A 72,089-nucleotide genomic window follows, 5' to 3' on the forward strand; every position below is an offset into this window, starting at 1 on the left:
AAGATGTGTGCTAGTTTTATATCAACATATATTATTATAATTAAAATTCAAAATTTATTGATTGACACTAAATTAATTAGTTGGTTAATTAATTTAAATATTGAAATTGTTTACATATACATATCTATATATATATATATATATATATATATATATATCTATATATATATATATATTAATGTAATTAATAAATAAACAAATTGCTATTAGTGGTGATATTGATAAAGTTTTGGTGCTTTATTTTAGGCAATTGATAAGGTGATGAACAGGTCGGGTACGAGATAACGTAACCAAAATTCTATTACCCGTACTCGAAATTGAGCATTTATGTTCTCCGCACTCAAGCCTGACCTGTATTTTGTTACCCGTTAAATAGGTAACCGAAATACCATATATATTAGAAGGTAATCACTTCAGCATGTTATACGTTAACAATTCTTGAAAAAAGAAAATTATGTTCATTTTTGGCATCAGTGAAGTATCCAGATGCATATGCTTCGAACTTGTCAAAATGTGTTAACGCTACGTCATGTCACATTACAGGATTGAAGACCCATGATTGTCATATTATCTTACAACAGTTACTGCCGATCTCAATCCGTGGGTTGTTAGATAATAATGTTCATGAAGCGATACATGAAATAAGTAATTTTTTCAGACAGTTAAGTTCGAGAACATTGAGAAGAATGGACTTGGATCTTCTTGAAAATCAAATTGCATTTACATTATGCAAGTTGGAGAGAATTTTTCCTCAGTTTTTTGATATCATGATGCATCTACCAGTGCATCTTGTTAGAGAAACAATTTTGGGAGGACCCGTACAATACCGATGGATGTATCCCATTGAGAGGTTAGTAGATAACTACATGTAGGGTGCATAATAATATATTTTTCTTAAATTTTATGTGTGTAACATTTGTTGTTGTTGTAGGTACTTGTATCGATTGAAACAATATGTTACTAACAAGGCACATCCAGAAGGGTCAATGGCAGATGGCTATATTGCTGAAGAATGTATGACGTTTTGCTCAATGTATACGAAGGATATTGAAACACAATTCAACAAAGCAGAACGTAACTACGAAAAGAGCAAAGATTTAGCACAACACAACTTGCTTGTTTTCTCCGAGAACGTTCGTTTCCTAGGAAAAGGAGTATATGCGTCTATTGAGAAAATTGCATCGAAGCAGGTGCACACTTATATTTTGAAGAATTGCGATGAAGTGTTGGAATTTATAAGGTATTAAATCATATATATTCAATATCATTAAGTATTAGATTAAATTAAAAATACTATAAGTTTTACGAAATGCATTCATATAGTGAGCATAAGGAGGAACTGACAAAAAATGGATGTACAAACGTGGAAAGGGCACATGATGAATCTTTTACGAAATGGTTTGAACATCGGGTAAGTTTTATAAATTTTCATTTTTAAGTGTGATCATGCTTATTTTTAAAAACTCGAATTGTAAAGGTTAGGCAACAACTTATTTAACAGTATTCTTTTATAAGACATTGAAAATTTTAAGCGTGATCATGTTTATGTCTAGAAGCTCGATTTTCAATTGCAATATTGAGGCAGAAGCTTCATTTAGAAAAAGCGTGATCACACTAATATAACACTATTCTTTTATAAGATGTAGAAAATTTAAAGCGTGATCACGTTGTTTCATCAGTAGTAATTTTTTTTTGTTGAAATTCATCATTAGTAATTTTTTTTTTCAACTATTGAGATAAGTAAATTTTTAGTGTGATCATTCTATCTTCTTCAAATTCGAGTTCTATTTTAGAGTGATCATGTTAACTTTCTTTTTCAACCTTTATTTCGATTTCTTATCTAATCTAATTCTCTATTAGATCGCATCGGCCTCGACTGAAGAAAGTCATCGATTTCATGAGAATCTCATGTACTTATCATATGGCCCTGATGAAAGAGTAACTCACTATGATGGATGTATAGTGAATGGATTGCGATTTCATACAAAACGTCATGATTTGAACAAGCGAACCCAAAATTATGGTGTGGTTGTGAAAGTTGGTGACGACGATTCTGGATTACAAGAATACTATGGTGTGCTGGTAGATATAGTTCAAGTGGACTATTTGGGGAATCATTCTGTGACATTATTTTACTGTGATTGGTTTGAAGGTAAAGCAGTACAGAAGGACAAATATAATTACACAAGTGTGAACATGTCAAAGCCATGGAAGACTAATGAACCATATGTGTTGGCAACTCAGGCAGAACAGGTGTATTATGTTAATGACATCAAATTGGGAAATGATTGGAAAGTCGTTATCCCAGCACAAGCTCGAAGTTTATGGAATGTGGTTGAGAATAAGGATAATGAATGTATCACGTCTAATGAGTCTTATCAGCAGAATGAATCACAGTCTACAGTTGACTTAATTCAGCATCATGATGATTCCATCCAATGGTGTAGAAATGAAATCCCAGTATCAACCATCGCCACATCTACAGTTACACCAAGAAAAGAGCACACTGAAGAAGATGAACCACATCTAGAAGAAGAAGAGACTGATGATGATGATGACGACGATGATGATGATGGTGATGAAGATGATGCTAGCAACATTCAAGAAGATAATGTACATGAAAGTGAAGATGATTTTGATACTGATTAATTTTAAAATTTTAATTTATATTTTTTTTACTTGGACTGATTTCGGTGACTTTACATGACTTATGAAACTATATGTAAGCATCAACCTTTCGCATTATTATAAGTATTTTATTTTTAAGAATCATTGCAATTCGGAGCCTAAGACTTCAATACCAGAAACATTTTCGTTAGACTAATGAGTATTAAATTATAAAATTAATATATTTAACATGAATATTGTTAGAAATTAAACTCGTTTCAACGAATGACATTATTTTAAATATTTTATTTCTCTATTATTTTATACGCTAACACTTACTTATTAAAAAAAGGGGGACATGAACTATATACATCTTCATATTGAAAAATTTAGACATATAGTGACACGTATATATTAATGACAATAAAATTTGTCACTGTTATCTATTATTTGTGACGAAAAATATTATTATAATATAGAGATGTTTGGAGTGACAAAAAAAATTGTCACAAACATATTGTGACGATAAACTTTGACAACCAAAAAAATGTGTCACTAATATATAATTTTTGTGTCGGGCGAAAATATTGTCACTATATATATATATGTTTAGTGACAACACCATAATCGTCACTGATATATAGTCACGGTAAACATTGACAATAATATATTTTATCACTACTTTATTTTATTGTGACGCGGCAAATAATCGTCACTATACATATATGGTTGTAGTGACAAAAATAATATCGTCACTGACTTTTAGTGACAAAAAATATTGACAACAACAGAACTTGTCACTAATATAGTTTTTTGTGACAAAAAAAAAAGGTCTCACAACATATATGTTTGTAGTGACAAACGGCACGATCGTCACTGACGTATAGTGACGATAAATACTGACAAAAATAAATTGTGTCACTATTATTCATTTTTGTGACAACAACATGTATTGTCGCTACATATATATTTATAGTGATAAAATTATGGTCGTCACTGACATATAGTGACAATAACTACTGACTACAATAAAATTTGTCACTGTTACACATATTTGTGACGACAAAAATTGGTGTCACAATACATACGTTTGTAGTGACAAAATTTTTGTCGTCACTCAGAATGTCGTCACAAGAACCTGTTTTTCTTGTAGTGTGAGTTGAAGAAACTAACAACTCAAACTCACCTACATATTTCTAGCTTCAGAATTTGATAGCTCCATGTCAAAATTTTACATAAGAGAAAAATAGAAATACACAAATCTACAAAATCATTAAAAATGCATTAAAATCTACAAATTTACAGAAGCGAAAAATTAAGAAAAAAAAACACATCTTCACTAATTCTCCAGCTGCTTCTTCACGCTCATGTCGATCAATTTCGAACCTAAATTCCCATACCTAATCGTGAATCCCGCCAGCAGCGACTTGTCAATCTTCATCTTTATCTTCACATTATTCGCCCCCATTAGTTTCTGCACACACTTCTCGATCTCCGCCAGATGTTGGGTCTCCAGCTGCACCACCGACGTCACAGTCGCCACCTCTGTCATCGACAACTTGTTGACGATCAAATCGAACTCTGCCACAATCTCTTGATCAGATTGATACGCTTCATGTTCAGTAGGATGTTCAAGAAATTCAGCACGTGCGGCTACAGATTCAGCGATTTGCAGATCTTGTTGACGATCTTCCGCTTATCCTCGATGCCGACGGTAGGGTTGGTGATGTAGCTCATGATCGCCTTCTCGGACAAGAACTTGTCCACGAGCCTCTCCACGTTCGTCGTGGTCTCGACGAGGCTACCGTTGGCGAGCGTATTGGCATAGTTCACTGACTCGGTGTTCGCCATCTTGGCGCTGCACGCACCGCCGCATCCCCGCGGCAGAGGTACAGTTTGATGGTCAATTTGGTGAGCTTGAAGAGAGAGAGAGAGAGGAACAATAAGAAGATAATATTAGGGGCAAATTTATATCTTTGCACAAAAAATAGTTAACCTTTTAGTTTTTCATGTGAGTGAATAATTTTTATTTTTACTATGATAAAGTGGTCAATTTCATATATTTATTCTTAAATATGAGTCAACTTTAATATAATATTTAAAATATATTTAAACATTAACCTATTAATCTACTAAGTTGGCAAGTTGGCCCAATAGTAGCATGCTTAATGTTAAGAAGTTGTGTAATTAACCTATTAAAATTAAAATTTTATAGGGATTTTGACAAATAAAATTACAAATTATTTCGAAATTGCAATTTCAATGTGACTTTTGAAGTGTGGTGAATTAAATCACATTTTCAATATTTGCAATTCTGTCTCATCTTTTTTTTTTTCGATCCCCAGAGTGTTGAATTTGGAGCTTACATGAACTACTAAAGACGATGTCATTTTTGTGAGACCTAAACGTCATTTCGTACAATTTCAATTAAAATTTTCATAAAGAGAATGTATCTTGTATTTTGCAACCTAATATCAAACTAGCACACGCCCACTCGTGCGATGCACGATCAATATCGAAACTGAATGATATTTTAAATAAATAAATATGCATATTAAATATATATAATTTAAATATAAATATAAATCTAAATAAAAAATTTAAATTATCCACGATATAATTTCAATAAAAAACACGAATTTGAAAATATATAAATTTCCAATTTCGTATATTTTCAATTACCAGTTAATTGATTTTTATTGATAATTAAAAGAAATTATAAAAGAAAAAGGAGAGATAAAAGATGAGAGAGAAACAAAATAATTTTGTAACTTTAATTGATAATAACTTATTCGTTTTAAATTTATTTTTTATAATTTTTATATCAAACTAAAGATCTTTTCGTTATCTTTAATTTAACATCCATGTTGAATATCTTTTTATTAATCAAAGTTGACGAGTTTTATAAAAGAATCAAAATAAAAAAAGAAATATGAGGAGAGAGAAATTTTGGTGGGAAAAAATAGTCGTTCTACTGCTCTTTTATATAATATATAGATATAGATATTCAATAATTTTATTGCAAACAATGTCGTAACATAAATATTATGTGGCAAACTAATCCACGTAAACTCAACAATTTGGCAACCTAAAAAAAATTGAGCAAACCAAATTGTATTGAAAAATATGGTGATTTAATTCACCAAACTTCAAAACTAATGTTAAAATTACAATTTCAATAATTCATGATTTTATTTGACAAAAGCCTTATTTCATACTAATTTCTTGCCAATGTTTTGGGCGATCCACAAAGGATATGACAAGAGCTGGAGTAGAAACAAATTATTTAAGGCATATTGGATGCATCGATGCTGGTGCAAGAATATAGGATTTGAGCAGCAGAAACATTTGGCAATAGGAATACACTATATTTTCAGATACCCATCAGAATTGTCTATGAGCTCTATCCATAAGAATCATAACCTATCTCACACAGCCTCATCAAAATTTTGTAGTCCTATAAAATATACAAAATTGTAGAGAGACTGACAAAACACTTCCTGTAGTAGCAGAGGACAGGGGAAAAGATTCAAAATGCAAAATATAACTACCAAATCTAAAAACAATTCCCATCTTTCTCTCTACCTTTTCCTAAGTCGGAAAACATCTACAAAATATACAGTTCTCTACACCAGCCAGCTTCTTACATCTGCAAAAGAGAATAATTTCATTAATATTTGCCGTCTATATTGCAAGTGTAGATTGATGAATATATATGGCAAAGTATTGGGAAATTGTTGCTCAAAGATGTCTTTACCTTCAGAATCTGGGCTAGACTTTCCCTCCTTTTCAAGAAAGAAAAAGAATATACTAAAAATATTGTTTCGTTAGTCCATAAGTTACAACTTGCTTCATAATGCACTTCATTAACCTCTATTTCTGTGACTAGGCAGCGAAGAACTTGGCTTTAGTTCTGAACCTTGATTTAATCTCACTGGATTCCTCAAGAGCTGCTGTGACACCCGGTCAGCTAAAACTAGATGTGAATCATATAACTGTTCTTTTTTACCATGCACAGCAGGGCGTTCAACCTTGTTTCCACGGATATCATTATCCCGTGAAACGGATTCCAAGGACAAATGAGCTTGAATGAGTCCTCGAAATATATCAGGCTTATGCTCCTGAGACCCATTTCCATGTGCAGGGAAGGCATTTTGGGGCATAGCTACCATACCACTGCCTTCATGCAAATTCTTCAAATTGTATTGAGGAAGAGTACTGAGGTTGCCACCACCTGGAGGAGTTGAGGCACCAGATGCAGCCCGAGGGCTTGATATTGGAGATGGCGATAATCTTCCATTTATGTGCTGTGGAGATCGCGAACTAGAACGAGCAGTTGCAACTGGAGGTACAGCACAAGTGTTGTTTCTAGCCATATAGGCATCACTGATAAACAATAAGAATATCAGCTAGAGAATAGTCAGGCGAAACTGGAGGCAACATCTGACCATAGCAAAATATATATGTATTTATGGTGTCGAGCAATGAGCTTTATGCAAGACCTCATGCTAATGAAAATCTCTTGCCGCAAAGATACATATAGCAAGACACAACAATCATGTTATACTAATCCTACTGAATAGATGTTTAGCACGATATGACAGCTAGTTTATGACATGCTCATATAGGATTATATGGAGTACTGACTACCACCACTTCAATTTTCAATTCTGCTCTACTAAAAAAAGACTCAAGAAGGGTAAAATAGCAAAATACATAAATCATGTTTTGACTGAACACCAGAATTTCAGCAACTAATCTAGACTCATAACAATGCTACAGCACATTCACCTCAATTATGCATACCATACTAAAAATTTCAGTTGACATCATTAAGATGACATGTACTTGTGTGTGTGTGTGTGTGTGTGTGTGTGAGAGAGAGAGAGAGAGAGAGAGAGAGAGAGAGGAGATACCTAAATCCAGGAACAGTTTTTGGGGTTTTAGAATGATTGACGGTTCCTGATGAGTCCAAACAAGGAGGTGTTCTGGAATGTCCAAAACCCTGATGGAATCCAGCAAGTTAATTAAAAGGTAATCACCCTCGTTCTTGGCAATATGTAAATGTACTAACAATTTTTTGGTATGTCATCTTAATAGAAATAATCTCCAGATACTAAGTAAGGAATAAGATGCATTTAAAACCATATAATGATAGAAATCTATGCTAAAAGTAATGATATTTGACTGGTGACAGTTCATCCTGCCATTTTAAGACTTTTTTCAACTAAAACATTAAGAAGGCTCATAGTGTTGAATATGAAACTAGATTTTCCATTGGAACAGTCCAATTAAGCAGCTAACTTCACCTACATACTAATAATCAGAATTTCCTGAAGAAATAATAGATTATGGTGCAAGTTGGAAAGAGATAAATAAGACTGGAGGAGTTGGAAAAGCAAGTATACCAGTGCTCTGACTGCATGTGTGAGGACAGGTATTGATTCCTTAGGATCAGCAATCAGAACAGGTCTCTCCAGAGAAACAGAATTTTTTACAAAAGGATGATCCAGGAGTTGAGCCGCTGTAGGTCGATGAGATGGATTACGCTGCAAACACTGCCTCACAAAACTCCTCCCCTCTTCTGAGAGATGATTGGGAATTTCTGGAAGTTCCTTGCTATTTCCAATCTTAAACATAGCAGCAACCTTCAGGAAGCATACCAAAGAAATCACTATCATTATTCATAAAAGCAGATTATTGTACATGTAACTCAATATTGTAAGGACATCAACTTACCCCTTCGTATTGACTCCAAGGTGGTTTTGTCGTAGCCATCTCCAGGACAGTGCATCCAAGGCTCCATATATCCACCGCAAGGTTACAACCACTCGTATTCTTTATGACCTGTATATTAACACAATACTATAATTGGCTGAGATGGATCTACAACTAAAACTAGTGAATCATCTTTACAAACCTCAGGTGCCATCCAGTATGGGCTTCCTTTAAACGACAAAGGACAGGACTGCCCAGTTATCTGCAAATTACAGAAATTTGATTTAGATTTAGACTAACTAACCGAGATAAACAACCTTTTCTTTATTTATCGAATATTGCATAATTATTATTACTGCTCTAACTTTACTATAGGCCAGTGGTCAATACTAAACAATCAACAATGAGATAGTAACTTTTATCTTTTGTTTGGAAGCAAAGACAATAGGGAAATCTATAAAAGAATCATCCAGGAAGCCAAATTAATAACAAATATAAAATCAATTATAGAACCAGTCACTTAAGTTATGTCCCAAATGGAAACCGTTACGAAGTTAAGAGGAAGTGTTTACATGTTTCGCCATCCCGAAATCTGCCAATTTTACCCGCCCATTAGGGTCAACAAGAATATTTGCTCCTTTTATGTCCCTGACCAAATAACAATACGCCCAATCAATATACACAATCCCCAACTTGCACAATTTAAGTGTCGAACAAGAAACAATGGTAAAATATTAATTTCAAACAATATAAGTATGAACCTACCTGTGAATTGTGTTTTTGCCATGCAAATAAGCCAACCCAGATAATATCTGTTGGGTATAACTTCTGATTGCTGCTTCACCCAACTGCCCATACTCTTGGAGAATTTTGTAAATAGAACCACCGGACACAAACTCAAGGTATATATAGAGTTTGTCGTCTACCTGAAGACAGAAATGATATCAAATGGAAGTTAACCTGGACATCATTGCCCAGAACTAGAAACATCCTTCATTTAATTATATGATAAAACAAGGAAATAATGCATGACAAATGGTAGAAAAGCAACATGAGACTCATTGTTAGCTAAGTTTAAACAAATGCTTGCTATTATCATCCAATAAAGCATGAAACATTAATCCAAGACAATATGATATTTTCAACTTTTCCTAGATATTTCAACTACAACATATTAACTGCAAATGAGACAAAAATACAATGGACTCTTCTCCACTTCAGAGCATTTTTAATTCAAACGGTTTCTATAACCAGGCCAATCTTCTATAATTCTGGTGAGGAAATAAAAATACAAATAGCATCAAGATAAACAAGACTTACTGTCTCAGATCCATAATATTGCACAATGTTTGGATGATGGAGGCGACTTAAGAGTGCAATTTCCTGCAAGAATTACCCATTTATGGAACAGAGAGTTAGCGAACTTGAAATCAGACAATATGTATCATAAATCTGAATCATGCTGTTTCAAGTAGATGTCCTTTTTATTTCTCTCTAAATAAAAGCTCCAAAAATTTCCTCATTGCTTTTAATAGTAAGAAGAGTCCAAAAACCTCACCTGACCAAGTTGCTGAGCAGATTCCCTTGACTTAGCATCATCAGAGAATAATGTAACCTCCTTCATTGCACACATCTCACCACTTTCACTGCAGCCCAAGAAACAAGAAAAGTCAACTTCTCAAAGTGGTAACGGTTGAAGAAAGCAATTAAGTAAATTGTTGAAGCACTTTCACCAGTCTTGCATAAGCATAAAGTGTTGGCAAAGCCATTAGATGTTTACAAAGTACATAATGAAGATCTTAGAGGCGGTTTAGAATTAAATTAAAATTACCAAAAGCATGGAAGGATAGATGCCCTAATTGGACAGTAATGAAATATAATGATTTAAGATTAGCAACCTATTAAAGCCCAGATAAACATGTCCAAATGTTCCTCTGCCAAGTAGGCGTCCTTTCTTCCAGCGTGAACCTGGGCTTGGAGGATTATCTGTCCTACCAGGACTGCGTGTAATCCTGGGAGAAGTTCCTGCTGAATATGATGGAGTGAATGAGGAAGCATTAGAACTTGTTATTGGAGGAAGAGGCAGCCGATGGCTCTGTTGCCTTCCATCTTCAAGCCATGCTGTAGGCGACTCAGCTGACGGCCCCCCAGCACAAGGATGCAGAGGCGTCACTGTACCACTGTGTATTCTTGAGCTGGGACCAGGGCTCGTCATTCTTGGGCTAGGTAATGGTGAACATTCAGGACTGCACCTGCTGTTCGGCCAAAAGAGCTGGCATGTTCCATCTCCTGCGAAAGAGTTGTGCCCTGAATTGTGGACAGAACTCGGACTCGAGCCGTGTCCAGATCCTAGAATAGGTAAATCTGCATATGGTTTTCCTAGCCAGAAACCACCATTCATGATAGGCTCATGACAAAATCCCCTCATTGGACTTCTAGAAGGACTCGACATTGAGCTGTTAGGAACGCTTAGATGAGGAACTTTTATACGAGCAACTTTAGCATCTACAGGCCTCTGATTAGGTGATTCAGGGCTAGTTCGACAATGCAACAAAATATCAGCTGCCGGTGACATCTCTTTTGAACTCTTTTTCTTGGCAAAGGGAAACTGATCCCTTTGCTTCAATCTATTTGAGCAATAACATAGTTCAGTCAGAAGGAAGATACAGAATAGATGTTCATATTAGAGAAGCAGTTTGGCAAATAAATAATGTCGCGTGAAACAAACTCACCCAGAAGGACTAGCTGCATCAGATTTAATTCCATTCTCATAATCAGAAGCTTGAGGGCTTAGGAGACGTGAGTCAGATGGATCATCAGTATCACTGGAACTATCACTAGAACTAGAAGCAGTTGCCAGGTCCCTTTCACCAACTTCAGCACGTTTCCCAATTTTTCCATGCCCAGGTTTTGGAAGGGGATGGAAGACCGCGGTTTTGGAACCTCTATCAACTGATGGTCCTTTTGATGCTCTGTCCCCAGAATCAGCATGGTAACTATTAGTAAAATGGCTACCTGGAAGGGGAAGTGGTTGGGCCTGGGGCCTCTCACCAAAACTCTGACAACGTGATACTTGTTTGGATGGTGATGGGGACAGTGAATCTGCCCTAGATATCTTCTGTGAGGTAGTATCACTACGATGTCTACGAGGAGCTCCAGGTCTAATGCATTTCCTGTGCCATGAACCAATGAAACTTTCTACATTTGATTTCTTCTTCACATCTTTGGAAGATTTTGGCCACCATGAAGGCATATTTAATATACAACAGCAGCTTTCAATCCTCCAGAAACAGTATAAAAATAGATAATATTCAGACTGAACTGTCAGTTGCGATCCTTGGATTGAATAAACTTGGTGCAGAAAAGGCTGCTTTATATATCAAATAGATATGCAATGCATAGTTGGTAAGTACTGCTACAGACCTGCAGGCAGAAACTGAAATTAGTGATAAGTTCCCACTAAGGAAAAAAAAAACGTGAGCATGTGAGTTCAAAGGAATTGTCTCACAGATGAGTGAAATGAATGGCCAAAGCGTTCAAGATTTTGATAAATTTGGGATGACCCTTTGGTCTTCGGTAATACAAAAAAGCATTAAAATTGACAACCAGTCTATGAACATGTATGCAACAGCAAAGTGAATCATCACACCAGCAATTTTACATATCAATTGTTGATGACACAGAAATAACATTTACATAAATTGATCCTATGTATATTACATGTCAATCATTTCGTAAAAAGAAATGTTCGAATCTGGTCATACAAGTTTTCTAATTAAAGGACTTCTAAATTTTTCATTAGACCGAATCCATACTGAGCCATTAGATAATAAACCATAATAAGCGGATTATTTAATAAAACCACCAGCTTCATACACATCAACTTACTTCAAATAGAAAAGCAAGCAATCCTTTCACATGATATGCTTATTAGATTTTTGGATAATTGAAGTGCACGTGTCTGATTTGATTTAGAAAACATTTACTATCTTCCACCTAAACATCTACAACAAAACATATGTATATATAATCATAAGTAGGGATTGTTTGCATTTAATGAAGTACTAGAAGAAATTAATTAATCAAGACAAAAAAGTAAGAAAATCATCCTCATTTCCACCATGAGGATGAAATATATAGGCTACTTTAACAAGAATCCCATAGATTTTCAGGATTATATATTATCATAACATTTTGGTGGTCTGGAACCGAAGCATTTCTTCTTACCGGAGTAACGGAACAAAGTATACTGATTCATAGGTTCACAAAATCTGGAATCCGGTTTTTAGATCTTAACGTCACCAATTTCCAATTAATGCGACTTGCTTCAGCCGGTGCATATTTTTAAGTATTTAGAGTATATGGTATATTAAGCACGAATGTTCAATCATTTCAAATTAACAAAAGGTATTACATTTTTGGAAAAATTTAAACACATCGGCATCTAATGTTCGAAACACATTAGAGGATATATGAAATTACAGATCCATGATTCATGTCTTAGTGTATTGGAAAGACATAGAAACACATAAATCAATTAGCGTTCTCCACCAAGACAGACAAATAAACTTGATCCATGAAAAAACCTCACCATTATAAAATTTCAGATAAAAACTCCATCAAGGATATATGGGTGGGCATGGATCAAGGAGTGATTGCTAAAACAACAATATCAAAACAGTTTCAAGAACTTTCATTAACTTGTAAAATATTAAAGCATAAAAAAATTCAAAACCAACACTAGAATTTGACAAGTTCTTTAAACCCACACGAAGGTGTGATTGCAAAATCAGATAAATAATAAATGAAAACGAAGCCATTTAAGCTAAACAAAGTAATTGCCTCTTACAGAGACCCTCCCCCCCAACCCCACCAAAGAAAAAAGCAAATAATTTTCCAAATAATTGATGCTAAAAGTCGGCTCACCGGCTCACTATTTGGAAACATTATGCAACTCGTAGACCCTTCATTTCATTGAATTGAAGCTATAATGAAATCAGAACCAGCGTTAGCCAACCCTCTTACAGAATTAATCTATGCATACACATCGATCAAAAAAAAAAAAATCACCTGAAAACGGACTGTGAACTCAAAGACAAAGCGCCGAAACGTCTCAAAATTTTGCAATACAAAAATGCAAAGCGAGCAACACTAGAAACGCGAACCCTAACACAAAATCACTGTTTGTTATACTGCAGGTGAAGAAATGGGATTGGTAGGAGCTAATGAATTTATAAGAGTAAAAATGGGGTAATACGCGGTGAATCGCAGTATGGATACACATAATCTGAGAAGAATTACGAGAATGCAAACCCTAATTGATTGCAACTGTACTCACCGGAGGGAGGGGCAGCACGAACCGGACCGAATATTTTATCCGTGCTCACATAATCAGCATCACTTTTAGAGTTGCAGAGAGAGACAAAGAGAGAGATATTTTTTAGAGAGAGAAAGAGTGTACGGTCTTTATTAATATATAGGTATGTGTATGCCGTAATGCATGCCCCCTTTTCTAGAGAGAGACAACTACTGTTGACACCCTTTTGACATTACATGACCCGTAAATATGGTGTCATATAAGTAGTTAAAAAGAAATTACTTTAAACAGGGAAAATGATAGTCAATAATTAAAAAAATACATAAAATCTATTGACATTTAAGTTGGTGTATAAGTTTATCCTTACTAAAAATATAATGATTAAAAATTAAAAGCTTTAATATCATCTTACCCACATAGCTAGTGGGCCACAAGTCCAATAAATCAATTTGATTTGCTCATATGTTGATTTGTTTGAACAAATTTTTTGTCATTATTTAAGGTGTAGTTTTATTATTTTGGTTCTGAGTTTGATGATAAAGTCTCATTTCTGATACCGTAGAATTTGCTTTGATTTCTATTTATAAGTTGTATTGATCTGCTTCATTTTTTTTCCTTTTATTACTTCAACGTTGAATAGAATGTTTATTGACATAAAAATGTAGAAAAGATAAGTTCAATCATTACCTCTCACAGGGACAATTATTAGCTAATATGCAAGCTAAGGTTGAAAAAGCATTCATTTTTTCTTTGAGTACTGCTAAACACACATAATATGTGCGTACATAATGCCCTTGAAAATTTATTACCTAATTTGAATTATGATTATTACTAGATCACCCTTTATTTATATGGGAAAATTTCTAAAGATTTTTTTTCCTTTTTTCACTACAACAATTTTCGGAAACAAAATATTGATGTCCACTAATCAAGATCCTATCTACTTAAATATGACCACTTTATTTTAGAAATTATATGAAACGATTTTATTATTTTTTTTTATTTAAAATACAAATTTCAGTCTTCACAATCTTATGTATTGATATATTTTTTTTGAAGAATGAAATTCATGGATAAGGTAATACTATATTTTTTTTTAAATATCCTTTATAAAATGTCACAATATTCCTCTAATATTTAATTGTACAATGTACTACTAATATAGGAGTAATACTTTTTGTTTTGTTTTACCTTTTTTCTTTTTCATTTGTATTTTGTTTTCTCTTTTCAATATGTTTACTTTTTTATTTTCACAATTATAGTAATTCATTTCTATTTTTTTTTTTTGAGTTCATTAAATTTATACTCCCTCCGTCCATAAAAAATTTCATATCTTTTCTTTTTGGGTTTCTACCTATTTTTGGACTATACCCCACCACTTATAATTACTCTTACTTTCACAACTCTCAATATTAATTATAACACATTTTTCTCACTCTCAATACATCTAACAATCTTTTTTTTAAAATGCGTATCACTCCCTCCTAGGAAGTTTTTTCGTGGATGGGGGGAGTAATATAATTTTATTGAATAATTGATTGATGTACATGATATTATTACCATAATCATAGTCAATTTTTTTTATTTACTTTGAGTTTACTAATTTATTATAATATAATGTCCTATAATACATTTTAATTGAGTTATAGATCGATGTGCTCAACCTATGACATTATTCTCACATTTATAGTCATACATTTATGTTTTAAAAGTTTTATTTCAATTTCACTAATTTGTTATGATTTATTCATTAATCTATACTTTTATGAAATAATCAAAGAATGTACATAACATATGATATTATTCTAAGCATTTTAGTTATTCTTTTTTATTTTTTATTTTTTATTTCAAGATCACTAATTTATTGTAATATAATGTCCTATAGCATAATTTTATTTAGTAATTAATAGATGTGTTAGTGTATGACATTATTTTTGCTACTATAGTAATTTATTTCTATATTTTTACTTATTTCGAGTTCACTAATTTATTATGATATATTGTCCTATAGTATATTTTTATTAGTTATCGATCGATGTGCTCAACATATGACATTATTCTCATAATTATAGTCACTCATTTACACTTTTTTTAATTTTACAATTGTTATGATTTTTTTATTAACTTGTACTTTTATGAAATAATCAAATAATGTAACTAATATATTATATTATTCTAATCATTTTAGATATTCCTTCATATTTTCTATTTTTTGTTTCAACGTTACATTAACGTGTCAATAATCTCAACTTTAAAACAATATTTTAAAAAACTAAAAGAAACACAAAAAAATATTTAACATATAGAAATTTTAAATTGTCATAACTTGCTCAATTTAAATTGATTTATACCTTTCATGTATAAATGAAGATACTCCCTCTATCCACCATTTATTGACTCATTTCATAGTGACACTAGTTTTAAGAAATGGGTGAGTTATTGTGAGTGGAATGAGGGTCACACTTTATTGTTAGTGAAAAAATTATTAAAAATGAAATGGGTCAAGAATTGGTGGATGGACCAAAATGACAAAATGGGTCAAGAATTGGTGGACGGATGGAATACATAATTATATATTGAATGTTTTATCTCGACACCAGTTTTTTAACTGGTGTCTGTTAGCACACTTTTTAAATTACTATAAATTATGTATTAATAATAATCTCATCTAATTTATTATAACATAATCATATCACTATAATTTATTATAATATTTAAAAAATATTGCGTATTATAATTTGTCATTCAATATAAACTACAATCATTGGTTGATAAATCACTATTGCTACAATAATCTCATTTCACTAGGTTTTCTTTATAATAATAATAATAATAAGTTAATTTGATGGGATATTTACTTAATCATCATCATCATCATCATTATTATTATTATTATTATTATTATTATTATTATTATTATTATTATTATTATTATTATTATTATTATTATTATTATTATTATTCCTTCAATTTTCTATTACTTATTATCATTCAAAAAGATAAAATTAAATTAACCATCCAATTATTTGGCATCCACCTAATCGGTGTTCGTCACGAGTACAATTTGACTAACAGTCATGTATCTGTATGTAGTGCAAAAGAAAGGTAGATGATTTGCTAAATATAATCGAGCGTCACAAATCACAATAATGATTTTATGAGTGGAATTGGTTTGCTTAATTGAAGGAAACAATATTTTATTATTGTGCAAAGATTATATGCAATTCATTCCTTAATTATTGTTGGGGGTGATTACGTAAATTGTAAATTCAACTAAAATAGAATTAATTCTATAATTCATAAAAATATATAAAATGACGTAAATATCCAATTATGTGCGCACATATTATGTGCGTTTATCATTTCCCTTTTTTCCTCTAAATAAAAAATCATGTATCTAGATGAGGGTAAATTCTATGCCGCACAGAGGTGCCCGACACCCTCATAGCTGATGATCGACACGTGTCCTTGTTCTATTATTTATTATTATTATTATTATTATTATTATTATTATTATTTTGCAGAGTTGAGTTAACGCTGTTAACTCCTCCCGTTAAGCCATCATTACATTCTTGGGGATTGGTGTATTGCGGCATCAGAATTCGGCAATTTTACGTGATCGAATGTTCGGCAACACATACAAATGTACATTTTGGGCGCCATTTTAGAAATCAGATTTCATATTTGTGTATTTTTCGTCGATCCCTCTTTCATCTCGCATCTCTCTCACCATGCGACCGAAAATCCTCTGCCGCCCCACTCCACCGCTCCCACCGCTCTCCTTCACCACCGGTCCACCACCATCGCCTAGTGTCTATTCTTATCTCCAGGGCCGGCCCTTTGATATGGCCAATGGGGCAATGGCCTAGGGCCCCCAAATTTAGGGGCCCCAAAAAATATAAAGCCCATTAGTATTAGTAGCCCAATTATTAAAAAAAAAAAAATTTATCTACAACCTAACCTATTTCTAATCAGCAAAACAGCAGCAACGTCTCTTTCTCTATTTTTTTTCTTTTCCTTGCTGAATAGCTCTAAAGTCTAACGTCTCTCTTCTCTCCCAATTCTCCAATCGCGCTGCCCTGCTGCTCATTCCTAATTTCCTATTTTCTGTGCTAATTCTCCAGTGCCCATCCATCTCTCTCTCATTCTATTTTTAATTTCAATTTGCTCAATTTGCTTGCCGCTGCTCTGCTCGCTGCGCTGCGCTGCGCCGCTGCTCAGCCGTTGCTCCGGCGGTCGGGCCTCGGCTGCCTCTGCGGCTCTGCCTGGGCTGAAATCAAAGGCCAAAGGGTATTCTTCTCTGCTCAGCTGCTCAGCCTTTGCAGCTTTGCTTCATTTTCGAAAAAGGAAGGTATTTTTTTTATTATTTACAAGAATTCAGAGGAGGCATTTTATTAGTTTGTAAGGTTATAAAATGTTGCCTAGAAAATATTCCTCAGGAAGTCAAAAAAGAAATAAAAGAAAAAGAATTGATGAGGTGATTAAAATTCAAAGAGGAGCTCTTGATAAATTTCTTATATCTAGTTCTAGTTCTTCGGTGAAAGAAGTAGAAGTGATTGAGAATGAAAAAATTGATGCTTTGAATGAAGTTGAAGTAGTTAATGATATTGAGAATGAAGAAATTGATTTAGATGAGGATGAGGATGATGCATTGAACATGAGGTATTAGAAAAGCTTGATCTTGAAGAAATTATTGATGATTTTGGGTCTCAAAATGCTAGAAGATCCAAGTTATTTTTATAATTATTTTATCATTGTTTTCTAGTTTATTGCACTTTATGGTCAATATTACAAGTTTACAGCTATCTCAAATTTGCTACTCCAACTTCTCCAAGCTTCTTCTTTTAGGGGCCCCTTTTTTCCTTTTCGCCTAGGGCCCCCGAAATGTCAGGGCCGGCCCTGCTTATCTCTTTATTATTAATTTTATATTTGCTCTTTCTCTTTCTCTCACTTAATTTCTCGTCTCTCTCTCTCACAGTGGTTGCCGCGTTCCACCTCTGCTCCATCACTGCCTGAACACCTTTGGCGGTGAAGTCTCTCATTCGTCGTCGCCGTCGCCATCCCCTACTCGATTTCAGGTAAGTTTGTCCCAATTTTCGGACAGAGGGCTTTAAGCATAGGGCTTGATTTTTGAAATTTCTGCGGGTTTAGCTAGTAGCTTAGTTCTAATTTCTCATCTCTCTTTCACAGCTGTTGCCGCGTTCCACCACCTCCGCTCCACCACCGCCTAAACACCTTTGACGGTGAAGTCTCTCATTCGCCATCGCCATCCCTTACTCGATTTCAGATAAGCTTTGTCAAAATTTCCATTGCTAATTAATTTGTCCGAATTTCTTTGTTGTCTTTCTTTTTCTGCTTGGTTTTGAGTTTCTATGGTTCAGCTTGAGCTTTACTCATTAAGATCTGATTTCTAGAATAATAAACCAAATCTTTGAATTAATTTAAGTCATTGGTGATTCTCTATTTAGTTAAATTTCTTCCTCAAGCTACATTTCACTCATTTTCATATACGAATTGGATCTATTTTATGTTGCTTTTCTTATTACATTGTGGAGACTGGAGAATCTGGGGTAGTTGGTGACTTGGTGTATATAATTTGGAAATGTAAGATCATGAATGTATATATGTTGTCTTAGGGGGCATTCGATTGGCTGTGTTATGCAACAGATAAAACTAACCGCCAACATTTGAAATATTAGATCGTAACCGCCCCAAAATATAAATAATCTTAGCCAGAATTCATGCAAATCCATACCCACTTTTGCCCGAGTCACCTTCCTTTTAGACCCCTTTCATTGCCCTATCCAAATATTCTACTGCTTATCTCCAATCAATCTCCTTTAAACATCCATTAGTACTAGAAACATTTCATGTAGTTGGCAAGTTGGACACTTGGACTTGAAGAGAATCTATCATATTAATTAGAATAATATAGTCACATATGTTGAAGTGTAAGAATTCCCTACAATTGTTGGACAGATTGAACTAAATAGCTGGAATATACTAAAAAGTTGCCTTCCCATATCTACTGACTACAAAACATAGGAAATGCTTCAGCCCTCTCCCTGTCCTTCTTTTCCAATCACTCTATTCCTGATAGCTCAGAATTTTGGTATTAGGCGCTTTAAGTTATAGTGTAATTTAATAATTTAAACTATGCAAACAAATTATATGTTCCGCAGCATGTTTCTGAACCTTTCCTTATATACTACATCATCTAAATATACTTGTGCCTTTTGATATAGTTTAATTTGTATAATGTGAATTGCTTGATGTGGTTTCTCTTTGTTGTTATACTCCATTTTTAGGTTGCAAACTACGGTGAAGGACTTTGTTTGGTGTTGCTTTACTCGTGAAAAAAGAGAATGATAAGTGAGAAACAAAAAGAGGTGGAAATGGTGGTGATTCAAATAAGATAGAATTATATATTCTATTGTAGCTGTTAAGTCTCTATTTTTTCATATGAAAACTGTTGGTTTTTACTTAAGTTAGTGTAGCATGTCAGCTCTATGTTATTGAAACTCACTCTAATTAGAAAATTCATACATTTACACTATAATATGTGTAGTTGAATGCCATAATTTATCTTATCATGATAAATCAACCAAAGATAAATGTTTTTTATTTTATTGCAAATGATTATTATGCAGTTTTGGGTCTGGTAATAATAAAAATCTCGAATTCAAATTTATTTTGTTAATCTTGATGTATTAGGATTTCCCAATTTGTCTGTATTTTTTTGTGTCTTCTATTATGCTGTCATAAAAAAAATTATAAAAAAATTGAGACGTATGGGTTAGTCTACTTTCAAGAAATTGTGCTTGCTTTAGGCTCTTTTGTTATCATGCAGTTTCCTTTCATTTTTAGTGACAAGAGAGTACATCATTGGCCGTTGGATTTGGCAATATGTAGGAAATTATTACTACTATAGAACAAGGTATGCATTGAGGCTGTGAATCACAAGCTGAGTCGAGGAGATGAGAACGCCATGGGAGCCGAGGAGACGTTGGTGGACCGGACGAAACCATTCCTCACAGACGTCCACAGCTGCTCCCAGAATCTGACCTCGAGCTGTGAATCATAAGTTGAGTCCTCATAGGCATTGAGGCAGTCGAGGTAGAGTAGGAGATGCATTTATATTGATGTATTTGGAAATATGTTGGGAGATGCAATTTTTGTTGTGTATTTAGAAATATGGTGGAAATACAAGTGATGGTGTAAATACAATGAGGAGAACTGCCTTTTTTATGTTGTGTACCTCTTGTTACTACATACGAAATGAAAGAGATCATTACAATTTAAATTCTCAACTTTGGATGCAAACTGATTTTGAAAAATATTTGAATAATGTCCCAATATTTTTGATTTGCTACAAATTCGATCTTTCTATAATTTCAAAAGCCTTCAATTAATTTTGAATTTTGACGTTATATGAATAGCTAAATCACTAACTCGTGTAACAAAATGAGAAGTGTTGAATTGCAATTATTTCCAACTGAAATCTGCAGAAATAGATTAGCACCAAAAGATGGTCTTTTTTGGGGATTTTCATTATATAAGGAGAGAGGGTCCTATATATACAGTTGAGATTGCATTTGCCTAAGCAACACAAGAAGCCACATCTCACCGTAAATGTCTCATATTTATACTATGAGACAACACCAACACCACTTCCATTCGAATACCTCACTGCACAGGAAACGTCAGGTGAGAGAACCTTGTTTCTCTCTTTTTTACTAATTATATCCTTTGCTAAGGATTTAGATGTGAACCTCGTTTCTCTCTTGAATCCCTGCAACCAGTGCCAAGGAAAGCAAAAATATATGAGAGGTAATAAAATAGTTTCATTGTGATAAGAGTTTGAACATCCACAATCACTTGTATCACTAATTCTATCATTTGTTTCTATAACTATAATTCTTGGCAACTGAAGAGATGAAACAACTCACATTTGTTCATCAAATAGATTCCCAAGATCCAGACCTTTTGACATGAAAATCAACTCAAAGGCATTCATGGCAGCTGGTTGCACCTCATTTTTCTCAGTTACGTGATATTTCTGCACGCAAGAAATTTATGAGACATTTCCACAACTATATATTTTGGCATATAGGTTTGCAAAAACCAATAATTTCATGTGCTTGCAAGGAATGCCTCAGAATCCTTAAATACAACTTCTACATCATCCAAATAACTAAAATAAACTAAAAATCAAGCGAATTAAATATAGAAATTCTTACTGAGGCCTATCCTAAGGGGAAAGACGAAAATCCAGATATCAAAACTTGGAAGATGATAAAGGAAGATATTAGCTTGATTGTACACAAGAAATCAAATAATTATCATAATGTTCATTAGCTTTTCCTCAAAGCTAAAAAACAAGAGGTGTTTTATTCAACACCTAAAGTAGAAACCACAATCCAATTCTCGGCTAAGAAAAGGGGCGTTAAGAAGTTCTAAGGAGGAAAACACGAGCATTCAAATGAAATAAGAACTTTAATGCTTCTCCAATTCAAGCAGAGAAAGGAAAAGGCAAAATACCACAACATGAACTGGACTATACCTCCGTGATATGAAATAATGAACAAAATTTTAAAAAAACATTAGCTGTTGAGCCAACATAAAAATAGCATATATTCGTCAAAGTAAATGGATATAAACTCACAGAAAGACAACAACAAACATCAAAACATTCATTCTTCTATTCTTCTTCTCAATATAAAGTTAATAAATCATATACTACTTCAAATATCAATCTCTCATGTGCAAAGTGGCATCATAAACACCATAAGGTCCATATATCATATATCAATTGATTAATTGTAAAGAACAATTCATCTTTGGAAAGAAAAAATATTAATTCACTACATTTTTCAATATAATATGTTAAGATTCAATAAAAGCATTTAAGTCTAATAATCTGATGAGCAGAAACACAACGTAAATTTAAATTGAGAGCATAAAAGAATACATACAGCCAGGTAAATTTATTAGAAAAAAAATTCTTTTTTATTTGATTAGATTGATAGAAAAATCATATTCACGAAAATTTACCTTCTTGTTTTCAGTAGCAACGCGACGACGATGAGCGCCGCAAGAACAAGCTCCAAAATCCAATCCCTTCTCCCAAACCAGCGATCCGAATCTGAAGGTGGTTTACAACTTCTGCTCGAACTACTACAGCGCCCCCACTCAGTGCCCTTTCGGCGGCCAAGGAGAAGCTGAGGTCGCGCGCTTTCCACGACGTGAAGTCCGCGGCAAATACTGTCTTCAGCGATGCCGCTGCGTGCCGAAAAGCATTTGACATGAGGATTTTTTTTTTAGGGGATCTTTGAAGGATTGTGTAAGGATTTGATTCTTGCGGGTGGAATGAATAAAAAGTTGGTTAAATTGAGATGAAGAAATTAGAGCAGAAAATGGGAATTGAAAAGAACAATAATTAGAAGAAAATGGAGGAATGGAAAAATGAAGAAGGAGACGACGCGCACTTTCTTTTGTTTCCGCGTAAATTCAAAATTCAAATGAAAAAAATTGCAAATTATAGAAAAAAAATAAAAAACTGTTCATATTCTTAAAAATGAGTTGCCAAATCTCAAAAAATTGTAGCCTAGCGTACAAAATGAGTTGCCAAATCTCATTGCCGAAAATAATAAATTACGTATCCAAAAAAAAATCTTAAAATTAATTTCTTTTAAAATACTTCGTAATAAACATACTTCTCAAATTAATATATTTGCCGAACAAAATTAAAGTTGGACAAGAATACAAATCATCTGCCGAAACGATTTGTCGATACTATGAAAAATCGTGCATATGAATGACAGCTGCACCTTGAACAGAGTAAAGTTGAAAATCAGGGTCATTACTAATAATTACACAGACGAAAGTTAACGGAGTTCATTTTATATAAACTTTAAATTTATGTTAAATACAAAAAGAAGCTTAAACACGTGTCAGACATCCAACGGTGGAAAGTATGAGAGTGCCCGACACCTCTGTGCGGGGTAGAATTTACCCTAGATGAGAAACAATGCTTATTCGTTTGTTACAAGAATAAGGTTACTAAGAAAATTATATTACATGTTACTCCCTTCGTCCCATTATTCATGGCACGTATTCCTTTTTGGGTTGTCCCAACCTAAATGGCACGTTTCCTATTTGGGAAAAGATAAGGGGTCAATTAAGATGTTAATTAATCTCCTAATTATCTAAAGTAATCGGACTTGAGGTTGAGGTCTCTAAAAAATCATTTCATTTTCTCTCTTTGAGTCCGCCGCTTCTTACCCCTAATTCATCTCTCTCTTGCACTTGTCGGCGCCGTCTCCACCCACGCCGCCGCCTACCTCGCCTTCCACCTGCTCCACGCCGCTGCCTCCTCTGCGCACTAGTTTCCCCCCTTCATATACAGCGGCGACATCCCATCGCCACCGCCCCCCGCCGCCTCCACCACCTCCTAAACTCTAGCGCCGCCTGATTCACGCCGCATTTTTCCCCGTTGGCAAGCGCCAGCTTCACGACGCCCCTCCTGCAACAGCGGCGCGGGCCTCCCGAACGACAACGCGAGGACGGTGGCAGAGAAGAAGACGCCCCTGAAATCCTCTTCGTCGGTTTGTGGATTTGGCGATTTGCTGATTTGGGTTTGTGGATTTGGGTATTTTGATTTTTTTTTTAATTTGCTGTGTGTGTGAAGTTTAGTCGCCGGAGATAGAGATGTCAAAAAAGCCCGAAACCGACGGGTCAACCCGAATAGACCGATAAAAAAGGTGGGTTAGGGCTGAAATTTTTTAGATCGAAAAAAATTTAGCCCGAATGGCCCGAACCGAAAATAGCCCGAGCCCGATAGGGTTGGCCCGAAAACTGAGTGGGTTGGCCCGATTAACCGAACACTTTCTTAATAATTGATTTCTAAACTTTAATACTTTACTTTTTAATTTGATAATAATATTTTGATGCTTGTATAATATGTTTTGATTTTTTTTAACGATCAATAATAAATATTATGATATAAAAGTCAAAGAAAGATAGTAATTTATGCTATATCTATGTACAATTTTTATTGGAAACAAAGTTAAAATTAGATATTATGTAAATTTACATTAAAATTATTCTAATTTTTGTATCTAAAATAAGACGAAATGTTTTGATTTAAAAAGCACGACATATTTTTATTACAATAATATGATTATCCATATAAAAAAATTATACATATAAAAAAATCATAAATTTGTGGGCCCGAACGGGCTAGCCGAAACTGAGTGGGTTAGGGTTAGGGTCGAAAAATTTTAGCCCGAAAAATAAAAAAAACCGACTAGCCCGAACCGAAAATAAACCGAAACCGAATGGGTTGACCCGAAACCGAGTGGGTTGGCCCGATTGACATCCCTAGCCGGAGATGAAGGGAAGGAGCTAGGGCTCAGTTTCAGATGATTGGCAGGCAATAAATTTTAATTAATGAATTCTGAAATTAAGTTTTGCCAAAAATTTGATTTGGTTGGCAGAAGGTTTAGTTTCGATTTTTAAGAAATGAATATTGGAAGAAAATCAACAAGTGGAGTAAACTTGATAGGTAGGGGATAATTATTTTAGTTTAAGATTATTTGGCATTATTAATTAATTCCAGACTTATAATTTTAATTAATGATAAAAATTTTTTATTTTATATTAATAAAATAAGAATAATAAATAATCCCTTAAACACAATTCTAAATATGTAGACCACACACCTCTTTCCACTAATTTTCTTCTCCTTAATCTCCGTGCCGAAAAGCTACGTCCCATAAATAATGGGACGGAGGGAGTAATATTTTATTTAATTTTTATAATGTCTCATTACTATTTTTTTTATTAAATTTTTTTCTTAAATTTCACTATGTTATTATGTATGTAATTAAGATCTTAATTACCATCAGGAGCAATTGAACTCATGACAACATGGTGAAAAACTATCCGGTCAATCAACTCAACTAGACACTCTACTAGTAATTAAATGCATGTAATTAAGACTTATACATTTAATGCATGTTTGGTAAACTTTATAAGTTGGAATAACTAAGTAATTTGTGATGAGGAGTAAAATGTGCACCAGCGCTGTGCACCCGTGAAAATCTCACCCTTGGCAGACCACCCTTCGAAATCCACTTGCGGGGGCGCTTCGGGGACAGTTTAGCTCAGAAGCCTACTTTGAATGCTATGTCAAAGTCCAGCTATGCCAACATCCAGCTAGGGCAGATTCCAGCTATGAGCCTATGACAGATTCCAGCTATGACCTCCAGCTAGGGCAGATTCCAACTATGACCTCCAGTTATGACAGATTTCAGCTATAACCTCTAGCTATGTCAACGACTTGGGCCTTATTACACTGTTTTATGGGCTTTAGGGCTAAACCCAACTAGTCATCTATAAATAGGGTTCTTATGCATGGAAATGGGGGACTCTCTTACTCTCTTGACTTGTACTCATAACTCTTCTCCAATAATGAAAACTCTATCATTTTACTGTTTTTATCTATTCTTAGCTAGCTTTTATTATGGAAAATATTCATGAACTCATCAACTGGCGCCGTTGTGGGAAATATTCTTAGCTAGCTTTTATTATGGAAATTATTCATGAACTCATCAACTGGCGCCGTCTGTGGGAAATCGAGCTAAGACGTGAGGTTTCTTTGTTTTCCATCAAGAATTTATCGGTTTTATTGGGTGATTTTTATGAAAATTCAGGGGATTAAAGTTCCTTGGATAGGTACCCAGTTCCTGAAGATGTTTCGAACGGTTTTCAAAATTTTTATTATTTCTTGTCTGGTAAGTCTTTTTCGGATTTTTGAAGAATCGGGGCACGGGGTCTCAATGAATCTCATGTGGATGTGCTTATTAGGGATGTCAATCGGGCCAACCCACTCGGTTTCGGGTCAACCCATTCGGTTTCGGTTTATTTTCGGTTCGGGCTAGTCTGTTTTTTTATTTTTCGGGCTAAAATTTTTCGACCCTAACCCTAACCCACTCGGTTTCGGCTAGCCCGTTCGGGCCCACAAATTTATGATTTTTTTATATGTATAATTTTTTTATATGGATAATCATATTATTGTAATAAAAATATGTCGTGCTTTTTAAATCAAAACATTTCGTCTTATTTTAGATACAAAAATTAGTGTTATTTTAATATAAATTTACATAATATCTAATTTTAACTTTGTTTCCAATAAAAATTGTACATAGATATAGCATAAATTACTATCTCTCTTTGACTTTTATATCATAAATATTTATTATTGATCGTTAGAAAAAATCAAAACATACTCCCTCCGTCCCGACCAAGACGCTACATTTATTTTTTGGCACGGGATTTAAGGAGTTGTAGATTAATGTTTAAAGTGTGTAATACTCCCTCCGTCCACGAAATGAGTACCCATTTGTGGACGGCACGGGTTTTAAGAAATGTATGGAGTGTAGTGTAAATAGTTTAAGGGACCCACTTTTTGAGTGTATTAATTAAAGAGATGTGTGGGGTACACTTGCCAAAAAGGGAAATGGGTACTCATTTTGTGGACGGACGAAAAAGGAAATATGGGTACTCATTTCGTGGACGGAGGGAGTAATAAAGTGATAAAGTAGGAGAGAGAGTAATAAAGTGATAAAGTAAGAAATAGAAGGTAATTAAGTGATGCAGTAGGAGAGAAAAAGTAATAAAGAAATACTTAATTAGTGTTAATTAAGTGTTTAAAATTCTTTATTTTTGCCAAATATAGAAATGTAGCATCTTTGTTGGGACGGCCCCAAAAGGAATATGTAGCATCTTGGGCGGGACGGAGGGAGTATTATACAAGCATCAAAATGTTATTATCAAATTAAAAAGTAAAGTATTAAAGTTTAGAAATCACTTATTAAGAAAGTGTTCGGTTAATCGGGCCAACCCACTCAGTTTTCGGGCCAACCCTATCGGGCTCGGGTTATTTTCGGTTCGGGCCATTCGGGCTAAATTTTTTTCGGTCTAAAAATTTTCAGCCCTAACCCACCTTTTTTATCGGTCTATTCGGGTCGACCCGTCGGTTTCGGGCTTTTTTGACATCTCTAGTGCTTATCAACCACACTCAATTTCTCTCTAGAAAAATTGGGAATCTCTCGATCTTTAAGCAATCTTCAAAAACTATCATTTTCTCTTTTTTGGTTTTCATCAGAGCAAGAGCGAAATCACCATTTTTGGGTAAAAGGGAAAAACCCCCAAATAAAAAATTTGGGCTCTTCGTTATTATTAAAATGCAATTTTATTAAAGAAAAAGAAACCAAAACCCTTGAAAGCACAAAAGAGCAGACTAAGAGCCGAGCCTCATTAAAACTTTTTCATGGCAAACCCAAAGGTAAAAACCAGAAAAGGAAAAAGAATGCTCGTCTGAAGAAACCAACCACGACCAGAAAAGCGGAAAGGAAAGTTTCTGGAACTCCGGCCTAACCATCGTCCCAAAATAGTCCTGGCTCAAACCAGTCAAAATCAAAACAAACCAACTCGAACTAGAAAAGACAAAGGCCGGTTCGTTATTTCTAAGCAGAAGGGCTAATTCCTCAAATCAAAGTTGGGCTCTTCGTTTATCGGATTTATTATCTCTCTCAAATATTTGGGGAGATAATTGTGGCTTCATAATTTCATATCTGGGTTTGTGGGTGAAGAACTTCAAGCTAAAAGCTGGGAATTCCTTGATTTTTTGGAAAAAAGGGAAATCTTTCTCTCTCTCTCTCTTAATCGAAAAACATTAGGACAATCTGCTACTCACCCTAGCTCGCTCAATTCTAAGAGAAAAGGGGTCATCAGAATTTATTTTCTTCATGGGTTTGTGGATAATTTTTATAGTTCTTTCCAGCAAAATGAAAAATAAAAAATAAATAAAGGGAAAACTACCCCATCTATCTGGAATTCTGGGGAAGACGGATATCTACTTTCTCCTTTCTCGATTTTTGTTGGGATTTATCTGCAAACCTTCTCTTAGAAAAACGGAGCTCCGATCGGATCTCACACGCAACGAAAGGGAGAAGAACAAATCGGAAAAAAGGGCTCCACTATTCGGGCAGTGTGCTGAGCACCACCACCGTGCATGTCACCGGCAGCCTCGCCTGCTGCTGCTGCCTAGGGATCGAACAATCAAACATCTCCAGATGGCTTCCATCGGTGAACAGGACTCCGCCGCCTTCTTCCATGGCTGATTGCCGCAGAGAAGCCGAAGATTGGGGCGTTGCCCTAATGTCATTTATCCAGATGCTGATGCAGATGTAGAATCTCCTAATGTCGTTTCTCCAAATGGTAAGAGTACTAACACAGCGCCTGTCGAAGGAAGGACAATCAAATGTTGGGGTGATTACAGTGATGGTGAAGCAGAACTTTGATGGTATCTTGGTGTGTTAGACATGAGAAAAACCATAGAAGAGAGTTTGCAGATGATAGAGGAAAAGAGATACAGAGAAGAATCAGTTTATTCCTTGATCACCATCATTACATTTATAGAGGAAAAATACAACTTTGATTTAACTTACTAACAGCTCTAGCTAAGAGCATCCGCATTGGGACCTCCTGATAGCCTCCTTGATAGCCTCCTTGATAGTGTTTGTGTTGAGTAGGTAGTGCTGCATTGGGGTTCCTTGATAGCCTCCTTGATAATATTAGTTTTGATTTTATGTTTTTCATTTAAATTTTATTGCATAATTTAAATTGCATATTTAAATACTGGATTAAACATAAAATTTAAAATTACTTAAAACATAAAAAAAAAATACATAAAAAATTAAAAAACCTAAAACATCATTAAAATCACATAATTAAAAGCCTAGGATAGACCACGACGCCTGAGCACGTCGGCGACCATGGACGCGTGCAATGCACGTTGTGCGTCCGTCATGTTCGTCGTATCCGTGTTCAGGAGCTGCATATCGAGCTCCCTCTCCCGGAGATCGTTCCTCCGCTGGTACTGGGCGGTGAATGCCCTCATCTGCGCGTCGTTCCTATCCAACCTCTCCACAATTTCTGGTGGAGGATCCGAGCTCGTATGCGACGCTGCAGCCTTCCCTTTCCCTTTCGCCGCCGCCTTCGCCGCCTTGGCCGCCGCCTTCGCCGCCTTGTTGCCAATGGGCCGAGCAGAAGAGATCTCCTCGCCCGACGCCGAGGTGGTGAAGCCGCCCTCTTCCGTAGTCTTTGTCCTCTTGGAGGCATGCACGTCTCCAAGGAGGTACATCGACTTGAACTTGGGATTGTGCCGGAGAGTTCTCCACGCGTTCCAGAAATTGAAGGAGGCATTGGTTGGGCTTCTAGCCTTGAAGATGATTTGGGCCTTTTCACGAATCATATCATCCGAATGACCGGACGGCCAATTGTTGCTCGTCTCCACCCAAACAGCTTCCCAGAGACGCACATTCGCGCTCACCCGGGACCAGTGGCCTTGAAGTTGCTTGATGCCGAGGTCGACGCCGAGGATGGGGTTCACACGTTCGCGGATCCGGCCCCAATATGACTCTCCCTTCTGATCCGTCCCACGGATCGAGTCGTTGGTCTCCTCCGCCCAAATTTGGACGATGAGATCCGTATGCTGTGGAAGGTAAGTATGACGGTAAACTTTTGGTTTGTCGTGCTTCATTTTGGTGGCCTTTTCCTTCCTCCGGCCGCCTTTTTTTGGTGGGGAGACACTCTGCTGAGCACTCACCGGTTCCTCCTCGGGCGGGCTCTCCTCCAAGTTGATTCCTCCCATATCGGGATGATAATCGGAGGAGAGATCAGGGCACCAATTTGGATCGTAGAAAGGGTTGTGTGGATCCATGACGGAGAAAATTGTAGGAGAAGAACAGGTGTGAAGAGAAGAAGGATGAAGGAAGAAGGAGAAGAGGTGTGGAGAAGAGAAGAAGAAGATGGGTGTTTTAAAGAAGAGAAGAAGGGAAAATTAAAAAAAAAAAAAATTAAATCCGTCGGTCAAAGGTGCGGAGACCGAGGAGCTGCAGTCAAAAAGTGTATATAAATTCGAATTTTCAATTTTTTCATTTTTTTTTTAAATTGGGCGCGTGCATTGCACGCGCCATCTCCTTCGCCCTATCGAGGATACTCGATAACTCGAGGAGTCCTCGAGGAGCTCCTCGCCGCATCGCCCTCCTCGAGGACGATGGTCTCCTCGAGTACCCCATCGAGGACCCGCGATGCGGGTGCTCTAACCTCACTAACTACTTGCCACGTAAGCATAACAACTTAACTGCCTATATTTTCTTTATATTCAATACAACCCCAAAAAAGATGAAGACTCAGCCTTTTTCAAAGGGCAATATCAGCAATAGGCTTTGTAAGCATATCAGCGAGCTGATCAGATGTGGAGATATGCTGCACGTCAAGTTCCTTGTTAATCACTTTGTCTCGGACGAAGTGAATGTCAATTTCTATGTGCTTCGTTCGGGCATGAAGAACCGGATTAGAAGCCATTGCTGCTGCACTTTTGTTGTCGCACCACAGAGTAGGGGTTTGAGACAAGTTGTAGCCAAGTTCAACGAGAAGGGATTTTATCCATACAAGCTCCATGGATGTATCAGCCAAAGACCTATACTCGGCTTCGGTAGAGCTACGCGATACAATACCCTGCTTCTTTGAGCTCCAAGATAAAAGGTTTGGACCAAGAAAAACCAAGTAACCTCCTGTAGATTTGTGATCATCTAAAGATCCAGCCCAATCCGCATCAGAAAAAGCATTCAATGTGAGATAGGGCGATGAAGAAAATTTGAGAGAATAAGAGAGGGTTCCTTTAAGGTACCGGAGAAGGCGTTTGCAGGCCTTCCATTGAAGTTCAGTGGGTTGCTGGAGAAACTGACTGAGCTTGTTAACCATAAATGAAATATAAGGTCGTGTAATAGTAAGATATTGAAGTGCTCCTATGGTACTCCGATGGTACTCCGATGGTACTCCTATAGTAAGAAATTGTCTAACATGGTATCGAGCCATTTCTCTTGATCCACTGTGGTTTCTTCTTCAAAGCTTCTGCTTCGCTGTTTTCTTTTCTGTTCACGCTTTTCATCGAACATCATGTCTACAGATTCTTCTACCTCTGATTCTACTCAATCACCATCATCTAACCTCACAAATCTCCCAAATATGCATCCAATATCTCTAAAATTGGATCGTACGAACTACAATTTTTGGAAAGTTCAAGTTCATGCCACTGCACGAGCTTATGGATTTGAAGATGTTCTTCTTCAAATTGATGCTCCTGCTCAGTTTCTGGATGGAAATTCCACTGTTAATCCAGAGTATCTCACTTGGTTAAGAAGAGATCAGTTTCTCTTCAGTTGGATCTTAGCGTCTATCACTCCACAGATGCTCGGATACATTGGCCGATGCACCACTGCTGCTCAAATCTGGAAAGCGTTTGAGACTCTATTTCACTCTCAATCGAAAGCCAGATCTATGCAACTTCGAAGTCAGCTTCAAAACACGAAGAAAGGCGACTCTACAGTTGATGATTACATCCTAAAGTTTCGAGAGATTTCAGATCAGCTCTTCAATATCAACCAGCCGATCTCTGAATCTGACCTAATCTCATACATTCTTCAAGGTCTTGGAGGAGAATATGAAAGTATCAGCGTATTACTTTCATCACGCTGTGAAGATCTGACGCTTCATGAGGTGCAATTTGCACTACAAACTCATGAGCTGCGTCTCCAAAACCAAGCTGCTGCAACCTCTGCAATGGTTAATCTCACTTTTCAACCGCAAGCCAATGCAGCCTATCATCACAACAATGGCAACAATGCAAGTCGTGGCCGTGGTGGCAGGTATGGCAGGGGGTCTAGCAACCGTGGTAGAGGAGGAGGAAGGTATTCTTCTGGAAATAAACCGATTTGTCAACTTTGTGGTAAGACAAATCATGTAGCTTTCAAGTGCTTCAAACGTTTTGATGTGAGTTTTACTGGTCCTGACTCTTCATCAACCTCTACACCTCAAGCTCATCTCACAAACACTGAAAATATCTCAAACTCTACTTCTCACCACAACATCTCCTCTCCTAACACTAATTCAAACTCTCAGTATACCCCTGCAGCTTACACTAACACTACTCACCATCAAGCTATTCCTACCTCTGAGTGGTATCTTGATTCAGGTGCTTCAGCACATGTCACTGCAGATATGGGCAACATGCAAACCCAAACACCTTACCATGGTTCTGAGTCACTTACTGTAGGTAATGGCTCTCAAATTCAAATCACACACACTGGTTCATCAACATTACCCTGTGTGAATTCATCTAATCATCTTCATCTTAGCAATATACTGTTTGTGCCTCACATAACCAAAAGCTTGCTTAGCATATCAAAATTTACACAAGACAACAATGTGTTTATTGAATTTCACTCTACCTTTTGTTTTGTAAAGGACAAACTTACTCACCAAGTTTTACTGGAGGGCACACTTAAAGATGGATTGTATCATCTCAATCTCTCCAACGTTTCTACTTCAAAACCATCAACTGCTGCTGTTTCTCCTACTGAAAATAAACACCAATCTATGCAATGTATTGTTTCTCATTCTGATGTAAACATTTGGCATGCTAGATTAGGACATCCTAGCAATAATGTTCTTAAATCCACTTTCAAAGCTATGCAAATGAATGTAAACTTGTCTGATCCTACATTCTGTAACTCTTGTGCTATTGGAAAAATACATGCTATACATTTTCCATCTGTACCAGTTAAAACCACTGCTCCGTTTCAATTACTTCACACTGATGTTTGGGGACCAAGCCCTACTGTTTCACAGAATGGATACAAGTATTACATTCATTTCATAGATGATTTTACAAGGTTCACATGGATCTATCCTCTTACTGCCAAATTTGAGGTACTTTCTATTTTTCAAAGATTTTATACTTTCATTGATAGACAATTTTCTTTTAAACTAAAAGCTGTACAATCAGATTGGGGAGGAGAGTTTAGATCCTTAAAACCTTTCTGGAAAAACTAGGCATCACATTTAGGCACTCTTGTCCACACACACATCAACAAAATGGTAAAGCTGAAAGAAAACATAGACACATTGTTGAGCTTGGTCTTACTTTACTAGCCACTGCTTCTCTCCCTCAGACTTTTTGGTGGGATGCATTCACAACTGCTGTGTAAATCGCCTACCAACTCCATCTCTCACTAACATTTCACCTCATCAAGCTCTTTTCAAACAAATCCCAGATTATCAGTTTTTAAAGGTGTTTGGGTGCAGCTGTTATCCATATCTCAGGCCATACAACTCATCTAAGCTTCAATACAGATCTTCCAAATGCTTATTTCTAGGTTATAGTCATGAACACAAGGGATATAGATGCCTTCACTCCTCAGGCAGAATATATATAGCTAGAACAGTTATTTTTAATGAACAAGAATTTCCCTACTTGGAACTATTTCCACCACCCTCCCCACTCTCTATCTCATCATCTACAGTTCCTGATTACCCTATTCCCATACCATATATTCAGCCTTCTCCAGCACCACATATTCATCAGCTACCCCATCCTAGTCCTCCTCCCTCACCATCTCACTCACCACACTCTCCACATCCAACTTCACCTGCACAATCTTCCTCTCATTGTCCAGTTACAACAGCCCCTCCTATTCAAAACAAACACTCCATGACTACCAGATCAAAAACTGGAGTGTTTAAGCCTAAAGTTTACATAGCCACATCTCACCTCCCTCCTTCAGTTTTATTTTCATCTGCTTCAGGAGATAAAGTAGCTCACATCATCACTTCTAGCACAAAGTTTACAGAACCTTCCTCTGACTCTGCTGCTCTTGCTGATCCTTTGTGGTACAAAGCCATGGAGGCTGAAATCAATGCTATCCAACAGAAGGAAACTTGGGAAGTTGTCCCTCCAGTTTCAGGCACTAATCCTATTGATTGCAAATGGGTTTACAGGGTCAAACTAAACCCTGATGATACACTTGACAAGCTCAAGGCTCGACTAGTTGCAAAAGGTTTTCAACAGCTGGCTGGCCTAGATTTTTTGGAGACTTTTAGCCCAGTCATAAAGCCTGTATCAGTGAGACTGTTGTTCTCTTTAGCTGCATCTTTTAATTGGGATATACAACACATTGATATAAATAATGCGTTTCTGAATGGTGTTCTAGACAGACCGGTCTTCATGAAGCAGCCTCCTGGTTTTGAAGACCCAAAGCATCCAAATTGGGTTTGTAAGTTGAAGAAATCACTTTATGGCCTCAAGCAAGCTCCTAGGGCATGGTATGAAAGGCTAAAGGCTCATCTAGTCAGGTATGGATTTAAACACTCAGCCTCTGATCACTCTTTCTTCTTTATGTGGAAATCAGGCAGCTTATTATTGGTTTTAGTATATGTGGACGATATATTAATAACTGGGGAAGATTCAAAGCTGGTACATCAGTTCATTCAAAGTTTATCTCATGAGTTTGCATTAAAGACTCTTGGCAGCGTTCGTTTCTTTCTTGGTGTTGAGGTATCTAAGCACAACAAAGCTTATCATCTCTCTCAGACCAAGTATATTCGGGATCTTCTCACTAAAACCAACTTGCTTGACTGCAAGTCTCAGCCATCACCTTATGATTCTGGTACAAAGCTCTGATACCATGTTAGACATGAGAAAAACCATAGAAGAGAGTTTGCAGATGATAGAGGAAAAGAGATACAGAGAAGAATCAGTTTATTCCTTGATCACCATCATTACATTTATAGAGGAAAAATACAACTTTGATTTAACTTACTAACAGCTCTAGCTAACCTCACTAACTACTTGCCACGTAAGCATAACAACTTAACTGCCTATATTTTCTTTATATTCAATATGGTGCAAAGTAAGATGATGGGGGGAGGTCACATGTATAAGTAATTGTGTCTTCGCAGGAGAGGGAATTGTTTGTTGGAGAAGAAGCTGCTCAAAGAGAACTTGCCTCAACAATAAGGTCTTTGGTGAAGAGAAAATGGTTACAAGTCAAAACTCAGAAATGTTGTGAGGAAAACTCAGACAACTATAATGCAGTCTAGTTCGATAGGGAAGACCTTCATTTCTCAAATCTCTTAATTTAGTATGCTCGTTTTACTCACAATATCTTATGGGTTTGTTTATTTTTTGGTAGTGCAAGTGTGCGGGGGTGTTGTGCAAAGCGTGATTGACAACAGCCTTGTGACCTATCCACGAGGTTCTAAACTGAGTGTTATATAATAGCTCTGAAAATGGGTTTTCAAGCCACATGCCACCTTGTTCTGTGGCTGGAGTATTGGGAATCACAGCTTTGCCGCAACTTCTCGGGGCTTCTAGCCTTGCATTTTGTTTGAAGATATTCTGAAGCAAATCCACGTGACAGCACTATATTATCCTGTGAGGGACTTATGTTCTAGTCATGGGGTGAGGCTGTGACAGCTCCGTTCGGGATTTCTCGGCACACCGAAGAATTTTCAGCCGATGCGTGTTATGTTGGATTTGTATACTGAAAGCAAGAACCTTTTATGCTTGTATACAATGATTCCTATGTTCACTTTTTAATCTCATATCTGATTGTGTTCATGATTGCATATGTATGTTAAGGTTCCTTATCTCTATATAAGTAGGTTATATGGTGTGTTGTAGATCATAGAAGACCATATAATTGGAATAATCTTGAGAGATATAAAATGATCACAGCCGAGATGACTCTAGGACGAGTCATTGGTTTAGGCTGCAGTATAGATAGAAGGAGTTTGTCTTGACTACTTGTCTATACTGGTACGTCATAACGTATTGATAGGATCACAGTGAGATGTATTCTTCTATCTGACATAAGTGAAGAATCAAGATCTCGGTGACTTAATAGAATCTTAATACTAATAAGTCTTCAAATATATATGGTGATTCGTATATCACTTTGATTTACTATGGGTGAGAGTTATATAGTAACTTGAGTACTCTGTATCTTGGGTGATAGCGGTTAATATATGATATTTGATTATCTGTATTAGTACCCGTATCCGGTATATGATAATGACATCCCCTTAAGGAGCTCAATAAGGTTTATTGCGTTAAACCCTGCAGGTTGATTAAGTTCAGACGCAATAATAAAGTTTGAGTGGTACTGCTTAAGGATTACAAAGATATTAATTAATTTAAGCTGTTAGAGCTCTAATTAATTAATGGATGTCGGATATTTTAAATACGAAGATTTAATAAGTCTAAATACAAGCCCCGACTCATCACCGGCAATAAAGGCGTAAGTCAGTATTGATTCTCTAGTGGAATGAATTAATACTTATGAATTAATTATGATCTGGGCTGATCATAGAAATTAATTCATTGGAGGCCCATCTTTATTCCTTGTATCTGGTCCCTGGACTGGCCCAAAGTCTCCTTGCCCTAGTTGGAATTTTTGGCCAACACAGAATTAGCGCCCCAGCGCTGTATTTTGTATTTAAATACAGTTGTCTGCTCTCAGGAAACACACACACAAAATTAGGGTTTCGAGAGCAGCATAGGAGGCGCAACAGTGCAGGGTTGAATCTTCCTTAGAACTTTCATAGCTCGGTGTCCATCCAACGGTGAAAGCTGAGCGGGATACAGTTCAAAAGGTCAGAGCTGGAGTCGTTCAACTCGATCATCGACAGCCTTTGCATACAGTTTTCAAGTAAGTAATTCTAACTCCTATGTGTGGCACTTAAATTCATAGGAGCATGTTAGGAATTAATCATTGTATGGCAAATTAAGATATCCAAGAAACGATCTCGTTGGGGCAATAATCCTTCAATTGGTATCAGAGCCTGGATTGCTTTTCTTGGCTCTGTCAGTTAATTCGCGTACGATTAATAATACGCGTTATTTTTGTTTTGCTGCTGCTGTTCTACGTGGTCTGTTGATTCGTGGGATACGTCGTTTTGACGTTGTAATCGTTTTTCCACCACGAGAAAATCCGTGGTTAGATTAGAATTTCAAGTTGTACTTTGTTTTTCGACTGTAATCTGTAATTATGGTAAAACGAGACGAGAACGACGATGATCAGACGAGGAACGGAGAACAGGTCGTAGGAGTGGAAGGCGGAATAGGACTGTGCTGTTGCACAAACCCTAGGTCTGCGAAGGGCAGCGCTCCGAGGCATAGCTGCGCTTAACAGCGCTTCGGCGCATGACTGCGCTCAGCGGCGCTTCGGGGTAGAGCAGAGCTTCGGGTCAGAGCAGCGCTACGGGTCAGAGCAGCGCTCTAGAGCAGAGCTGCGCTTCGGCGCAGGGCTGGGCTCAGCAGCGCTTCGGCGTAAGGCTGTGCTCAGCAACGCTCCAGAGCAGAGCTGCGCTGCGCTCCAGGGCAGAGCTGGACTCAGCAGCGCTTCGGCGCAGGGCTGTGCCCAACAACGCTCCAGAGCAGAGCTGCGCTGCGCTCCAGGGCAGAGCTGGACTCAGCAGCGCTTCGGCGCAGGGCTGTGCCCAGCAACGCTCCAGAGCAGAGCTGCGCTCCAGAGCAGAGCAGAGCTGCGATCCAGAGCAGAGCTGCGCTTCCGGCAGGGCAGAGCTGCGCTGGCTGTGCTCCCAGCAAAGCTGCGCTAGGCAGCGTGTCCGCGGCGGTGCATGGACTTCGAGGAAAACCCTAGCAGTTTCAAATCCTAGTTTATCAAAGACGGGGCTGACGGAGCTGCTTGGGCCGAGTTTTTACGTTTTTGAGCTTTTCTTTTATGTTTTAAATGTAATAGATTAGAATTGGGATTCCACGAATGGGTCACGAAGAACTATATTTCTTTTATTCTGTTCTTTGCGTGTCGTGGTGTTAATCCTTTATGCTCTTTGCATGTTGTTTTTGTCTTTGATTGTTAATATGTGTTTATTAACTGCGCTTAGACAAGCATGCTAGGTTTATCGTTTTCTTAAGCATATTTTTAGAATTCTGCGAGCATGTTTTACGTGTTGCGTTCTAGAAGAGCATGTTTAGGATTATGTGTTGAGCATGATCAAACCTTTTGAAAAAAAAAGACTAAGCTGATTTAATAATTTTTATGGTATTTAAAAATTATTTTAGACCTCCACATGCGGTCTAAAGACAAATTGATTGAGAATATGAGTAAACGTCCACACGATCGTGGCTTACTTCATATTTGATTTCACAAGTTTGTTAAGTTGAGATTTCTATTAAAAATATTTAAATCCATTTAAGTAGTGGGAGTTATGCAGTAAACGTCCACACGATCGTGGCTTACTCGTATGATTTTCATAAGTGCTTTAGAGGATGGATTTTAAATACGATAACCAAGAGGTTAAATTGAAAGCGGTATGGTCCTAGTGAGTATGCCAATTTCGAGAATTTAACAACATAGCCGTTCTCACCAAGCGAGGAACCTCGAAGATTGAAGCCTCAGCCCAAGTTCAAATTACTCTCTAACGGATGAAATCTTGAAGACCATCTCTGCCAGCGGATCTATTCAAGACGTCTCCTATAAATTACGCTTGAGGATCACTTCAATCTTCACCGATTGAACAACATAAGCTGAAACGCTGCCGAATTCGTTACTCAACAAAACTAAGCCTCCCCAAAGTTTAAAATAGAAGAGAATCACAAAGCCGAAAATCAGTCACTGCTGATTACATACATTCTCTTAGAATTTAGGCAAATATTGTATATCCAAAACTTAGGTAAAACTGACCGCAAAGAACTTGTTCTTTGTGGTTTAGTTGGCAAGTTTTCAAACCTCTTTTCAACGAAGTGTGTTGGTACTGAAGATAGGATCTTCAGTCGTCTCGATTTGCTGTGCACCCGCAAGCACACGTTCAGATTTGCTGTGCACCCGTAAGCACACGCATCGGTTTGCTGTGCACCCGTAAGCACATGCCCAGTGAAGTTGTTGGTCTGATCAACCGACCCAGGATGTAGGAAGTGTTTTCTGAACTATGTAAAAATCTATGTGTTATTTACAGCTTTCAGTACTTACATTCTTACTTGTGCTCTTACCTTCCTAAACTGAAAACTGATTAATTGCAAAGAGAAACTTAACAGCTGACAACGTGATTAATATCACAGGCTATTTTGAAACAAAAGTTTTCCGCTGTGTGTGTTATCAGTCTAACTGATCTATCTCCTGATAGTCAGTAAGATTCATAACATCTCTCTATTTTTCAAACTCGACTGAAGCCTTACGTGTATCAGTTAAAGTCTTTGACTTAACTGATAACTCCTTACTGAAGAGTATTCAGTATCAGTCGTCAACCCTGTTTTGACAAAACTCTTTTGAGTAAACAGGTTGAGTCAGTTTGTATTTAAAGTTTTATTTTATCGAAAAATAGCCCATAGGTGTATTTCCCCCCTCCATACACCTGTTCGAGACCCTCCGGACCTAACAGTCCTGGTCTTCCACATTTAAAGCAAACATTTGTCCCCATCCGACATTCTCCTAAGTGAAATTTGTTACATTGGGGACACATGGGTTTTTGTCCCTGAAATCCCCACTGTTGAGGGTATTGCTGCTGCGATTGTCGTGGCTGTCGCTGGAACTGTGGTTGTTGCTGTTGTAATAGTTGTGGTGGTGGTCCTCTAAAAAAATTTCTTTTCGAATTTCCTTCTTCGAACGATTCGTCTTCCCATTTTCTCTTTCCCTTATTTCCATCAAATTGTTCTATAGGTTTCTTCTCTCTTTCTTTTGGTAATAATGACTCAATGTTCAAAGCCCTTGTTAGTGATTGGGCATAGGTTAGTGTTCCTTGACTAACCAATGATATTGCAATATCAGGATGTAGCCCTTTTCTGAATTTGTCCGCCTTCTTTTCATCAGTATCCACCAGTTGTGGATAGTATCTTGACAATCGATTAAATTCATGATCATATTCTGTTACCGTATTCTTTCTTTGTCGTAAATTCCAAAACTCGTTCTGTCTCTTTTGCCTATAGCATTCTGGAATAAACTTTTCAAATAGCTTTTCTTTGAAGCTTTCCCAAGTCAAAGTGTCCTTTTGTGTCCGAGTCATAATCCTTTCGACTGATTCCCACCAGAAGTCAGCCTCATCGATCATTTGGTATTTTTCACAAATTACCTTCTCTTTATCGTCACACCTTATATAGGCAAAGATTCGTTCTATCGTTCTAACCCATTTTTCGGCATCTACAGGATCACCTAGGCCATCAAAAGTTGGAGGGTGTTGTTTCCTGAAAATATTTTCGGTATCACGAATTGGGATATGATTAACTAGTTCCTCATTCTCAGGGTTTCCGTTGTTTCTACCTTGGGTTCTAGTTGCCATCTGTCATAAAAGATATCATTAATAAGTATTTCTATCAGCACATAACTAAGTTCAATGCAACACTTGGATTATTCAATGTTATCATTTCACTATATCCTTTTCTTATCACTTTCTTTTGTCATAAAAGTAATCGCATATTTTTCATCCATAATGCATAGAAGAAATCAACCATGATATTGGAGCATATCTTTAATGCATACCAATATATGCATTTTATCATCCATTCCTTGTGAGAAACTCATATGAGAAACTCAAATAAAATATTCCATCAAATATTTCCCGAATAATCATTTTTGCGCGCATTTACGAATATGCAATTTAAACACATACAACTTTTAATTCATGTTTCTTATATAAATAACATACCTCGGTGGAGAGATAGCTAGCTGGGGGTTGCTGCAATTTCATAATTAATCACATATACCATAATTTATTAATTTATTGATTAATTCAAAATCAAGAATATTACTTTGATATTAATCGGGTACCAAACTGGGAGCGTGGATCTGACAGGATCCTGCTCTGATACCACTCTGTCACGCTCCAATTATCGAAAAAAAGGCACGAATGCCGAAACATGACTAGGGGTTGGATTTAAGAAGCGGGAAAGAAAATGAGATAATAATAATAATAATAATAATAATAATAATAATAATAATAATAATAATAATAATAGATACTTAATTAAGCGGTAACATTTTTTTTATATAATTAAAGTCAGAAAGCTTGGCTCAACACGCTGGTGGTTTAGAACCAGTCTACAAATACGTGCGGCTAAGCAGTCGGACATTTAATAACAATTTTAATAAAATAATAAATGATGGGGCAACAGAGTCTAGCTCGCCAAAAGGAGTTGACTGACCAGCTCACTCATGAGGTTGTCATAGCACCAATATGTTCATGAGGGCTTTGGTCAAGCGTCCAAGAGGGCCGACTACATGCACTCTCCATCGAGCGATAAATAGTAAATAATGCAAAGAAATAATTGAAGGAATATTAAACTGAATTAATACTCTACTGCCCGATGATCGTTTCTTGGATTATTATTAATTTATCATACAACGATTAATCCTAACATGCTCCTATGAATTTAACAGCTGCACGTTGGTGTTAGGAATACTTACTTGCAAAGTGTATGCAGAGGCTGTCGATGATCGAATCAAAAGACTCCAGTTCTGATCTTCTGAACTGTATCCCGCTCAGCTTTCACCGTTGGATGGACAACGATCTATGAAAGTCCCGAGGCAGAAAAGTTTCTCACGTGTGTGGCGCCTATTCTGCTCTCTCAAACCCTAATTAATTAGTGTGTATTTTCCTGAGAGCAAACAACTATATTTAAATAATTAAATACATAGAGGGGGCGCCAGTTTCTAGTGAGGGGGGACTTCTGCTCCTTCTAGGGCTAGGAGACATTGGGCCAGTCCAGGGACCAGATACAAGGACTAAAGATGGGCCTCAAATAAATTAATTCTTCATGGTCAGCTCAGACCATAATTAGTTTATAAATATTAGTTCATTCCACTAGAGAACCAATATTGACTTACCCCTTTATTGCCGGTGATGAGTCGGGGCTTGTATTTAGACTTATTAAATCCCCGTATTTAAAATATCCGACATCCATTAATTAATTAGAGCTCTGACAGCTTAAATTAATTAATCTCTTTGTAATCCTTAAGCAGTACCACTCAAACCTTATTATTGCGCCTAAACTTAATCAACCTGCAGGGTTTAGCGCAATAAACATTATTGAGCTCCTTAAAGGGATGTTATTATCCTATATCGGATACGGGTACTAATACAGATAATCAAATATCATATATTAACCGCTATCACCCAAGATACAGAGTACTCAAGTTACTATATAACTCTCACTCATAGTAAGTCAAAGTGATATACGAATTAACATATATATATGAAATCTTATTAGTATTAAGATCTTATAAGTCACCGAGATCTTTGATTCTTCACTTTAGTCAGATAGAAGAATACATCTCACTGTGGTCCTATCAATACGTTATGACGTACCAGTCTAGACAAGTAGCCAAGACAAACTACTTCCATCTATACCGCAGCCTAAACCAATAACTTGTCCTAGAGTTATTTCGGCTGTGATCATTTTATATCTCTTAAGGTTATTCCAATTATATGGTCTTCTGTGATCTACAACACACCATATAATCTACTTATATAGAGATAAAGAACATACATATGCAATCATGAACACAAACAGATAGGAGATTAAAACAGTGAACATAGGAATCATTGTATACAAGCATAAAAGGTTCTTGCTTTCAGTATACAAATTCAACAATCTCCCACTTATACTAAGGCAAACTTTTAGTATACAATATGTCTAAATACTAGCTATTACAACACTATCACTTCTTCTCCCACTTATACTGAAAGTTTCCTTAAGTGGGTGGCATCAACTGCAATCCCGTCCCTCGAGCATGCTTCTCGTAGGCCTTTTGCGGCAAACTCTTCGTGAAAGGGTCAACTAAGTTCTCCAAAGTATTGATCTTCTCAACCAGCACATCTCCTTTGCTTACGATTTCTCGTATGATGTGGTACTTTCTCTCTATGTGTTTGGTCGCCTTGTGGCTCCTGGGTTCCTTAGAATTTGCCACTGCACCCGAGTTATCACAATAAATTATGATACTCTTAGGCAAATTAGGTACCACTCCTAGATCCAAGAGGTAGTTCCGGAACCATACAACCTCTTTAGCAGCTTCGTAAGCAGCTACATACTCGGCTTCCATGGTGGAGTCTGCAATGCACTTCTGCTTTGCACTCCGCCATGATACGGCTCCACCTTCCAAGGTAAACACATAGCCAGAGGTAGATCTCTTCTCATCCCGGTCAGCCTGGAAATCTGAATCGGTATAACCCAAAGGAGTTAGACTGTCTGATTGGTAAACTAGCCTATAATCTTGAGTCCTTTTCAGGTACTTGAGAATATGCTTTACCGCAGTCCAGTGTCTTGGTCCAGGGTTCGACTGATATCTTACAACCATGCCAACGACATAGCAAATATCAGGTCTCGTGCAAAGCATTGCATACATGAGGCTACCTACATCGGAAGCATATGGTACCTTCCTCATTTCCTCAACCTCACTAGGCATCTTAGGACACATGTCCTTAGACAGAGGAATGCCATGTCTGAAAGGTAGCAAGCCTTTCTTGGCAGTTTGCATGCTAAAACGAGCAATCACAGTATCAATGTAGGACGCTTGAGATAAGCTCAACATTCTTTTCTGGCGATCACGAACAACCTCGATCCCCAGGATGTACGCTGCATCTCCTAAGTCCTTCATTTGAAACTGTTCGGATAATCACTTCTTTATGTCTGATAATAGCTCAACATTGTTGCCAATGAGGAGGATATCATCTACATAAAGTGTAAGGAACACCACATCGCCATTGGCATCTAAACGGTACACGCAACTTTTGTTTTCACAACGAGTAAATCCATAGGATTTAATGACCTCATCAAAACGCTTGTTCCATGACCTCGAAGCTTGCTTAAGTCCATAAATGGACTTCTTCATCTTCCACACAAGATTCTCTTCGCCCTTTTTCACAAACCCTTCTGGTTGCTGCATATAGATGTCCCTTCCTTCTTCAAGGAAATCGTTTAGGAAAGCGGTTTTGACATCCATTTGCCAAACCTCAAGGTTCATGTGGGTTGCTATGGTAAGGAGTATTCAGATAGACTTAAGCATGGCAACCGGCGAAAAGGTTGAAGGAATATTAAATTGAATTAACGTTCCGCTTTGCCCGACGATCGTTTCTTGGTTATTATTAGTTTATCATACAACGATTAATCCGAACATGCTCCTATGAATTTAACAGCTGCACATAGGTGTTAGGAATTACTTACTTGTAAAGCGGATGCAGAGGCTGTTGATGATCGTGTCGAAAGACTCCAGTTCTGATCTTCTGAACTGTATCCCGCTCAGCTTTCACCGTTGGATGGACAACGAGCTGTGAAAGTTCCCAAGCTAGAAATCCCTACACGTTTCCTGCGCCTCCTCAGCTCTCAAAAACCCTAATAATTATCAGTGTGTGTTTCCTAAGAGCTGACAACTGTATTTAAAGAGAAATACAGAGAGGGGGGCGCCAACTTTGGTGTGTGGGGCGATTTCTAGCCCTTTCTGGGCTAGGAGACAGTGGGCCAGTCCAGGGACCAGATACAAGGAATAAAGATGGGCCTCAAATAAATTAATTTATCTATGGTCAGCCCAGACCATAATTAATTTATAAATATCAGTTCATTCCACTAGAGAATCGATATTGACTTACCTCTTTATTGCCGGCATTTGAGTCGGGGCTTGTATTTAGACTTATTAAATCCTCGTATTTAAAATATCCGACATCCATTAATTAATTAGAGCTCTGACAGCCTTAATTAATTAATTTCTTGTAATCCTTAAGCAGTACCACTCAAACCTTATTATTGCGCCAGAACTTAATCAACCTGCAGGGTTTAACGCAATAAATATTATTGAGCTCCTTAAGGGGATGTCATTATCCTATACCGGATACGAGTACTAATACAGATAATCAAATATCATATATTGACCGCTATCACCCAAGATACAGAGTACTCAAGTTACTATATAACTCTCGCTCATAGTAAATCAAAGTGATAAACGAATCAACATATATATCTGAAATCTTATTAGTATTAAGATCTTATAAGTCACCGAGATCTTGATTCTTCACTTAAGTTAGATAGAAGAATACATCTCACTGTGGTCCTATCAATACGTAATGACGTACCAGTATAGAAAGTAGTCAAGACAAACTACTTCCATCTATACCGCAGCCTAAACCAATAACTTGTCCTAGAGTTATTTCGGCTGTGATTATATTATATCTCTTAAGGTTATTCCAATTATACGATCTTCTGTGATCTACAACACACCATATAATCTACTTTTATAGAGATAAAGAACATACATATGCAATCATGATCACAATCAGATAGGAGATAAAACAGTGAACACATGAATCATTGTATACAAGCATAAAACGTTCTTGCTTTCAGTATACAAATCCAACAAAGGTTTCATCATAATCTATACCCTGTTCCTGGGTATATCCTTTCGCCACCAGTCTAGCTTTAAAAGCTGCGACTTCGCCATCCGAATCTCGCTTTCTCTTGTATACCCATCTACTACCTATAGCAAAAAAACCATCAGGCAGTTCAGTTTTCTCGTATACATCCATAGCAGTCATGGATTCTATTTCAGAAACCTTGGCGTCGTACCAAGAATCTGCATCTAGATCTTCCATCGCTTGTCTAAAGTTATCAGGGTCGATATCCTTTTGTTCATCAACAAGAAGAAGATCCGAAGACTCTCCCAAGAACATAAATCGACCGGGTTGAACGACAACCCTCCCACTACGACGAAGCGTGTCACAGCCCCCTATCCCAGTGACGGGTTAACCAGGGTTATGACTTGGGATGAACAATAAGAAAGGGAAAATAAAAGGGGATTTGTTAAGTAACCAACATTAATAACAACAAACTAGTAATATATATATATATAACCGCATGGGTAATTTACAAACGAGCCTGCCATAACGACTAGACCCTAAATGAAAGTTAATCAAAATGAAGTAGTAATAAGTTCAAGTAGAAACGATAAATAAGTCAGAGTGTTTGTAGCGGAAAACTTGTGAGTTATGCATATGGAGATGCATACTCAAGGTTTCATTACATAACCATCAAAAGGAAATCCGCTCAACATCAATCCATTCCATCGCGTGCTCAACCTGCACATTTAGAAATATATGCAGGGCTGAGTATAAAAATATTTAGTGGCATAAGCCGAAAATAAACATGCATACATATATAAATTGAACTGCCAATAGTAACACACAGGTGTTTTCTTGAATGACCTGCACTTACTAAAACATTTCTTTCATTTTCATAAAGGTGGATGCGCATTCCATTTTCAGTCTATATGATCCATATCTGTCCTTTCTGTCACGCGCCGGGAAGGAGGCCTCCTTACCACGGACGCCAAGACCGGTCGCAAGCGACTCGTGGTCTCCATGAGTGTACACGTTAACCCTAGCTAGCAACCTTTGTCTAGCATAGGATCCCAATTGGATTTTCTTTAAAGTTGGCGAACCAACACAGATAGGATACATATAAAAACATAAATATTTTTTTGGCAGTCAATCATTTCATAAACATTTCATTTCATTTCATAAACATTTCATTTTAATTTCATAAGAGTCATTTATCATTTGGGCAAAATAATAAACTGAAATTAACAGTTAAAACCATCTCATGCATATATTCGTATAAGAGGCCTACGACACGCAAGGGATCTCTATATACGTATAGTAAAAGTAATGCCCACCTTAAACATTCTTAAAGCTGGCGTGGAGTCACTTCTTCTTCGGCCTCAGTTTCTGTCGCCCGGACCTTCATTGATGAAGAGTCGATAAGTTCGTGAAGAAATTGTCATAAGACAAAGTCTAATCCTACGTGCCTAAGGTATCTTTTAAAGTTTTAGGGTTCTAGCATCCATAATTCGTTCCATTAAAGACAGTCAAAAACCAACATAAACTTGACTAGTCATATAACCTCACGGGAAAACACATAACAAACAAGATAAAAGAAAGCAATATCCTTAACTTAATATCATTAGAAATTCACATGCTCACATAAGAGATATAACCATGCACCATTATTCGTTTACATATAATTTAAATAAGACATTTTAAACCCCATTGAGATGAAATAAAAACATTTTAACCATTTAAAACCCATACTCATAAAGCCTTGAAATATTATAATAAATGCAAGCTTAATCCCAAAATATTTTCTTTAAAGTCCATCATTAAATTTAAATAAAAGAACGGACCTCATTTAAAATAAATAGTCCCAACCTTCAATATTAAATTTTAAATCAAGAGATTTAAATTCACTAAAATAATTTAGTGAAAATTCAAAGAAATAAAGCCAAAATTCGTAGGCTTTATTAATCAATTAACAGCCCAAAATTAATTAAAATGGGGCCCAATCAATTTAAATAAATACCTGACTCAACTAGAAACACCTCTAAGTTGACTTGCAATAGAACAAGGACATCCTAGCAGTGATAAGTTGACCCAGTGTCATCTCTCAAGGAAGATCTTAAAGGGCAATTAATTATGTCACGCGAAAACAGTAAACTAAGGATGATTAAACTAAAACATGGAAAGTAAATTAACGCGAATTAAACATAACTAGGCAAAAATGAATTATTAACTAATGCTTGTAATTTAAACTTAACTAAAAACTTAATCTTAAAATTATCTAGGCATGAAACTATTAAACCCTAGGCAAGAATTAAACGCATAAAAGTAAAAGAACTTGGAAATTAAATACTAACTAGGAATTTAAATACTTGTAATTTAAAAGCTTCTAATCTAATGAGTATAAAACTAAATTGCATAATTTAAAGTGCATAATTTAAATTGCAGAATTTAAAGAAAGCAACTAAAAACAAATAAATAAACTTAATTAAAGAAATACCGTAAATCGTCTCGAGAAGTAATCTGTCACGTAATTACAACTCTAAACGGGAACTAATCTAAAACATGAATTTAAATAACTATAAACTAAACTAACTAGAACAGAAATCGAAATTAGAACTATGAAAGCAATACCTAAACTTTGGCTGCTTGGCGGAAACTAAAGATTAGGGTAAGGGGAATGTGTTTTACAATAAAAAGTATGGCCCTATTTATAGACTTCAAATCCCTCTTGATCACTATGGAAGTTGCCTTGCAAAGTAGAACTCTAAAGGCAATAGAATCGTGCAAGATAAGGCAACTCTCCAGCTGTGACGCGCTCAGCAAGTAATCTCCATTATGGCCAAATTCGCAACTCTCGCTAGCGGAACGGATTTCGTCAGAGAAATGGCCTTCCGCCAGAGAAATGGCCTTCCGCTCTGACTAGTGATTCCTCTGCTCTGATATGTTGATTTCTCTGGCGAGACTTTCATTCCTCTGGTCTGACCTTTGATTTCTCTGCTCTGGGATATGATTTCTCTGCTCTGACATTCGGTTCCTCTGACTATTGGTTTCTCTGGCGAATAGGATTCCTCTGGCGCTTATGATTCCTCTGGCGATTTGTTTCTCTGGTCTGGAGATTGACTTCGCTGCACTGGAGATTGACTTCTCTGGCCTGGCTTGGTTACGCTGCTCTGGCTCTGGAGCATTTCTCTGGCTTCCCATTTCGCTGCTCTGGCATGCGGGGCTTCGCTTCTCTGACATGCCAGAGTATGCACAAAAGCGTACTTATTAGCCCAAACTCTCCAAAATTTGCACTCTTCATCTCGAAATCCTAAATCTCCTGCAAAGCATAAAATACACCATAAAACGCACCAATTTCCAGAAGATTATCTTGAAATAAAGCTCATACAAACCCCTAAAATTAGAACAATTAAGCATAAATCAACCCCCCCACACTTAGCCTTTTGCTTGTCCTCAAGCAAAATCCATATGAATCCTAGGAAGAGATTGATTTCAACAATGCTAATTTCCATCCAAACATTCTCAAAGTCAATTCAAAATTTTACAATCAACACACATCTCTCGATCATGCAAGTAACTCAAAGTTTAAGAAGCAACAAAAGAGTAATGTAAGCAATTCGATCAGACCCAATTCTCCGCTAGAAGTGAATTCTCTAATGTGATCACCTTTATAATCAATATCACCATTTTTCACACTCTTTGTGTGCTTGAGATTTTTCGACAGTTGAGCCATAATTCATGAAATAAAAACCATTTGGATGTACTCCAAAGTCTTTTCACGTGGTTTCCCATGCTCATAGTTAGACTAGAGGAGCAGAGACTCAGTGCTATCACATTTCAGAACAGGCCAGATGTTTCAGAGCTGGCAATTTTAAAGTTGGCAATTCGTCCAACATTTTTCACATTTCACAGATAAGATACGATCGTAGGCAATCACAATGACAACACTCCTTCTAGCATCTACCGGACAAATCACGTTTTACTAACTTACAATCATGTTGCAACAAAACTCAAATTCTTTGCACAATCAAGAAACATATATCAAGAGTAAAACAAGAATAACCACCATTCATTCACAAACCCGAAATTCGCATTGAAAACCTTCTACTCTTCCACAAATTCATAAAAATTAGCAAGATTCGAGACCAAAAACTAAGCATAGAAAGACTAATCTCGCCCAATTGAAAATATAAGCACAACAAAACACCCCCCCACACTTAAAGCATGCCATGTCCTCAGGGCACAAAAGAAATAAGAAGAGTTGAGAAGACGTCCCTGATTATTGGCATTGAGAAACTGAAGCATCGTGAGAGGCGGTTAAGAAGGGGCTTTGCGGTCTGTGGCAGAGTTAGAACTGCTGCGCTGAAGTCAAAACATGAACACCACATCAAAGTATCCGCGCAAGCAACCAAAACTTAGGAAAAATACAAGAAAACAACTAAAAACAAGGAAAGAACAAGAAAAACAAAACCAGAAAAACATAAACAAACCAACGGTGGGTTGCCTCCCACCAAGCGCTAAAGTTAAAGTCGCCAGCCCGACGTAGAGGATCCCTTAACCAAAATCGCTATGAAACGTCAGCTGACATAGTCCTCGTGAAAGCACATCATCCTCCAGTTCAGTTGCGGGTCCTCTTAGTGAGAAAGCAGAGCTCATCACATTCATCATTCTCTCGAACCAAGAGTTATGTCGAGATCTCTCCTCCTTCTTTTCTTCCAAAGGTGGTGCACTCTGCACTCTTAGCACGACATTATCCTTGCACGGCAGCACATCAGCCCGTTCTTCCTCAACGGTTGCATCCTCTTTCACGGTAGTTGGTACCTCATGTACGGCATTAACGTCGAGTGGAAGCTTGGCCAAAAATTGATCTTCAATGGCCTCCTCATCCTGCCAATTATCAAGAAAATTTTGTATAATTTTGTCCTCTTCCGGGCTGGTGCACATCAGCTTCTCCTTAGCAGAATTCTGGCGCATGCTGTTCTGAGCTGGGGCGCTGTTCAGAGCTGTTCAAAGAATTTCTGCTCTGTCCTCCAGCGGCAGAGCTGGAATAGTCAGCGCTGGCGGAATCGGCATAGATGGAGTAATCAGCGCTGGCGGAATAGGCATAGATGGCGAAAGACAGTTAGCCCTGAAAATTTCTACTTCTTCCTCCTGGTCAGCAATCTCCACAAGAGAACAGATATGCATTGAAGAGTTAGAAATAATAGGCGTTTTATTAAAAACGGAGAATGTTACCGATCTACCAGACCCGGCCATGCTCAAAGTTCCAGAACCCACATCAATGCGCGTCTGGGTAGTAGCCATAAAAGGCCGACCAAGTAGAATAAGTTGCCCATTCTTTCCTATAATGCCATGCCCTGCCTCGAGCACCACGAAATCGGCTAGCACCGTGATTCCTCTCACCATGACTTCAACATCTTTTAAAATACCACGAGTGCTACAATATGCCCCATCAAATAGTTGAAGTCTTATTTTCGTGCTTTTAAGCTCTTCTTCCTTCCTGCCCAATTTCTGAAAAATAGCATACGGCATCAAATTGACTGTCGCACCCAAGTCTAATGATTTATGCTTAATTGTTCTAATTTCAGGGGTTTGCATGTGCATATTTTAAGTTAAATCTTCTGGAAATTGGTGCGTTTTATGGTTTGTTTTATGCTTTGCAGGAGATTTAGGTCTTATAGATGGAAGAGTGCGATTTTGGAGATTTTGGAGTAAGAACGGTGTTTTTAGGCACACTTTGTTATGCAGAGCTGAGCTTCTCTATGAAGGTCCGTGCCAGAGTAGAGATGCCCGCTTCAGAGCAGAGGAGTGCACTCCAGAAGTCGCCAGCGAAATCCGCTCAAGCCAGAGAAATGAGAAAGCCAGAGCGGAGAGCCAGAGCAATCGAGGCGAGCGCGGAAATGTCAGAGGAATCGAAGCGAGCGCGGAAATGCCAGAGGAATCAAACGCCAGAGAAATCACCATTTCTCTGGAGTCAGAGAAATCACCATCCTTCTGGCGAAAGCCGGAGCGGAAACCATTCCGCTGGCGACCCATTCCGCTGGCGATAGCCAGAGCTAAAGCGATTCCACTGGCGAGAACCCCAAATTCGGCCAGAGAGGAGATTATTTCCAGGGCGCGCGTCATAGATGGAGAGTTGCCTTATTTTGCACGATTCTATTGCCTTTAGAGTTCTACTTTGCATGGCAACTTTCATGGTGATCCAGAAGGATTTGAAGTCTATAAATAGGGCCATACTTTTCATTGTAAAATATCAATTCCTTGCCCTAATCTTTAGTTCCGCCAAGTTAGCTAAAGCTTAGGTTTATTGCTTTCATAGTTCTAGTTTCGATTTATGTTCTTAGTTAGTTTAATATAGTTCTTTAAATTCATATTTTAGATTAGTTCCCGTTTAGAGTTGTAATTACGTGACAGATTACTTCTCGAGACGATTTACGGTATTTCTTTAATCAAGTTTATTTATTTGCTTCTACTTATGCTTTCTTTAAATTCTGCAAATTTACTTATGCGATTTTATGATGCTTTCTTTAAATTATGCAATTTAGTTTCTGCCTAGTTAGATTAGAATAGAAGATTTTAATTAAAGGTATTTAAATTCAACTTGCCTAGTTAATTCCTTTACTTTAAGTTCATTTAATTCTTGCCTAGGGTTTAATAGTTTGACGCCTAGATAATTTTAAGATTAAGTTTTTAGTTAAGTTTAATTCGCAAGCGTTAGTTAATAATTCCTTTTCGCCTAGTTAAGTTTAATTTCGCGTTAATTTACTTTTCATGTTTTAGTTTAATAATTTTAAGTTTACAGTTTTCGTGTGACACAATTAAAAGCCCTTAAAGATCTTCCTTGAGAGATGACACTGGGTCAACTTACCATCACTAGGATGTCCTTGTTCTATTGCAAGTCAAACTAGAGGTGTTCTAGGTTGAGTCAAATTTTGGCGCCGTTGCCGGGGAAGGTTTTAGGCGTTTTAATTGTGTTGCTTTAATTAAATTTCTGTTTTTCTCATTTTTACTTTTCTTTTCCTCCCACCCGGTGCGTTTAATCCGTGTGTTAAGTGGTGTGTATGCAGGGACGCCGTACTCTAAAAAGAAAACTAACTTCCCCGCTGGATAACACTCGCACACTTATCAGAGCAGACGTGTTATACTCTGACTCTGATTCTGAGGCTCACTCTGAAGCCGGCTCTGCCTTTGACCGAGTAGAGCAGGACACAAACAAAGAAGAGATGGCTCAGAACATGGAGTACATGGGAGATTTCACCCGACCCGTCATCGGAGACACCAACACTTCGGCTATTGTGCTTCCCACCGCCGTCAGAAATTACAATCTAAAGCTGAATGATTCAAGTCTTCTACCTCTGTTCCATCGGATGCCGAGTGAAGATGCCCTACAATTCATCCGTAATTTTTGCACGCAAGTTCAAACCATTCCATTGCTGAATCTCACGGAGGACCAATTAAAGCTCAAGTGTTTTCCCTATGCACTTAAGATAGAGCAAGGACGTGGATGCTCACTCTGCAGCCCAACTCCATCACCACTTGGGGAGAAGCTTGTGAGAAGTTCATGCTAAAATACTATCCCATCCACAAGACACAAGAACTCAGAGCGCAGATCGTAGATTTCATCCAAGGACCTGACGAGCCTTTACATGAAGCTTGGGAAAGATTTCAAGAACTACTCCGTCAATGCCCACAACATCAACTGACGAACGTGTTGTTAATGCAATACTTCTACGATGGGTTAGTGCAAACTGCCCAATTCATGGTGGATAGCACTGCAGGAGGTAACATAGCTCGGAAGACTGCAGCAGAGCTGAAGGAGATTTTCAAAACCTTAGCAGAGAGCTCTCAACAAAAGTCGGTGCGTGGAAAGAGAGTTGAGGCCAGCGCTGTGACGAACCAGTTTGAGATACAGAAATAATTGGCCTCAATCATGCGCGATGTACAGCAGCTCAAGATGAGCCATACGAAAGCTGCACCTGTCCCTGCGCAGAGCATAAATTATAATCAAAGCAATGGTGAATGGAGAGGTCAGCACCAAGGGAATTTTCAGCGCAATCAATTCCAGAGTGCACAGCAAATTCCAACGCAAAAACAATCTCTGGAGGATACGTTGCAGGCGTTTATGGAGGTTAGCAAGCAGAGCATGAAGTCTCAGGCTACCACTATCAAACGCCTTGAGACCACCGTAGGGCAACTGTCGGGCGCGCTGGACCAGCTACAGCAGCAGCAGAGCCAAATTCATCAAGTGCTAGCTCTGGCGAAGATGCCAGAGCAGACTAGGCTGCCAGCTCTGGCTCGACAGCTAGAGCAGAGGAGAGAGCCAGCTCTGGCTTGGAAGCCAGAGCATAGGAGAAGGATGACAGAGCAGAGGAGAGCGCCGGAGTTGATAAGGCCAGAGCAGAAACTTCACAAATCAAGTACGCCATATCAACCACCGAAGCCCAGCCCGCCTCTGCCACCATCAATTGTTAATCCAACCCAACCATTGCCAAAGAAAGAAGATCCAGGGAGTTTCATTATTGGTATTGGTTTGGGTCGAGCTGGAGAATTCACGGGCATGTTAGACTTGGGGGCGGCAGTCAATTTGATGCCGTATGCTATTTTTCAGAAATTGGGCATGAAGGAAGAGGAGCTTAAAAGCACGAAAATAAGACTTCAACTAGCTGATGGGGCATATTGTAGTACTCGTGGTATTTTAAAAGATGTTGAAGTCATGGTGAGAGGAATCACGGTGCTAGCCGATTTCGTGGTGCTCGAGGCAGGGCATGGCATTATAGGAAAGAATGGACAACTTGTTCTACTTGGTCGGCCTTTTATGGCTACTACCCAGACGTGTATTGATGTGGGTTCTGGAACTTTGAGCATGGCCGGGTCTGGTAGATCAGTAACATTCTCCGTTTTTAATAAAAAGCCTATTATTTCTAACTCTTCAATACATATCTGTTCTCTTGTGGAGATTGCTGACCAGGAGGAAGAAGTAGAAATTTTCAGAGCTAACTATCTTTCGCCATCTATGCCTATTCCGCCAGCGCTGATTACTCCATCTATGCCGATTCCGCCAGCGCTGACTATTCCAGCTCTGCCGCTGGAGGACAGAGCAGAAATTCTTCGAACAGCTCTGAACAGCGCCCCAGCTCAGAACAGCATGCGCCAGAATTCTGCTAAGAAGAAGCTGATGTGCACCAGCCCGGAAGAGGACAAAATTATACAAAATTTTCTTGATAATTTGCAGGATGAGGAGGCCATTGAAGATTAATTTTTGGCCAAGCTTCCACTCGACGTTAATGCCGTTCATGAGGTACCAACTACCGTGAAAGAGGATGCAACCGTTGAGGAAGAACGGGCTGATGTGCTGCCGTGCAAGGATAATGTCGTGCTAAGAGTGCAGAGTGCACCACCTTTGGAAGAGAAGAAAGAGGAGAGATCTCGACATAACTCTTGGTTCGAGAGAATGATGAATGTGATGAGCTCTGCTTGCTCACTAAGAGGACCCGCAACTGAACTGGAGGATGATGTGCTTTCACGAGGACTAAGTCAGCTGACGTTTCATAGCGATTTTGGTTAAGGGATCCTCTACGTCGTGCTGGCGACTTTAACTCTAGCGCTTGGTGGGAGGCAACCCACCGTTGGTTTGTTTTTAGTTTTTGTTTTTCTTGTTTTCCGTTGTTTGTGTCTTTCCTAAGTTTTGGTTGCTTGCGCGGATACTTTGATGTGGTGTTCATGTTTTGACTTCAGCGCTGCAGTTCTAACTCTGTCGACAGCGCAGCCGCGCCAGCGCGTCTCTGCACTTTTCCGCGCTGCACTTCTCCGCGCTGCACTTTTCCGCGCTGCAACTTTCCACCGCTGCACTTTTCCACGTTGCACTTCTCCGCGCTGTACTTTTCTGCGCTACACTTCTCCGCGCTGCTCTGCCAGCGCTGACCTGATTCAGCGTGGCCACTCTTCACTCTGCCACAGACCGCGAATTCCCCTCTTCACCACCTCGCACGATGCTTCAGTTTCTCCATGCCGATAATCAGGGACATTTTCTCAACTCTTCTTATTTCTTTTGTGCCCTGAGGACATGGCATGCTTTAAGTGTGGGGAGGGGGTGTTTTATTTTGATTATGCTTTCAATTGGGCAAGATTAGTCTTTCTATGCTTAGTTTTTGGTCTCGAATCTTGCTAATTTTTATGAATTTGTGGAAGAGTAGAAGGTTTTCAATGCGAATTTCGGGTTTGTGAATGAATGGTGGTTATTCTTGTTTTACTCTTGATATATGTTTCTTGATTGTGCAAAGGATTTGAGTTTTGTTGCAACATGTTTGTAAGTTAGTAAAACGTGATTTGTCCGGTAGATGCTAGAAGGAGTGTTGTCATTGTGATTGCCTACGATCGTATCTTATCTGTGAAAATGTTGGACGAATTGCCAACTCCAAAATTCAAAATCGCCAGCTCTGAAACATCTGGCCTGTTCTGAAATGTGATAGCTCTGAGTCTCTGCTCCTCTAGTCTAACTATGAGCATGGGAAACCACGTGAAAAGACTTTGGATTACATCCAAATGGTTTTTATTTCATGAATTATGGCTCAACTGTCGAAAATCTTAAGCACACAAAGTGTGAAAAAAAATGGTGATATTGATTATAAAGGCGATCACATTAGGGAATTCACTTCTAGCGGAGAATTGGGTCTGATCGAATTACTTACATTACTCTTTTGTTGCTTCTTAAACTTTGAGTTACTTGCATGATCGAGAGATATGTGTTGATTGTAAAATCTTGAATCCAGTTTGAGAATGTTTGGATGGAAATTAGCATTGTTGAAATCAATCTCTTCCTAGGATTCATATGGATTTTGCTTGAGGACAAGCAAAAGGCTAAGTGTGGGGGGGGGGGTTGATTTATGCTTAATTGTTCTAATTTCAGGGGTTTGCATGTGCATATTTTAAGTTAAATCTTCTGGAAATTGGTGCGTTTTATGGTTTGTTTTATGCTTTGCAGGAGATTTAGGTCTTATAGATGGAAGAGTGCGATTTTGGAGATTTTGGAGTAAGAATGGTGTTTTTAGGCACACTTTGTTATGCAGAGCTGAGCTTCTCTATGAAGGCCCGTGCCAGAGTAGAGATGCCCGCTTCAGAGCAGAGGAGTGCGCTCCAGAAGTTGCCAGCGAAATCCACTCAAGCCAGAGCGGAGAGCCAGAGGAATCGAGGCGAGCGCAAAAATGTCAGAGGAATCGAAGCGAGCGAGGAAATGCCAGAGAAATCACCATTTCTCTGGAGTCAGAGAAATCACCATCCCTCTGGCGAAAGCCGGAGCGGAAACCATTCCGCTGGCGACCCATTCCGCTGGCGATAGCCAGAGCTGAAGCCATTCCGCTGGCGAGAACCCCGAATTCGGCTAGAGAGGAGATTATTTCCGGGGCGCGCGTCATAGCTGGAGAGTTGCCTTATTTTGCACGATTCTATTGCCTTTAGAGTTCTACTTTGCATGGCAACTTTCATGGTGATCCAGAAGGATTTGAAGTCTATAAATAGGGCCATACTTTTTATTGTAAAATATCAATTCCTTGCCCTAATCTTTAGTTCCGCCAAGTTAGCTAAAGCTTAGGTTTATTGCTTTCATAGTTCTAGTTTCGATTTCTGTTCTTAGTTAGTTTAATATAGTTCTTTAAATTCATGTTTTAGATTAGTTCCCGTTTAGAGTTGTAATTACGTGACAGATTACTTCTCGAGACGATTTACGGTATTTCTTTAATCAAGTTTATTTATTTGCTTCTACTTATGCTTTCTTTAAATTCTGCAAATTTACTTATGCGATTTTATGATGCTTTCTTTAAATTATGCAATTTAGTTTCTGCCTAGTTAGATTAGAATAGAAGATTTTAATTAAAGGTATTTAAATTCAACTTGCCTAGTTAATTCCTTTACTTTAAGTTCATTTAATTCTTGCCTAGGGTTTAATAGTTTGACGCCTAGATAATTTTAAGATTAAGTTTTTAGTTAAGTTCAATTCGCAAGCGTTAGTTAATAATTCCTTTTCGCCTAGTTAAGTTTAATTTCGCGTTAATTTACTTTTCATGTTTTAGTTTAATAATTTTAAGTTTACAGTTTTCGTGTGACACAATTAAAAGCCCTTAAAGATCTTCCCTGAGAGATGACACTGGGTCAACTTACCATCACTAGGATGTCCTTGTTCTATTGCAAGTTAAACTAGAGGTGTTCTAGGTTGAGTCATCTAACATGCCTGTGAATTCTCCAGCTCGACCCAAACCAATACCAATAATGAAACTCCCTGGATCTTCTTTCTTTGGCAATGGTTAGGTTGGATCAACAATTGATGGTGGCAGAGGCGGGCTGGGCTTCGGTGGTTTATTATGGCGTACTTGATTTGTGAAGTTTCTGCTCTCGCCTTATCAACTCTGGCGCTCTCCTCTGCTCTGTCATCCTTCTCCTCTGCTCTGGCTGCCAACCCGGAGCTGGCTCTCTCCTCTGCTCTGGCTGCCAAGCCAGAGCTGGCTCTCTCATCTGCTCTGGCTGTCGAGCCAGAGCTGGCAGCCTAGTCTGCTCTGGCATCCTCGCCAGAGCTAGCGCTTGATGAGTTTGGCTCTGCTGCTGCTGTAGCTGGTCTAGCGCGCCCGACAGTTGCCCTACGGTGGTCTCAAGGCGTTTAATAGTGGCAGCCTGAGACTCCATGCTCTGCTTGCTAACCTCCATAAACGCTTGCAACGTATCCTCCAGAGATTATTTTTGCGTTGGAATTTGCTGTGCACTCTGGAATTGATTGCGCTGAAAATTCCCTTGGTGCTGACCTCTCCATCCACCATTGCTTTGATTATAATTTACACTCTGCGCAGGGACAGGTGCAGCTTCCGTATGGCTCATCTTGAGCTGCTGTACTTCGCGCATGATTGAGGCCAATTGTTTCTGCATCTCAAACTGGTTCGTCACAGCGCTGGCCTCAACTCTCTTTCCGCGGACCAACTTTTGTTGAGAGCTCTCCGCTAAGGTTTTGAAAATCTCTTTCAGCTCTGCTGCAGTCTTCCGAGCTATGTTACCTCCTGCAGTGCTGTCCACCATGAATTGGGAAGTTTGCACTAACTTATCGTAGAAGTATTTCATCAACATCACATTGGTAAATTGATGTTGTGGGCACTGGCGGAGGAGTTCTTGGAATCTATCCCATGCTTCATGTAGGGGCTCGTCCATTCCTTGGGTGAATTCCATGATTTGCGTCCTGAGCTCCTGTGTCTTGTGGCTGGGATAGTACTTGAGCATGAACTTTTCACACGCTTCTCCCCACGTAGTGATAGAGTTGGGCGGCAGAGTTAGCATCCATGTTCTCGCCCGATCTTTAAGTGCATAGGGGAAGCACTTGAGCTTAAGTTGGTCCTCCGTGAGATTCAGCAATGGAATGGTTTGAACTTGTGTGCAAAAATCACAGATGAATTGTAGGGTATCTTCACTCGGCATCCCATGGAATAGAGGTAGGAGACTTGAATCATTCGGCTTTAGATTGTAATTTCTGACGGCGGTGGGAAGCATAATAGCCGAAGTGTTGGTGTCTCCGATGACGGGCCGGGTGAAATCTCCCATGTACTCCATGTTCTGAGCCATTCCTTCTTTGTTTGTGTTCTGCTCTACTCGGTCAGAGCTGGCTTCAGAGTGCCCCTCAGAATCAGAGTCAGAGTATAACACGTCTGCTCTGGTATGTGTGTGAGTGTTATCCAGCGGGGAAGTTAGTTTTCCTTTTAGACTACGGCGTCCCTGCATACACAACACTTAACACACGGATTAAACGCACCGGGTGGAAGGAAAAAAAAAGTAAAAACGAGAAAAACAGAAATTTAAATAAAGCAACTAAAAGCAACACAATTAAAACGCCTAAGACCTTCCCCGGCAACGGCGCCAAAATTTGACTCAACTAAAAACACCTCTAAGTTGACTTGCAATAGAACAAGGACATCCTAGCAGTGATAAGTTGACCCAGTGTCATCTCTCAAGGAAGATCTTAAAGGGCAATTAATTATGTCACGCGAAAACAGTAAACTAAGGATGATTAAACTAAAACATGGAAAGTAAATTAACGCGAATTAAACTTAACTAGGCAAAAAGGAATTATTAACTAATGCTTGTAATTTAAACTTAACTAAAAACTTAATCTTAAAATTATCTAGGCATGAAACTATTAAACCTTAGGCAAGAATTAAACGCATAAAAGTAAAAGAACTTGGAAATTAAATACTAACTAGGAATTTAAATACTTGTAATTTAAAAGCTTCTAATCTAATGAACATAAAACTAAATTGCATAATTTAAAGTGTATAATTTAAATTGCAGAATTTAAAGAAAGCAACTAAAAACAAATAAATAAACTTAATTAAAGAAATACCGTAAATCGTCTCGAGAAGTAATCTGTCACGTAATTACAACTCTAAACGGGAACTAATCTAAAACATGAATTTAAAGAACTATAAACTAAACTAACTAGAACAGAAATCGAAACTAGAACTATGAAAGCAATAAACCTAAACTTTGGCTGCCTAGCGGAAACTAAAGATTAGGGCAAGGGGAATGTGTTTTACAATAAAAAGTATGGCCCTATTTATAGACTTCAAATCCCTCTTGATCACTATGGAAGTTGCCTTGCAAAGTAGAACTCTAAAGGCAATAGAATCGTGCAAGATAAGGCAACTCTCCAGCTGTGACGCGCTCAACAAGTAATCTCCATTATGGCCGAATTCGCAACTCTCGCCAGCGGAACGGATTCCGTCAGAGAAATGGCCTTCCGCCAGAGAAATGGCCTTCCGCTCTGACTAGTGATTCCTCTGCTCTGATATGTTGATTTCTCTAGCGAGACTTTCATTCCTCTGGTCTGACCTTTGATTTCTCTGCTCTGGGATAGGATTTCTCTGCTCTGACATTCGGTTCCTCTGACTATTGGTTTCTCTGGCGAATAGGATTCCTCTGGCGCTTATGATTCCTCTGGCGATTGGTTTCTCTGGTCTGGAGATTGACTTCGCTGCACTGGAGATTGACTTCTCTGGCCTGGCTTGGTTCCGCTGCTCTGGCTCTGGAGCATTTCTCTGGCTTCCCATTTCGCTGCTCTGGCATGCGGGGCTTCGCTTCTCTGACATGCCAGAGTATGCACAAAAGCGTACTTCTTAGCCCAAACTCTCCAAAATTTGCACTCTTCATCTCGAAATCCTAAATCTCCTGCAAAGCATAAAATACACCATAAAACGCACCAATTTCCAGAAGATTATCTTAAAATAAAGCTCATACAAACCCCTAAAATTAGAACAATTAAGCATAAATCAATACCCAACATAATTTAAAATAAAATGGGCCCAGCCACATTAGAGGGCTTAAGCCCAAAACTAAACCTAGCCCTAATCTAACACATGAACACAAGACACACACACTCAAAAGCTCAGCGCCACACTCTCCCTCTCTGCCTCTCGGCTCTCTCACGCCTCTCTCGCTTTCTCTGTCGGTTGAGGGCGGCGCCGCCTCCGGTGCGCCGCTTCCCGTCGTCCTCGCTCTTTCTCCCCCTTCCCTTCTTCGGTCCCCTCTCATCTCAGCCACTTCTCCTCTCTCTTTTCTCTGTTCTTTCTCCATTGCCGGAATTTGATGCATGCGCCGCCTTGGGTGACCACAGTCGCCGCCTCGCCGCCTCCTTCATCTCCGCCGTCGAGGAGCCGAGCACCGTCTCGCACAGGTAAGCTCCAAATCTCCCTTCTTTTCTTCTCTTTTTCTTTTTAAACCTGATCTGAGCTCCCCCTCTTTTCCTCTTTTCTGGCCGATCAGGAATAGCCCGGTGCTCCCGCCGCCGCGTCGTCGAAAAAAAAAAGTTCTATCTCCTTTATCTCTCTTTCCCTCCCCTGTTCTCCCTTCTCTTCTCTTTTTTTTTAAACAGAAGCCCTAACCATCTCTCTCTCTACCCTCTTCTCTCTCGTTTTGGCAGAACAAGGGCTAGGCGGCCGTGCCGCCGCCGTTGCCGGCGCCGAGCAGCTGCCGACTGCTCATACCCCTCTCTCTATTCCCGGTCACACACACAAGATAGTCACATAAAGCCCCAATTCAATCCAGAATTAGAAAGTGAAGTTAGGGTTTAAAAAAAATTTGTTCTTTCATCATTTCTATTTACAAAAACTTATATGTACTTGTAATAGATTAGAGAATCTAGTAAAATGTGTGCTTGTGTATTCTGTTGTTCTTTGATGCTTGATTCGAAATTAATCAAGATGGAGTGGAGAGGAATTGGAGTAACCTTGATTTGGTGGTATTTGGTATTTAACAGAAATCTGTGAATTGGAAATCATGTATAAGAATGAATTGTTCTTTCTTTGAAACTGAAAAAAAAAGAATTAATGGAGATTAATTAATTAATCACCTGATTTGGAAACTTGGGAGCAGTCGAGACTTGGGATCCGGAACTGATTTTGGAAATGGAAGCTAATTTGAAGTTTCTTTCCTTTTTTTTTCTTCAGCAGAGAGTGAAGTGAGAAAGGGAATTAGGAAATTTATGCTTAAGAGAGAAGTTAGCTTATTAGAGAAGTTTAAAGCTTGCAAGTGGATAAGAGAGAGAAAAGAAAATGTGTGGATGAGGATTAGGAGATGTTTAGTCAAAATTAATTAAATAATGCAAGTGGGATGGTAAGATAAGATCAATTAATAACTCATGACTTCAATAAAATTAAAAAAATCTCAAATAAAATTATTGTAATAAAATCCTTGATAAAAATATAATAATCCATTTTAAAGGAAATTCATGACTTCATGCCCAATTTAAAAAATCATGTTGTTCATATATTATGCTTAACTCACGAATTAAAAATTTATACATAAAATCCTTTAAATCTCAAATAGATTTAAGTAAATAATATCAAGCGCATCAATCAAACGTAAAATAATTAAATCACAACTGATAAATAAAACCTGTTTTATTAATGGATGCTGAACCCTAATTATTAACAATTAAGCCTTTAATCAGTGATTAAAAGCAGGGATATGACATACTATCCCCCTTAAAAGAAATTTCGTCTCGAAATTTGTATCTCAGAAAATAATTCTGGGTACTTTTTTTTCATGTTAGACTCGAGTTCCCATGTCGCCTCTTCTTGATCATGGTGCTTCCAAAGGACCTTTACTAAGGGTATCGATTTATTCCTTAGTACTTGAACTTTCCGATCTAGGATAGATTCGGGTCTCTCATCATAGCTCATATCTGGGCTGAGGATAACGTAATCCCTTTGGATCACGTGCTTTGGATCATAGACATATTTCCTCAACTACGACACATGGAACACATTATGCACACTCCCAAGGCTTGGCGGCAACGCCAGCCTGTAAGCTACCGGGCCTACCCTTTCTAGGATCTCATAGGATCCTATAAAACGGGGTCTAAGCTTATCCTTCACACCAAATCTTATAATCCCTTTAAGGGAGAAACCTTCAAAAAAAACTTTATCCCCACATTCAAACTATAAGTCGGTTCGACGTTTGTCGGCATAAAATCTCTGTCTATTTTGGGCCTTTCTTAATACGCTGTCGAATCTGACGGGCGATCTCGATCATCTCGCCTACTGTATCTGGCCCCAAGATTCCTCTTTCGTCAACTTCATCCCAGTAAAGCGGCGATCTACATTTCTTCCCGTATAACGCCTCATAAGGTGCCATGGTGGTAGTTGCTTGATAGCTGTTATTATAAGCAAACTCGATTAGTGGCAACACACGGTCCCAATCTTCTCCTCTATCTAGCACAATTGTCCTTAACATAACTTCTAAAGTTTGAATTGTCCTTTCTGACTGTCCGTCAGTCTGTAGGTGGAAGGCTATACTAAAATTCAATCTCGTCCCATATTCCCTTTGCAGGCTTATCCAGAATCTGGAGGTAAACTTAGAGTCTCTGTCAGACGTGATTGTCTTCGGCACCCCATGTAAACGCACGATCTCCTTGATGTAGAGTTGGGCTAACTTATGTGATCCATACGTGATAGGGATAAGCAGAAAGTGTGCACTCTTCGTGAGTCTGTCAATAATGACCCATATCGCCGTGTTACCTCGTTTTGTTTTTGGCAGTCCTGTGACAAAATCCATTGCAATGTCATCCTACTTCCATTCTGGAATCTCAAAAGGCTATAGCTCGCCATATGGTCGTTGATGTAAAGCCTTAACTTGCAAGCAAACTAGACATTTTTCGAAGAATAATGCCACATCTCGTTTTATCCTTTCCCACCAGAAAATTCTCTTTTAGATCTCGATACATCTTAGTGCTTCCTAGGTGGGCGGCATAAGGAGTGTCATGGGCTTCGCTCATGATCTTGTTCTTGAGTTCATCGTCATAGGGAATGCATATTCTCTTCTCAAAGAAAATAGCGTTGTCGGCTTCTGCGTGGTAGTTCTTAAGATTTCCTTCTCTTATCTTCGCTCGTAATTTCTCCAATTTATCATCCTTCATTTGAGCTTGTACCACCATTTTCCTCAAATTTGGTATAGTCGCGACCACCCCCGCTATCGTATCGGGTGTTTTATCACTTCTAATCTCATCTTATCTAAATCCTTTATGAGCTCATCTTCCCTTGTAAGGATGTATCCCAACTTCGATGGGATCTTGCGGCTTAATGTGTCGGCTACTACATTGGCCTTCCCCGGATGATAATTTATACCACAGTCGTAATCTTTTACTAATTCGAGCCACCTTCGCTGTCTCATGTTGAGATCTTTCTATTCGAAAAAGTATTTCAGACTTTTGTGATCGGTGTAAATCTCACACCTGACACCATATAGATGATGTCTCCAGATTTTCAGTGCGTGCACTGCCTCCGCTAACTCCAGATCATGGGTCGGATAATTCAATTCGTGTGGCCTAAGTTGTCGCGATGCATATGCAATCACTTTGCCTTCCTGCATCAACACACATCCTAGTCCATTCTTTTATGCATCCGTGTAGATCACATACTCCTTGTCTGGTTCCGGAATTGCTAGCACTGGCGCCGTAGTTAGCTTCTCTTTGAGTAGCTGAAAACTTTCTTCATACTCGTTAGTCCATGTGTAATTAATTCCCTTTCGGAGCAATTGCGTCATCGGCCTTGCTATCTTGGAAAATCCCTCAATGAATCTTCGATAGTAGCCAGCCAATCCCAAGAAACTTCTGATCTCGTTTGGGGTAGTTGGCGATCTCCACCCTTGTACTGCTTCCACTTTGGCGGGGTCCAGCTTGATACCTTCTGAAGACACAATGTGTCCCAGAAATGTAACTTCTTTGAGCCAAAACTCACATTTGCTGAATTTGGCATAAAGACGTTCATCCCTTAGCGTTTGCAACGCAGTTCTCAGATGTTTCTTGTGTTCATCTTCATTCTTGGAGTAGATGAGAATATCATCAATAAACACCAAGATGAACTTATCCAAATAAGGATGAAATATTCTGTTCATGAGGTCCATGAACACAGCTGGCGCGTTTGTTAATCCAAACAGCACAACTACGAACTCGTAGTGATCATATCTTGTTCGGAAAGCCGTTTTGGGTATATCTTCATGTCTAACCTTTAGCTGATGATACCCAGACTTCAAGTCGATTTTGGAGAAAACACTCACGCCCCTGAGTTGGTCGAATAAATCATCGATTCTTGGCAATGGATACTTGTTCTTGAGCGTTAGCTTGTTCAGCTCTCGGTAATCGATGCATAATCTCAAGGTGCCATCTTTCCTCTTGACAAACAGCACCGACGCTCCCCATGGGGACACACTAGGCCTGATGAAGCCTAGGTCCAACAACTCTTGTAATTGGATTTTCAACTCCTCCAATTTCTTCGGAGCCATTCTGTACGGTGCTTTTGATACTGGTGCCGCTCCTGGCTCTAGATCGATGGTGAATTCTACTTGTCTGTCAGGTGGTAATCCTGGCAAATTTTCTGGGAAAACATCTTGAAAATCCCGCACGATCTCTACATCTTCCATTGTCTTTTCGATCTCAACTCCCCCGTTCAGGTATACGAGGAAGGCTTGGCAGTCTTTCTTGTTCATCATCTTCCTTGCCTGTAAAGCTGAAATGACTGGCACTATGTTCTTCATGCGTATCCCGTGGAAACTCAAAGCGTCCCTTCCTGAAAAGTTGAAAGCGATTCTCTGTTCTTGGCACAATATCGTGGCATAGTTCTTCGCTAGCTAGTCCATCCCCAGTATTATATCAACGTCCTCCATTGATATGACGTGCAAGTTGTTCGCTACGACCTTAAACGATCCTATGGTTAACTCTAGGTTTGAGCAAACATGTGTTACTACTGTCGTCCCTCCTATTGGTGAAGAAATTCTCAAGTCCTGGTCACCCTTTTCAGGTTGAGTTTTAGGGTATTTATACAAGTACTTGCAGAGAAAGAATGAGAGGCACCCATGTCGAACAAAAGTATAACAAGCGTGTTGAGTAGCGTGCCTATACTTATCAGGTTCCCTTGGTTGCTTCCTTGTTTACTCTTGTGCAGGGCATAGGTTCTAACTTAAGGGGGTTTGTGGTGGATAGAGTAGTAGTTGGCCTAGAATGACCCTAAATGGTTGTGCTTGACCCGGTTGATTTGACCTTCACATTCCTCCTTGTGGCCTCACTTGGAAATCTTTAGCAGAATGGCCCTTTAGACCTTATTTAAAACATGTATTACTACCATCCAAACATACACCATAATATGACTTGGAACACTTCGACCATAGAGTTGCCCCAAGCTAGTTCTGATTATCTTAGCAAGTCCTACGTTTGTTTGACGTCCTTGCCCTTGCCTTTGGGCACTATATTTCCTACTAAGGCCTCTTGCCATTTCGACTATCATAGTAGTCTCTGTTGTTATTATGGTTGTTGTTTCCTTTCCATTGCCTTATCCCCCGATCATTTACTTCCTGAGTTGAGTTTATATCGGGCGATTCTCGGCATAACCTCGGCGTCCAAAGCTTTGTGAGCAATTCAGAGTACGTAAACTCAGTATAGTTGGCGAGTGCCTTTCTTATCTCATACCTTAGGCTGGAGCAAAAATTTTATGTCATCTTTTCTTCTGTGTCCACCTACAGTGGGGCGTAACGGACATGCCGCAGAAAATATGGTCGTACTTGGTCATACCCCATCTTGTTTTGCTTCAGATTAAACACTTCATTTTCTTTATCCTTATAGCGGCTATTGGAAATATAATTGTCATATACCCCCGTCTGAAAGTCTTCTAAGACAAATCTGTCAACCCTTCTTGAGTCATCATTTTTCTTTTGGCCTTCCACTAAAATCTGCAGATTCAGTCAACTAGAATGCAACAGGAAGTTGTTCTTGTACTCAAACACTATATAACGGTCTCAATTAGACTCTGGATTACTACCATAATGAGTGGTCGATAATACTCATAGGATAAAGACTAATCTCAACTAATCACAATGAGACACAATCATATGAGGCTATAGTTTAGGTGGTATACTACGTCAGTAGACTAACACTTCTTGATCTTATCAATCAAAAGGATCTATTATGACAACTCAAAAGTTGCAAGGCTCAAAATCAATACAACATCAAAGCAAGGTGCTGTAGAAACTGTTTAAGAGATTCAAAAGAATGACCAGAGGTTAGGAAATGGCTAACAACAAGGTCGAACAAAATGACCTAGAGTAAGAACCCATCTGGCTTTTCAACCGAAAGTTGAAACACATAGGTTTTCAATCCAAAAGGCGTCTACTGAGATTTGGATCATGTGGACTGGCCAGGTCCAACATCATCACCTCCCAGTCACACGGGAAACATCGTCCCGAACTTGGAGAGCCATGGACATACTATACATGACGAATCTTAAGTTCATAATAGCAAACTAAAACTCAACTTAAGGTTCTATGTCCTATTGAACTAGACTATTACTCCCCTAGGTCTACCTTCTTACATAAGTGTAAGTACATAGTATACAGATAGTCGAACCATATCTTCTATACAACTTGTAGTCCCAAAGACATGGGCAGCAGTCCAAAGGCATGTATATTGAGCTACAGCAGCTCCTATGTTGCCATCAAAAGCTATCCTGATATCCTGATATGCCCGGGTAGTCTATGTTGGGGTCAGATGCGGAACCCTCCTAACCATCGGAATAAGCCTGGACGTAACCATCTTTAGCGATAAGGGCAAAGGTGAGTCTCCTTATACGTAAGCATACGTAAAACTCTTAAAGGTAGAAGGTTATGAACATACTATGAATAACAAAACATAAGTTTCATTATGACAACTAAACTTATCTTAAGGTTTTCTATTCTAATGGACTTGGTTCCCATTCCCTCGTATGACATAAATATGTATACGTAACCTACAGACAATCAAATCACACCTTTATTATAATCTATCGTGTAGCAATAGTCGATTTAATGTTCCGTCACGGGTGAACATTCGAACGTAGAGACTTATGCTTAAACCCCTGATGCAACGTTTGCCTTGAATTCATCTTGTATCGTCATTCCGTGCATATCTTCTCATTCTTCTTCGTGGTTCAAAAGAACCATCATTTTCTTGAGGGAGCTTAAACGCTCTAAGTTCTCTGTCTCATTCTTCTAAATCAACACTTCAAGAATCTAGATTGTAGAGATATCCTACTAATCTAGTAGTCTATGTTCTTTTGAAATTGTGACCATGTAACTTATAGCAATCTATGTTCTTTTTGGGGAAAACATGTTGATTTCTTATCATTCCTTTGATCATAACATCATAAACTGCAAAGATAGGCCATGAAAGGCAAAACATTCAACATTTCATCATAGTACGCTCTTTACATAAACATATTCATAAAACAACTTGAAACATCATAAACTTGTCAGCAAACTTCTTGCACATGCGTTCGGATTTGGATCCGAAGATTATGTCATCGACATAAATCTGAACAAGCAAGAGATCTTCTCCTTCTTTGAGAGTGAACAAAGTTCTGTCCACATATCCCTTTTTGAAGCCTTGTTCAACCAGATACTCCGATAGAGTATCATACCACGCTCTTGGTGCTTGCTTCAACCCATAGAGCGCTTTCTTCAGCTTGTACACCTTTTCTGGTCCAGCAACCTCAAACCCTGGACGCTGTTCTACAAAGACTTCATCTGTGAGCACTCCATTGAGAAATGCGCACTTGACATCCATTTGGTGTACCTTGAAACCTTTGTGAGCTGCGAAGGCTAAGAAGAGTCTGACTGCTTCCAATCTGGCAACTAGGGCGAACGTCTCGTCGTAGTCGATTCCTTCTTCTTGACTGTATCCTTTAGCCACTAGCCTTGCTTTGTTTCTCACAATGTTTCCTTCTTCGTCTTCCTTGTTCTTGAAAATCCATTTCAAGCCAATCACCTTTGCATCATCTGGTTGATCCACAAGCTCCCAAACTGAATTCCGGTTGAATTCATTGAGTTCTTCTAGCATTGCGATGACCCATTGAGTAGACTTCAGAAGTTCTTCAATATCCTTGGGCTCTGTAGTTGATAAGAAACAGCTGAAATTCTTATCTTCGTTGATGCAGTTCTGATTGATGTCGAAGACGAGGTTGCACATTGATCTCCGAGTCTTGACGCCATCTGATGGTTCTCCAATGATGTTCTCCTTTGAGTGGAGTTCAAACCATCTTCGATACTTCTTGATCTCTTCAGGGGAAGGTGGGGCTTCTTCGGTCAGAATTGCTCTGGGGTGTTGAGCACCTTCTGGAGCAGGGGAGAGTTGAGCTGGAGCGGCTTCTGCGCGTTCAACTTGAACTTCAGTAACTGGAGTTCCCCCTTGACTGATGCCGTCTTCATTGGCTCCAGTCTGAGCTTCAGACCTTTGGTTGATCTTCTGATACTGAAGCATCTCAGTATCTTCATCTTTGCCTGGTCCCCATATCAAGACAGTAGAGGGCTCGGTGTTGTGAATTTCAGCTTTGGAACCTTCAGTGATCTGAACATACTTTTGAGCTTCTTGTTCCCTGAACCCATCTGTAGACTCATCAAAGACCACATGAGGTGTCTCTTCAACACAAAGAGTTTGAGTATTAAACACTCGATAGGCTTTGCTTGAACGTTCTGTTCCAGAGTATCCAAGAAAGACTCCTGGATCAGCCTTGCTATCGAAAGTGTTCAACCTCTTCTTATCATTGTTGTGTATGAAACACTTAGAACCGAAAGCATGAAAGTAGGCAATCGATGGCTTTCTGTTCTTCCATAACTCGTATGGAGTTCTTCCATGTCTCTGAGTGAGGAAGGAGCGATTTTGCGTGTAGGATGCGTTGTTGACTGCTTCGGCCCAAAACTTCAAGGGGAGTTTTGACTCGGCTAGCATCGTCCTTGCTGCTTCCTTTAGAGATCGGTTTCTTCTTTCTGCAACTCCGTTCTGCTGTGGAGTTCTTGCTGCAGAAGTTTGATGACTGATTCCTTGTTCATCACAATACTTACGAATGACAGTATTGAGGAACTCAGTCCCACGATCTGATCTGATGCTGATGATGTTGACTTCCTTTTCAACGCTCAGTCTTCTCAGCAGCTTTGGCAGTTCCTCCAGTGTCTCTTTCTTCTTGAAGAGAAATATAACCCAAGTATATCTTGAATAATCATCAACGACTACCAAGGTATACTTTCTACCATTACAGCTTCTTGGAGTGATCGGGCCAAACCGATCCATGTGAAGTAGATGCAGAATCCTTTCAGAGGAGTGTCCTGACTTTGACTTGAATGACATCCGCGTCTGCTTTCCTCTGAGGCATGCTTCGCATTCTTGCTTCTTCTGGAACACAATAGAAGGAAGGCCTTCTACCAGTTGATGTTTAGCAAGTTTGTTGATCGTCTTGAAGTTGAGATGGTTGAGTCTCTTGTGCCATAGCCAGTTGAGCTCCGAGCTGCTCTTGCTGATGAGGCATGTTTCTGGTGGGCTGTCTTCCCAAGAAACGACGTAGAGACTTCCTTGTCTGAATCATTTCAGAACCACCTTCTTCTGATTGTTTCTAACAGTGAATTCATCCTTCTTGATCTTCACTGTGAAACCACTGTCACAAAATTGACTCACAGACAACAGATTATGTTTAAGACCAGAAACAAAGCTAACATTACTGATACTGGCGTTACCCATGTTGAGCACACCGTAGCCTTTTGTTTCTCCAATTGAGTTGTCTCCGAATGCAACTTTGGATCCAGCTTTCTCAACATACTGAGATAGATATTCTTTGTAGCCCGTCATGTGCTTCGAGCAGCCACTGTCCAGATACCACGTTCTGATTGAAGCTTTGGCCTCTTCCTTCTTTTTATGTTTCCTGACATTGACCTGCAAGGAAGAGTTGCTTCAGGCACCCAATCAAGCTTTGGATCCTTCGATGTTAGCTCGAGTTCCCTTTGGAACCCATATCTGCTTCAGAATTGGTCTGGCTGATCTCTTGCGCTTTGTTGAATGTCTGATCGATGTCGTTGGCGCTTCAGGTGGCACATGAGCATTCTTCTGTTGAGAAATCCTTTTGAAGGCCTCACTCTTATAGCAGTTCTGTCTGATGAGTGGTTGAGGTCTTCTTTGCTCGGCGAAGTATCTTCCCTGAGATACTCAAGTCTTTGCAGACTTGTGGAGAATTGGCTGAAGTCCAGTAGTTTGTCGTCGAGGAAGTGGCATGGCTCGACTGGACTCAGCATTGCTTGGTCTCCATGGATGTTGTTCCTTCTGAAACTGAACTGAGGATGTCAGTTTCTGACTGATGTGGCTTTTCTTCCCCCTGGATTGGTGAGGAAGATTCTTCTTGACTCCTGATGTTCCTTCCCGGATCTTTGACTGAAATCTGCTTTCCAGCCTTTTCAATAGAACGATCTGGTTGGGGGCCTCCTTAGCTCGTCTGTAGCTTTGTGGAGGTGGAACATTTGATCTAGCCATCAGTCTGCGCTTGCGAACTTCATCCATATCATGATCTCTTGATTCTTCTGAGGTTGTGATTTCAGAAGGATCGTCCTTTGAGATGATCATGATATCCTTTCCTTTGGCAGCTGCAACCTTTCCTCCGATGCTGTTGACCAGGCCTTTCGATGGAAAGTTGCTCATCATGGGAGACTGCATCATGCAGTTCTTGACTGTTTCTTCCAGTTTATGATTGAGCCTCTTGATTTCATGAGATGCTCTTCCACATTCTGAGTTGGAGATTCTGAGCTCTTCTTCCAGTCGACTGTTCTCCATGATCAGCTGATCAAGACACGTTTCATCCGGAAAGTAGATGATTGTCTAATTCTTAGCTCGTTCATC

At 38.6% G+C, this 72,089-nt stretch overlaps 1 protein-coding gene, 3 long non-coding RNA genes and 1 pseudogene across 7 annotated transcripts; 2 read left to right on the plus strand and 3 right to left on the minus strand.

Annotated features, from left to right (window-relative positions):
* Positions 1-3,800: 3,800 nt before the first annotated feature.
* LOC131018544 (ATP synthase delta chain, chloroplastic-like) lies at positions 3,801-4,997 on the minus strand (annotated as a pseudogene).
* Positions 4,998-5,956: 959 nt separating this feature from the next.
* On the minus strand, positions 5,957-13,818 carry LOC131015661 (mitogen-activated protein kinase kinase kinase YODA-like). Of its 4 annotated transcripts, XM_057944085.1 has the most exons (15): positions 13,664-13,815; positions 13,396-13,491; positions 13,252-13,310; positions 11,058-11,748; positions 10,224-10,952; positions 9,884-9,971; positions 9,646-9,708; positions 9,091-9,251; positions 8,898-8,973; positions 8,528-8,587; positions 8,347-8,454; positions 8,016-8,255; positions 7,524-7,612; positions 6,365-6,993; positions 5,957-6,256 (listed from the first exon to the last, which is right to left on the minus strand). In XM_057944085.1, the coding sequence occupies exons 4-14, from the start codon at positions 11,576-11,578 to the stop codon at positions 6,474-6,476; spliced, it is 2,655 nt and encodes an 884-aa protein (XP_057800068.1). In that variant the 5' UTR covers positions 11,579-11,748; positions 13,252-13,310; positions 13,396-13,491; positions 13,664-13,815; the 3' UTR covers positions 5,957-6,256; positions 6,365-6,473. The 4 variants fall into 4 exon arrangements, with proteins under 4 accessions (XP_057800068.1, XP_057800070.1, XP_057800069.1 ...); XM_057944087.1 differs by lacking the exon at positions 13,252-13,310; XM_057944086.1 differs by lacking the exons at positions 13,252-13,310; positions 13,396-13,491 and having other exon boundaries at positions 13,664-13,818.
* A 3,410-nt stretch (positions 13,819-17,228) lies between these two features.
* Positions 17,229-20,945, plus strand: LOC131015662 (uncharacterized). The gene is made up of 3 exons (XR_009098641.1): positions 17,229-17,452; positions 18,534-18,720; positions 18,833-20,945. It is a non-coding gene; the product is annotated as an uncharacterized LOC131015662 (long non-coding RNA).
* A 238-nt stretch (positions 20,946-21,183) lies between these two features.
* Positions 21,184-23,128, minus strand: LOC131015663 (uncharacterized). Its single transcript, XR_009098642.1, has 3 exons — positions 22,697-23,128; positions 21,592-21,701; positions 21,184-21,434 (listed from the first exon to the last, which is right to left on the minus strand). It is a non-coding gene; the product is annotated as an uncharacterized LOC131015663 (long non-coding RNA).
* A 5,041-nt stretch (positions 23,129-28,169) lies between these two features.
* On the plus strand, positions 28,170-36,156 carry LOC131015664 (uncharacterized). The gene is made up of 2 exons (XR_009098643.1): positions 28,170-28,927; positions 35,513-36,156. It is a non-coding gene; the product is annotated as an uncharacterized LOC131015664 (long non-coding RNA).
* Positions 36,157-72,089: the final 35,933 nt, after the last annotated feature.

Source organism: Salvia miltiorrhiza, chromosome 3 (genome assembly GCF_028751815.1).
Source record: "Salvia miltiorrhiza cultivar Shanhuang (shh) chromosome 3, IMPLAD_Smil_shh, whole genome shotgun sequence".
Lineage (NCBI taxonomy): Eukaryota > Viridiplantae > Streptophyta > Magnoliopsida > Lamiales > Lamiaceae > Salvia > Salvia miltiorrhiza.

What these genes read in the sequence shown, in the direction of transcription:
- LOC131015661 (XM_057944086.1), bottom strand. Translation starts at nt 11,578, where the DNA reads ATGCCTTCATGGTGGCCAAAATCTTCCAAAGATGTGAAGAAGAAATCA. An exon ending in GATGCAGCTAGTCCTTCTGG is followed by an intron (nt 10,953 to 11,057) that starts GTGAGTTTGTTT and finishes TTGCTCAAATAG; the next exon opens with ATTGAAGCAAAGGGATCAGT. An exon ending in ATTTCGGGATGGCGAAACAT is followed by an intron (nt 8,588 to 8,897) that starts GTAAACACTTCC and finishes TGTAATTTGCAG; the next exon opens with ATAACTGGGCAGTCCTGTCC.